This window comes from Centruroides vittatus, unplaced genomic scaffold (assembly GCF_030686945.1).
Source record: "Centruroides vittatus isolate TY-2023 unplaced genomic scaffold, ASM3068694v2 contig_651, whole genome shotgun sequence".
NCBI classification, from domain to species: domain Eukaryota; kingdom Metazoa; phylum Arthropoda; class Arachnida; order Scorpiones; family Buthidae; genus Centruroides; species Centruroides vittatus.
This window is the reverse complement of record NW_027122405.1, coordinates 1085927-1148972: the sequence shown is the minus strand read 5'-3', so window position 1 is coordinate 1148972 and position 63046 is coordinate 1085927. Positions and strand designations below refer to the sequence as shown.

Below are 63046 nucleotides of genomic sequence, written 5' to 3'. Positions count from 1 at the left end.
CACAGAAGAGGAGTGTGAACAGTGCCTGAAGGAATGATGCGATTATCAAGCTACAGTAAATCGTTGATGAAAAGATTTGCTCTTTATGAGGAGAATAGATGGAAAAATCAATAATAGGTGATTCTAATTTCGGCCTAACCTTATTTCTCAAGTATTAGGCTCGTTGTTTCACTAGAACAGAAGTTGGCAATCCTTTTGTGTAAAGAACAGTTTGAAATTTGAATAGAAACCGTATAGTCGCACAAATATAAATGAACAATATGTTTTAAGTACAGTACAGCATCTATTTTTAGGTTGCAGACGCAACACGTCGTTTTGGTGATCATTTTTTTACGAGAAATAATGAAAAATAAAAAAGTCACTTCTAAGATGTTATTCAATGAAACTACAAAGAACTTTTCAAATGAACTAACAATCCTTCTATGATTAAACTGCAGCAACGAGCACCATTGCCAATTGTGTCACTATACGTAATTTCTTTCATTTGTTATAACTTTATTTAATTTGTTCTCGTCGTTTTTCTATTTATATTTTTAATATATTTTACACGTTTAGTCTTTGTAGTAGAAAGTTTTCATTGTCGTTTTATTTAATAGACCAACTAATTCGTTAATGACTAATAACGTTTAAGTTGACTCGATTGCCAAACTGCGCTCTCCTAGTGTTTTCATTTCATCTGCTTTTCAAAAATTGATTAAAGAACGAGAAAGTTCTTTAATCAATTTTTCCGTCATTGGGTTTTTTTTTTTTTTTAAAAAAATCAAGTCCGTTACGGGTTTGGCCAGACCGACAATAGAGCGGCCGGGTGGTGAGGGACGAGGCCCAACACATTCAGGACGGACCACTCCCGAAAAATTCCTGGGGTTTTTCGACCCAAAAGTATAGCTAAATTATATTCTGTAAATTACTTTGCTGGTACAGTATTACTTTCCTACATTATATTTCTAAATTTCATCATACCGTTAACAGTACATCACAGAAAAATATTTAATATTTTTATTAATATTTTATCTTAAATTTATCGGTATTTATTTGGACGGTATCAATTTTCGCCTATTTGAGCAGTCAGATAATAGGCAAAAATTAGGGCCGTCGAGAAGAGGGAGACAGAGTCGGGTCTACGGGAATCTTATAGAAGACCTCTTTAAAATCAGTGTTATTTTTACTATCAGAAAATAAAATCTTTAAGACTGCTTTCTATTAATAAAGAAACATTCTACGTATTTCATTTGTAAAAAAAAAAAAAAGGAAAGCTAAGGGACCTGCTCTATCTTGGGTCTCATACAAGCTCTCGATAGCCATGCGAAAATTGAGAATTGAGTTTACATCCAAAGTCATAATGAAATCTGAGTGAAGAAGATTGAATGGAATCTGTTTCGAAGTATCATATTAAATAGGGTTTCTCATTTCCCGGTCTTTTGCTTGTCCCGGAATCCCGGGATAAAAGTGAACTGTTTCCCGGGATCCCGGGAAATCCCAAGACAAAATTAATTATTTTTAAGATATACAAAATGTCATGAAATCAAATGATTTAATTATTTTTTGTTTTTTAAAGTAATTTAATACGTTCTGCATCCTCCAAAATCATATTAATAATGCTGTATATCAGGGGTGGCCAACAAGTCGATCGCGATCGACCGGTCGATCGCCATGCCAATTCTGGTCGATCGCTAGCGATGTCTTGACTTAATGTATTATATTTGTAACCGAACGCAACTGTATGCATGCAGTTATGGCTCGACTCATAAGCAATGAGTGCACTTCGTACTGAAACAGTGTATAAACATAGTATGTATTTCACACTTTCCCCTCCCCACTTAGACTATGCCTATGACAACAAGTCGATCGCGATACATTTTTACGATAAAAAGTAGATCTTATGTGCACAAAAGTTGGCCACCCCTGGTGTATATCATTGTATATTAAATAATGTAACCAATTACATTCTTTTTTTTTTTTAACAAAAACGCATACAAAATAACCTCTAAACAACGGCCATTTTTTAATGTTCCCGTCAGTGGTCGTTGTTCAGAGGTTTAACTGTAGTTTAAAAATTTTTTTCTGACATTCTTCAAGAACAGATAAGAAAAATCATCCATAAATTTATATTATATCTAGGTTTATAACTTTCTTAAAAGTAAGTTTAATTCACCTTATGTTAGTGCACAAAATGTGTTTTACTTGTCGAATTATATTCAAGACTATCAAGAATTAAAAGAATGAATAGAATCATTAAAGTGTGTCCAATTGTTAGGAATTCAAACAGAATATTGTTTAGGAAGTAGAAAAATTGATTTCATACGAGCAAGTAAATAATAAAAAATTATATAAAAATAGAAGCCAAATTAGACAAATGTGAGTTCTTAATACACCGTATACACTTGTATGTTTTCTGTGTTTATTACTTGTGTACTTTTTTATTTTTTACTCTTTCTGCTCTGCCAGCCCCAGGGAGACATTTTTCCATACCCATCGTGAATTTAGCGAGTCTACACGGGGAGATCGAATGGTGAAGATCAGGCCCGACATATTCAAGACAAAAAACATTTCTGGGTAGTTGCTCAGCCAGATTCAAGTCCTCAGAGCGGTTGCTGACTGCTTAACCATCTCGGTCATTATTAATGTACTAGAATAATGCAAATATGAATGTTAGTAGAAAATAAATTGATACAACAATATATCGTGTTGCCAACTAAGAAAATTTTTTCCCGTAGAATGTGTGATATAAATCTGCTATTTGTAATCTATTTTATCGAAATGCTAGTGAAAAATTCCATAGTAAAAGCTCAATATAAAACTATAAACAAAAGAAATAACAAAATAACACAATAAATAAACATTGTCCGTCATCTAATTCTAAGATATTGTCGACGAAACAATCTTTAATATTAGGGTTTCTCAAACGGGATTCCGGGATCCCGGTCGTTTTTTTAACCCGGGAAATTCCCGCAAATTTTTTAAAAATTCACTTTTTTCTTATTTTATGTTAAGGTTGAGGAAATTTTGCAAATAGAAAGTATCATTAACTCATAAACTGTCAGAATACATTTGTATTTATTAATTTTAAACCTACTTATTAGTTTTTTTTTAAAACTTTTGTTCATTATGGCAGGTCACAAATGGTCAATAATCAATACGTAGCTTATTTGTGGCAGAACTCTCAAAATTCTTTACCAGTAATATCTGGAATAAGTGTGCTTATGCTGTCTTAATTTTTAACCATGCTTAGTAGCTTCAATAACTGCGTAACGCCAAGTTGTGCAAATTGGGCAAGGATACGAACGAGTACGAAGTCTGCAAGTATGAAGTTTTTCTTCATAACCTGATTATTAAAGACAAAGGAAATGCCGAATTATTGGGCTATGATCTTTCTATTAATGCAGCCGAGGTAGACAAATCAAGAATACTAGAGAACAAAAGAAGTACTACAATCTCGAAAACGAACTAAAAATCTTTCAGGATACAGATGAAAACACAATATTTGTCTTCTCTTAAATGCATTAAACACGATTCCAATCACATCAATTGAATCGGTAAAGGCATTCTCGGTAGCAAGACTTTTCATTACTAAAATAAGAATCAGATTGAGTGATCGGAGTATTGACCATCTTTGCTTTTTAAAATCTTATAAAAATTTACAATATTTTGTATTATATTTTATTTAAAAAATCAAAAATTACCTTCTAAATTAGAAGTTTGATCTAAGTTCATTTTTTTTTAATTTTCAACTCAATTCAAAGGCATTTTTGTCGTTGCTGTATGCATTTTTGTTCCAGCAAACTTTAATAAATTTTTTCTATTTGTGAAAATTTCTACATAATTCAAAGGTAATTTTTAATACATATTATATACAGCAGGGGTGGCCAACTTTTGTGCACATAAGATCTACTTTTTATCGTAAAAATGTGTCGCGATCGACTTGTTGTCATAGGCATAGTCTAAGTGGGGAGGGGAAAGTGTGAAATACATACTATGTTTATACACTGTTTCAGTACGAAGTGCACTCATTGCTTATGAGTCGAGTCATAACTGCATGCATACAGTTGCGTTCGGTTACAAATATAATACATTAAGTCAAGACATCGCTAGCGATCGACCAAAATTGGCATGGCGATCGACCGGTCGATCGCGATCGACTTGTTGGCCACCCCTGATATACACTATATCATAAATTTTCAGTTAATTTCAAAGTTGTTTTGATTTATAAGGAAAATAAATCTGTAAGTGGAAGATTTACTATTTTACTAAGACACTAGCGTAAACAGGGGAAGGCTAGGCGCCCTTACGTTTGTTAATAAATAAATTAAGAAAACACTCATATTTGAATGTGCAAATACACGTATATTGTCCATAGTGTTATTGGTTGTATCCAACGACACATTTATCTCTACTACAGAGATAAATGTGTCGTTGCACGTTCTAATTCGGACCCCCATAACATCGGGTTTTAGTTACGCTATTGCACTAAGCTGCTTTTAAAATTAATCAAAGCTGTTTTATGTCTGGAACGATAACGATTGGCTTATTTTTACTTGTAAGTAGGAATTGGGTGATGAAGAATCGATCTATATATACAGAAAGCAGTCATCCAATATATTTTTATCACAAATGAGTCGAAGATTATTAAAAAGAAAAGGGGGGAAAGAGTAAGTAGGATATATCAACATGATGCAAGCCAATCTATTTTAAACTCTTCCATATCTAGCTACGTTACGCCAATTGCGAAATGGCGAGAAATTTTATCGTTAATAATAATTGACAGTTTTATAATAATAATAAAAAAACATCTCGTGATCAGTAATTAATTATTTAAAACAGATTTCCATCCTTCATTCTCATGTTTATGCATCCGCATCCAATTTCTTCTCTTGTTCTTATCGTTTCGACACGACTTTTTAATAAACATTTTTTTCAAATTTTACTCTAAAATTTCAAACACGATTAAATAAAAAACAAATTTTTAAATATTTGAATAAATTTTGAGGAAATTCCTCTATGAATTTGTTACAATTACGTTCGATAGGTGGCGCAAAGCGATAGCGTATCTATTCTTCTGTGTGATGTCAATGTCTATATACTGAGATGCGCTTATCTAAAGGAGTGCTTTGTCTGAGGCTCTTAAATGTGTTATCCTTTTAAGTCGTGCACATCCGGAAAGAGGTCGCGAGACATTCACGAAATTGTTCCGAAATACTAAACATTGGTCGTCATGCAAACGAGTTACACTTATGCAAATTCACGTATCGACAATATAAATGGTGGGTTTGTTTCTTACTTTCTGACGAAATCTCTTATGTTCTTTTATTAATATTGGTTCTAAACGAGACCCGAAAGTGTAAAAAACAAAAAAATTGAAGCGTGAAGTGGGCTATGTACAAAAAACGTCGGGGTGACAACTCTTCGAAATGAGGTCACCCTCGTGGCCCATAACATGTGAATGAACGTCTGACTAGAGCGATAAGAGCTAAGTGGCGATTGGAGGCATCATCGTTTCCTCGGTAGCAATCACACCAGTACTGGCTACGCTGATTGGTTACTCGTACACGTGCACGTGAACAAGAGATGTACTAGAGCTAACGTAAGAGAGATTCGACCATATGTGTGATATGTCTTCTACTGTGCACTATATTAAGTATGATCCCGTCCAATGTTTGCTATTAATACTTGCAAGATTGTCTCTCCAATTGTAATTAAAAGTTTAATGTTTTAATTAGGTGAGTACAATAAAAATTGCCTATTGGATCTTTATTTAATTTTACAATTGTTTCCTGTTTGTACACAGTTAATACTAAATTTATAGGTGTGTAATATGCCGAATGCTGTTTTGATTGTAGGATTTTTTTAAATAATACTGTAATTTAATTCGAATATTTCTATAAGAAATACTTAAATATTTTACACAGTTTGAAGTTTGACACACTGTACGAGTGACATGAATCCAATGTGTGATTTGCAAACGTCACTTAATAATTGTTTCGTAAAGCGACGTGGGATCTTATTTTCATAATTTCCTATCTGATTTTGTTGCATTTATTTATATCGACACTCCGGAATTGCGTAGGTACGTTTCAAAATTTAAACCCACAGCTATTTCTAGGATGCAGACATTGGCTTGACTTCCATTAACGCATCCCGAATTGCGTTATTATTCGACGTGTTTGGCCCTACTGATGGTTCTGGTTTTACTAATGATAGTCCTCGATGATTAATGTATTTCTATGGCTTAAATTAATCTAATTTCGGGATGGTCAAGGATACTTTGTGACCTATTTAAATCGATTAATTACAAAATTTTTAAAGGTTTCGTCACAGTTTTGCTTTAGAGACTTCGCTGAAGTATGGTTTTGGTTACGGAAATTCCGAAAAAATATTAATGCAAATGCTGAACCTCGGTAAGCGTCTTTCTGTCTGCATTATGTCCTTGCCAGTCTCACCATCAAGGTCGATTAATGTTACGATTCGTTTATGAACCTCATCGCCGAATCGTTTCTGTCTGCTTCGTTACTATCACATGTGTGTTGCCACCTGCCAAATATAAATAAGTTTCGAGCCTGACATAGATTGGTGTCTCGTTTTACTCCTTTCAGGTTTTAATTTTATACGAGACTCGTATCCCGTATGACCCCTGCAACAATACTTGCGTTGCAGTTCAGTATAGTAATGCCACAAAGCCTGCATTCTGTTTATTTTTAATTTCTTGAAATTAATGATAAATTAATATCTAAACTTACGAAACATGAAGATCGTAACCTATACTTTATTATTTCGAAATCTCGATAGGTGCATACTTGAATAATGTGTTGCTTACACGTGTGTTAATTGTCAATTGACGCCGTTTATCAGTAAAGGGCCCCAGATTAGGGGATCACGTGTTTCTCTGGCAAACTTCCAGAACGTGTTAGACAGGATGTCTTATCGACATCAATTGCGATGGTTGTACCTCATATTTTAAGTTGTGTCTAACGTCGGTAAATAGAACTGTTCCGCTTTACGTAAATAAAACACATCAAAAACGCCCGGTCAATTTCCTTTTTACTCTGAAAATATATCATTTATAAAGTGCTTTCGGCCGTACGATTATTAATAAAATACATTCTTATTTTCCAGCTTCCCGAACAATCAAAAATTACAAATATCGGAATCAGTTTTGATCATCGAAAAACGAGAGGAAGACAGGATATGCCCCTTCATTTTGATATGATACTTTCTGCGAGTCCACCGTTGTTCAACCACAATACTTTCATGGACTTTAGATATGCCACGTTTCCTTCAAACAATCGTGGAAACTATTTGGGAATCAACACATTCAATGGAATCAACTGTTACTCGCATCAAAAACACCAGATCGCTCCACCCAGATCGTGCTTGATCGTCAAAGAACAAACGGAAATAGAGAATTCCAACCAGAACTCCAAGAAGAGAGTATGGTTCGCAGACGACAAGGGAATGGCCCTAACCCACGTTCGAATAATGACCGAACCTTCCGATTGTCCTCCACGATGGTCGGACGACTTCTTAGAAAAAGTCACACAGGGCATCAAAGACACCTTAAATATAGATAACACCTGGGAACCTTCTTTTTCCCAACCGGCTTCCGATTACATGGCATTTCGTACCAAGTTAGATCGGGATTGTGTGTCCTTAGAGAACGTCATCGTGAAAGACGAAGACGGAATCATCACGGGAACCATTAAAGTAAAGAACATCGCATTCGACAAAGACGTAATTGTAAGGATGACGTTCGATCGTTGGTCGTCTCATACAGATGTACCAGCTTCCTTCGTACCGAATAACCTGCTGGAGGAGGAAGGAGCATCGGCTCCTTACGATACTTTCGCATTCACATTTCCCATATCAACAGAAGCGGTTAATCATCAACAAATAGAATTCTGCGTTCGATTCAAATGCGGTAACAACGAATATTGGGACAATAACGGAGGTGACAATTATCGATTAGTAACGGGCAAGAATAAATCAAAAGAGAGCATTCAGAGTCAGAAATTCGTGGATGCCCTAACAGCTAGCTTTACCCACTGGACCGAATTCGCCAGTTGGAACAATTTAATCACGGAAGGACCTTATTGGTGAAGGCGTGTATATCTTTACATTTCTCATTCGGGATGCCCCCGAACTGGATCTCCCCATCGTCGTAGTTGGCTAAGAAAAAAATTTATTATTTTTTGTTTCCAACTGTCTCTTCATTCATCAAAATCCCACGCTAGTCTTCCTTATCGAAGCATATTAAGGATGGTTCCTATTTTTGAAGGTAAATATGGTAAGTGTAACGTTTTCTTCACCCATTTTAGTCGCGTACCTGCTAAACAATCGATATATTGACCTTGGCATTGGTGCGCAGTTCTAACGCATGCAATGTCGCAATGGCGTTTATAAGAATCGGATTTAAGACGATAATATGTAAAATTTAAATTCGAGAAACAATATTTCCTGTAAAATAGTACGCGACGAAATTTAGCCGGGAGAACGGGAGCCGAGAGATAATTGGATTAGGTTCGATAGGGGCGTGAATCCTAATTAATTATACTTATAAATTTATTAAGCTTATTAAATATACATAAACTGACCCCAAAATAATGTTAGCTCGATATAACTTTGATTATTTATAGAAAATGTCAGGGTAGAAGCAAAGTCACGATGACTCTCTTTATATCGAATTGTTTCGTTATTTAAATCTGCAACTACATCATTCTTGAAGTTTTTTATTTTTTTATTTTTAAAATATTATTTCATATCTATATGTGCTTAAGGGTGATAACCAGACTCAGTTTATGGTTGTTCAAATATTTGTTTAGTGTCTTAGCGAGATTAGAGATAACAATAGATGCAATAAATACATAATTTTAACGGTGTAGTCATTACGCTGTACTTATTTCTCTCCCAAGTTTGATTTCTTATAAACCTATCTGATAAAATGCAATTTCATCTCTTAATTTTAATTAATATTCTATGTCATATTGCAAAATATATTAAGTGTTTTTTTATATATTTTTTACAGATTTCCTAGAAATGATGTTTTTAAAGTTCCTGTTTTAGTAAAAACTTTATTCCACGAACTTTGCAAAACCCATCCTTTCATCGAGCTTTAGTCCGCCCAGTTTTTTGTTTCATCCAAAAATGTATTGAACTGATAGGAAAAGGGTTGGACTAATCACACATATTGTCTACGAACAAAACTTCATTACAAATTCAAGAACATTTTCAACGTTTAAAATTATTACTTACTGCACTTTGACATTAATCTTGATTGTTGTCCTGGAACTTGAAGCTATCTAGAATTGATAGGAATATTTTGTGATAAAAGGAAACTGCATCAGCTATTTAGTAAACGAATTTTTATAGAGAGAGTTCTTATGAATAGATTTTTTCCCCACAGTATTCTAGTCTGGAGAAAGATGCTCTTCGATTTTTATGCCTAAGGATGAAGATTGCATTTAAATGGCAGTGCCAACGTTCGAATCGCGAAAGGAATTTTATAAACGATTAACTAATATTTTGAGTTTACTAAATTGTTCCGTCCTTCAATGTTCCTTTGCTAACAAACAAGTGGACTGTGATTTGCCCCGTTTATGTTCCGTTGACATTTTATTTTTTCTCGTCACATACCTCGTTTCTATTTTATAACATTAACAAAGTTGTCCAAAATTTTAGAAACGGGTATTAGATATATTTTCATAGAAGAAACGGTAGAGGTGTAGCGTGAAATTTCTACAAAATGACCAATAGAAAGGACTTCCTGGAGATCTTCCGATTTTTAGAAGAAAAAGAGGAAGTTTCGCGTCATCAAATTCCTCCCTATGGAAGGAAACGAAGCAGACTTTTGATAGCTACCAACGCTAAACGTGTGCCTATTTTTGCTTCAAGCACTCTGTTGTCTTTTCAAGCAAGTGTTTGGCATCTGTTCGAATCAACAAGTTCTCTTTGGCGGTGGTCCTAATTCGTATATCCACTCCACCCTTATATATTATTCTGTTGATAAAATTTTAAGCGTGACCCAAAATAAGTTCATGAAATGCAGTATTTTTTTCTGTCAGGACATTTAAATGATTTTATCTTATTTTGGGACAGCCTGAAGTACAATTTATTAGCAGCTATATATCACATTCTGTGAATGCTATGTATGTACATAAGTCTATGATTGGATCATGCTGAATTTGTACAGAGTAATTTAATTACATTTAATAAATATTTACCAGAAGAAAATGTTTTTATTTGTCAAATTCTCTCATTTATTTTGTAATAAAGAACCTCAATTTAATCTTGATAGATCTTAATCTCTTTCTCTCTCTCTCTCTCTCTCTTTCTCTCTCTCTTTCTCTCTTTCTCTCTCTCTTAATCTTTTAATCTTAATCTTTTACTCTCAATTTAATGTTTATATGGATACGTAAATTCGTGCACCCGTTGGAGCCTCAGTTTTTAAGATTACGCGATAGGCGTTTACGTTAGAAATTATCTTTTGTTAACACTGCTCGAAGATAATTTACTATGATAAATAATATTTCTTGCTAACTTATCGTAAAAGCAAACTATAGCTTGCAATTTTATTCTTACGTGACCTCTTTAACCTTTTACTGTGTTGGCCCCAAACACGGTGCAACCATACACCTAGCCCATCTCAACATCATGGTCCAGTAGAAATGTAAAATCTAGCAACTAATTTGCTTCCAGATAGGTAATCTCTACCAGAAATAACTTTTTTGGACATTGTACGTAATTCCTACTTCATCAAAGCTGTAATAAGCCGAATAAATTGCATTCGAAGCGGTCATTTCTGCATATTTTTTTTAAATACTAGAGGCCTCCACCTTAAGTAAAATAAGTTTATAAATATATCAGACAGAATACCACTCGGTAGGAGTCTAACAGAGTATCTAACAAACCACACCCTGTTGTTTGTCGAGCAAAGTTTCTTATAAGGACACCTTTTGTTGCTATCTCAGGATGTATGATCTAATCTTCTAGATTGGAAAATTAATCTGCTCTTAGTACAAAAAGTAATTTCGAAAGTGATCAGTTAATTTTGTTTATTATTACATCTCTTGTTAAGAATATTTATCGATTTTTCGTCTTAGTGGAAAAATAATTGTATACTGATACGTAAGAAAATGTAAATATTTTGAACTGTAACGATCAGACAGTTGTAGAATTGTTGCATCATTTGTTTAAATAATGATTAAAATAATATTTACATTTTGCCAGATTAAAATTTCCTTTAAAATATTCGGACGAAATATTTTTTTAAAAATGTAATTAGCTTTTAATGATAAATCGCGTTTACCTATAGATTTTAAAGGTAATTACAAGAAAAAAAGGACAATGTACTCGCTGTAATACAGGAAAAGCTACTGCCAAGGCTGAACTTAGTCCAGACACACCCATTGAAATACTTATGAGGCTCTTCGGGGTCACACAACATTCCTTCTTTAAATCGAACGTATACATAAAAGTAATTTGTATACCACGTATACAAATTTTTCAAAGAAATTTGTTAAATTTATCTCTACGCTTCTAAGTTACGCTCTTCGTAAAACTTCAAAGAAAATAAAACGTAGGCCTACTTCTGATTTATAAGTTAATACTTTTTTTGTTTGTTCGGTATTTATTCTTACTGTAGATAAGAGAATTTGGCATTTTACTTTATAAACGTAGCCGATGAAAATCTTACCAGACTCGTAAATCCGGGGGGGTGAAATAATAAATGAGATGGGAAATGGCGACCCATATATGGAATAGCCGACAAGGATGAAGTTTAATACCTCTGGCTATTTTCTGTTACCGATGCATCAAGGACCTTTTATATTTTAATGAAGAAACGAGTATTATATTTCGTTAAACCACGACGAAATTAGTTCATTTCGTAGTTTTGCAAGATAGGAAATTTCGAAAATCAGTTTAGAGTCGATCACACACAAAAAGAAAAAGTAATAAGCTTAACTTCTATAAAAAATGGCAACCGGGCAGACGTTTACGATCGATAATTCAGTATTAGGAATGAAGCTGTAATATTTAAAGTTTCTTTTATAAAAACTTCATAAACTTAGTTATCGTGTGTTAAAGAATTGTTTTCTGCTGATATTCCGTTATTGCCAAATGGACACTTTTCAAAAAAAAAAAGGGATGCGTGACGGTCCATATTATACATATATTAACCAAGATATGCATGAAAGTATTGGAAGAGGTTAAGGTTAAATATGTAACCTTTAAGTCTGAAAATTCTAACTTGTCTAAGACGATGAGTCAGGCAAAAGAATAAGACCAGGTGAATATATTCGATTTTATATTATTATTATTATTATTTAAAATGTGAAGTTAAAGGGTTAAGATGGATTAAACTTCTTTTTGACGTTTGAATAGTTCGAGTTAACCTTTATATTATAGCGATTAACTGTGTTGTTGCATAGCTCGAATGTACGGTTAATCGATTTAAAGTTTATACCTTTAACGAATTAACCAAATAATTGATTCTTAGCCCAATAGTTAAAATATTCATTAACTTTTCGAAATCTGCACTGGATTTTTTTAAACTAAATATTTTCATAATCAAAGAAAGCGAGAGGTCAGAGAGCAGGAGACAAAAATATGTCAACGTTACAGCACCAACCACCAATTGAGACCCTCGACGATACTCCTGAACACGTGGAAACGTTAAAAATCACGTGCATGTCGTCCTTGATTTGTACATAATTATGTATTCAACACTACAACATTCGAGTTCATTCTGTTCCTTTTCCGAATTACGAACTAGTTTGTTCACTTAGACATTTATGAGATTGATAAATAGGTAACCCCGCTGCGATATCTTCCCTTTTGTTCATTAGCATACGATAAAATTCTATTTAAAAAAACACAGGAAGTTACGATATAATGTTACAGATTCGGAACAAAAAATTAAATAAAAATAGATAAATTTTACTGCTTTTTTTCAAATCAAAACATATAATAAACTGTAAATTATAGATAATAGAAAAATTGAGAAAGATTACAAGCAATGGATGAAATAGAGTAATGATTCTGTAATCTGTTCATTTGCGAAACAAGATGTGATTGTTCTGTTCCTTTCAGATATAAACAGGTTAGTGACCGTACTATTGATAGGTTTTTCCTAACTTTTACCGACCTAATTTGATATTTTAATGAAAATTTTGTTGTGTCGTTGTCACTTGTTGCCAAGCAGCTGATCATCACGTGAACACTCTTTGATATTCTGCAGTTGCTTTCCTTTTTTTTTTTTTTTAATATTATATCTAGCTTTTCTTGATTTTAATCTCAAAGAAATGCTTGAAATAATTAATGAGGTGAGTATATTTTTAATAACATACAACTTATAAATAAACATAACCATTTTATTTATATTCTTCTTTATACAATAAACAATTCCGAGCGCATAAAAATGAAAAAAATATTTAGCTTTTTTGTAGAAAAAAATACAAATTCAAGTTGAAATTTTAATTTAAAAGTAGAAATATATAAATTTATAAAGATTATTTACTAAAAAATTAATTATAATTTTTTTTATATATAGAAGATATTTTAATTAAATTATAAACTTGCTTCTGTGTTTCCTTATTTAAAAAATAAGATCTATATCTATTAAAATATAAAAAATAATTTAATGTAAATAGAAAAACTGAAGATTAATAAATTTATTTTAATTGCTTACAAAGTAATTTAAATATTTTATATTTAAACTAAATTATTTATTTTTATCTTTTAATTATAAACTTAAAAATCAATTTCGTTTTAAATTAGGATTTCTATAAACATTTTTATAGTTTAAGAACGAAGTGTAAGCAGTTTTTTTAATGGAAACTTCTTTAAAAACTCAGTAACTTTGAAAATACCGTGTCTGCCTGTAGTACAAAATTTAATAATTGTGTAGAGTAACTCTATGATATACAGAAGGATTTTTAACAATATCTGCATATAAAAAGTTCAATATCTGCTGTATAAAGTACAGAAGTTCTCTTAATTAACAATGGAACAAATAAAAATTCACTAACCTTATGAAGTACAGAAGGGTTTTCTATCAATGAGAGCGCATAAAAATTCAGTAACGGTATGAAAGTGCTTTATGAAGTACAGAAGTTATTTTCTTATCAATGATGCCATATAAAAAATTTATTAACTGCTTAGAGGTATGTATAAGGCACGAAACTCAAAAAAAAAAAAAAAAAAAAAAAAAAGAGTAACAAGTACAGAATTTTTATTTATTAAAGGAAGAATATAAAAAGATTCAACAACCATACGGAGGGTTGAGCCACCGATTTATTATTATAGGATTATATTTCTATTTCTGGCTCCTGTAGATCTTTAAAATCTTATATTTTTTCAGTAAACAAATCCCGTGTTTTGATTATTCAATATCATTGTTTAAATGTTTTCTTAAGAATAATCCACATAAATGTTATCAGATTTAAAATATAATAAGATAAGAAACGTATCTCAATGTAAATATTTTTTATTCTTTAAAATTTTTACATTTTTAAACCCAAATGTCATCTTTAAATCTTGTTTTTTAAGTAATAATTTTGCGTAAACAACCGTAAAAGGACATTTCATATTTTGTTATATTATCACATTGATGAATTATTTAATAAGATTATTTAAGATTTCGTGAGCGATAAAACATTTAAAAATATCTTCCTGTTAAAGTCAGTTCACTCATTTTTAAATGAATGACCCGAAAAATTTCCGATTGCAATTTTGATTTATGATAAATAAAAATGGTATACGTAAAATATTATCATTATTGTACTTATCATGAATTATCTGCAGTATCTAGAAGCAAAAAAGTAAATTGAATTATTAATAATAATTTAATTTTTCTTACATTTGATTAAAACTTTTATATTTTTCCAGTAATATATTTTGTTCTTTTTTTCAAAAACTGTTTTAAGAATTGCTTGAGTTTTTTATAAGTTTTTAAATAAATAAAATATTTTTTAATATTCTTGAAATGTAATATAAATTTTATTGTTTTTAAATAAAATATTGTACTTTTAATGCATGTTTATTTTTGTTTGAATGCATTAAAAGAAATAAATAAAAAAGTTAGTGAAGAGTAAAATTTTTACATTTATACATGTAAAAGTATCATTCTATAAATTAATATTGTTTCTTTTCATAATAATTGCTACCATTGTGCCACAAACTACACAATACTGTAACCCATATACTGCAGCAATTATGAATAATATAATCTATTAAATAACTTGGATAATTTGATAAACGGATACAAATCAACGTCATGTACTATAGCAACTGTTAGCAATTGATATAGTTATTGTACTGTACTGTACATCGAACCGATGAAGAACTCGACTGAAGAATTCATGAAACTGCAGAAGAGTTCATAAAACCACAGAGGCATTATTGTAGTGTTCATAAAGCTGAAGAGGAATTATGGTAGAGTTTATGAAGTTTCAGAGGAGTGTATGGTAGAGTACAACTGAAAACAGCCAAAGTGAGCCGACAAAGAGCGTTCGGGTGGACCGAAAACCATAACCAAAGACGACACCCGTACGAATATCTTGGCACATTTGCTACGAGTCTTTATAAATCCCTGTGCAGTCTGTTCGCTCAATTTTGGATCTATAAAAGCAGCATTCATGGCACTCAGTGTCCAGTATGTCAAGCCGTAATCTTTGACTTTTTGCAAGGTATGTGGAATAATTGGATCACCCATCTGAATATATGCGTGCAGTAGAACGGCAATCACATCTTGCATTAAGTTGTGTAATTTATGGAGCTCGTTGTAGAACGGAAAATTAAGGTTAATTTATGTGGAAAGAAAATAAAATCGATTAAATTTCAAAAAATAGATATAAAAGAGACAATTAATAAGAATTTTTTAAGAACTGATCTTTAAATTTTATGTCGAATTGGATTTTTATCTTACTTTTTTCCTACCGAAAATGTCTACCTTTTAAAAGATTATAAAATTAAACAATGACTAACATATTATATAATTTAATTTGATGACTCTATAAACATTTACAGAGTAAATTTCTATAATATAACAATTGTTATCATGAGAACTTTATTGTTATCGACTATTTATTTATATTAAAAATTAAAAAATTGAATTTGATATTCGCTTTGATTAGAAGGACTAAAAATAGTTTTTACAAGAAAAAAAATGAACACGGGGTATTTTATTTTAGCATCAATAAACAAAAACTACAAAGGATTTACCGCCAAAGGAAATTTGAGAATGTTTTCGTTATCTAAGATATTTTGTAGTTTTTATCACTTTATGATTTACAAGAAGATAGACTACACAAAAGTTTATCAACACTTGGTCCATATATTAAGTTATATCAAAGTGTAAACTTCATAAGCTGTCGTTTCTTTATTCTAAAGTCTAATATACGCATCTATCGTGACGGAAATTCGATCAGAAAAGATGGTGTAAAATTCAATAGGAGTATATAAAAATTATAAATAAAATGAAAGAAAATAATTAATTATTTATAGCCATTCTTTGTGTTATAAATGAATACTCTCGCTTAAGATTTTTATACAACAGAGTCGAAAATTTCATTTTTCGCTTCTTTAAATCAGAATAATGCATATTGTATTTTTTTTATTCTCCTCGGAGGGCCTCCTACAAGGAAAATAGTCATAAATCTCCTTAGTTTGAACAGTGACAAGACTCAGAAAAGGCCCTTGAAAAGTCATTTGTCAAATAACTAAAATGGAAACCTAGACCTACTTATAAGATATCGATTACTATTACTATTTATAAAATTCCGCATTTGGTAGATTTTGGACTTTGAAATAAAATGTTAAATTACCATTATATTGATAATTATTATAGTTAATTGATTGTAGGATTTTTTTTATTAAAATTTCCATACTTCAATTTTATATGCTCTTAAAAATATCTGAAATTATTTATTTAATCCATTGTTCGAGGTGAAAATCAATACGGATATTAAGGGAAAAAAGTTCAATAGTAATGTAGAATGTCCACTTTACCCTATAATTGAAGAACATGTGGTAAATCAAGGGTCGAAAAGATCAAGTTTTCCGAACGATGAACTAGATCAACATCCTTCAGTCTGGACACGAATTACAACAAACAAGTAAATATATCCGTCATAAATCTAATTCATTTAAGATTAAATAAATAAATAAGTTTACATTTTAAACCTATTTATGAAAAAACAATTATCCATTTTTATTATAATTCTACAGTTAAACAAATTGTTTTATGAAAATATGATTTTTAATTTTGCTCAAGTTCATCAACATCCACGATTTAAGAAACAAGATCTACTTTTTTCTGTAGTTTTTTTTATAACCTGTTTTTTTTCTTCCTTCGAATGCTTATATGGACTTAAACTGTGGCACCTATTTTTAATTTCCGTGATGTTATATTAGTGATCACAGTTGGTTTCGGTGGCGTTTGATTGACATTAGGCCTTCCCCCGTCCTTCAACAGTTCAATAACCCATCGACTATAGGTTAATCCACTCTACTTTTAGCATTTTTACACATAAAATAGTTTAATTCATTAAAAAAACATCTCAACACTTCACTCTAATGTCATGTTTATGTTATATAATACAATAATTCCAGAGATTGTGTATTAATAGTAAATGCGTGTTTACAGTTAAAATACAGTAACATGCTTTTAAGCTGAGAAAATATATAAAAAATTCATAGTAAAGCATTAAGAAACAGCATTTAATGAATGCTGTCCCTTAATGAGATTATATAGACTTAAGCGAATAAAATGAAGAAATCGATCGTTTTAACAGGGAGACAGGAAACAATGGCTGCATTTTTATTGGCAAGTGGACAATTACTTATGACATTGGCGCCTAGTAGACGTCGATTGAAATTATACTTCTGTAGCTCCTCATTCTTAAATTTCTTTTATAGCTCGCCCTCATTCTAGCATCAAACAGGCCAACGATTCGGCTTTATGTAATCCTTTAATAAATAAATAAATACATCAAAACATATAATTATATACGGTAAATACACTTTTTAAACTGAGCCTCGGTTGAAACCTTCCATTTTATTTATTTATTTATTTTGTTTTCTTCGTAATTTTATGGAATAATTCATCTTCATCGCGGATAAAAATAGTTTCTCTTTAATCTCTTCTCCTCTGGAAGAATTTTTGAGTTGTTTAAATAAAGATATCCTGTCTGTTTGACAGTTCACACGAAGCAGCTGTCCGAATTTGTTCAACTCATAAGAAATACGAACCACATTGTACTATAGACAAATGTAATCTCTTCCCTCCTGGCTAACGTCTCCGCATCGTTGTCTGCTGTAGGGAGAAAGTAGCACGTGTTTTACTTGTACTCCTTTGGCAAAATGCCAATTCGGAACCCTACACGTGTTCCGTTGTCTTTTCAAAAATATAAATAACGCAGACAATATGTCTAATATTTGACTTTTTTTAATTATAAATTCTATTTATACTATCAACAATTTTATAGTGATTCGAATCTCTTAAATGAGTCTATTTAAATTACAATACTTCACATATGAAGAGCTGGAGTTAGGCTTGGGGCCCTAATCTATAACATATAACAGGCCCTATCCCTCTACCAAATAATGATACACGTAAAAGTATGAGGTCTTGTGAATAATTCAGCTTATATTAAATTTATGATAACGAAATGTAATTTAAAAGTTATATTTAAATGATTTAAAATTAAAATTTAATTTGGGGAGAATTGTTATAAGCTATTAAAATATGTTTAACGTTTTAAACATTAAATGTTGATTCGGTACAATAAACTGCCACATTATTTAATTTGTGGAAGTTGCAAAATTCTCAATTACAAATTATTTTAACCTTGAATTGTTAAAATGCTTCGTTTTAAATACACAGAAAAATAATTGCACGTAAAAAATAATTTATGCATGCAACTATTTTATTATATTTTATAATTGCTGTTGATCACATCCAAAAGTTAGTACATAGAATTAATAGAAAGAATTTATATATTTTTATTAAACTTTTAACATTAAAATTAATTAATAATTAACGACATTCCTGTCAATATTTTGCGCATTTTCTTTACGCGGTCTTCCGTGGCCTCGTTTTTGCATATCATTATGCTCTATATTCGGGGGGATCTCGATAAAGGCCCTGGATTAGGCTCTATTCCTGCAATTAATAGAAGGCTTCTAATAAGACTTAAGCATAATCTGTTCGTTTTAACTAGGGTCTTCAGGTAAAGCCTCATTGTAACTTGTTTTCACCGCACCACTTCAACCGCCCACCATAATTAACGACATAAAAAGTAATCCAATTCTGTAAGAAATGAATTAATTTTTGCAAATTTTCATAGAAATTTCTTATTGACTTCTAATGAATATGTAAAACAATTGGTCCTGAATATGAAATTTGACATTAATATTTTCTTCAAATTTTATTAAATTTATGTAAATTATATAGACTCTTTATATATTAAAAACATAAATTTTAGAAACTACATAAAAATATGCTAAAATTTATATTTAAAATGGTGCGAAATGAATACAAATTTTTGTAATTCTCAGAAAAATGAATACATATTTCATCAGAATATTTCCTTTTGGAGTATTCAATTGGTGATAATGATGATGATCATCATCATGTTGCATCATTGATTTTTGCCTATCAGAAACATTATTCTTATGTTTTCTAGTTTCTGTAGATACAAAATATTCGTTATAAAAACTTAATATAATTTATTTCAATATTCGTAATTATTATCTTTAAAATATCTCAACACAAAATTTCACATTTAAAAAAGCTAATTAAACAAATACATTTTTAAGGAAAAATGTCTTGGTTTCTTTATGTTATATATTATCGTGTATAATAAATAAAGAATACTTAAATACAAATATAGTTTGAACACAACACTTAAAACACTATATACTTTTATGTCAACAGTTTGAATAGTGTAGCCAAGTCGACTCTATTTTTATATCTTTTCTCTTTTATTTTTATTATAATCTAGCTATTGAATATCTTCTAAGAAAACACATAAATATTTGAATTTTCTTGGACGAACGTGGAGAAGTTCGTAACCGATTTGAAAAGAATAACACCTTAAATCTTATCTTTGTGTTCTTTAGAGTGATTTGTAGCTAAACTATCCGGTTGAAACCGGCTGGAGAACAAGACCATTCCAGTCGTTCGGGAAGAGGGAGAAAAGTGCCTCAAACAGAAAACAAACGATTATCAACGGCATCTATCGGATGTTTCCTGCAAGAAATAGTGGGGCTATAACTAGTTCCTGTTTGTAAACTAGATTGGAGTCTGTTTTTCAGTTTATATCTTTGATGTTTTATTTAAATTAGACCAGAAGCAAACTGGTATTAAGAATGAGAATGAATATACTTTTTTTATTAGCTTGCATTTATCAGTAGCCCATCTTATTTCTTACAAGATTTTTAACTTTAAACAAAAGCATCTCTTTATTAATGTTTGATTCGTGAACTCTACAGTTTGCATTTTAAATACAATAAAATCTCGAAATGTTTTTGTTACAGGTGGGAAAATATTCGAAAAATATAATTATTTATTATTATTTTTCGTACTACAAGTGTTCTCTTAATCTTTATCTGTAAATGAATGTAATTCCAACATCTATCGGGGAGAAGGAAGTTAAAGGTTGAAGTACGTTCTTAATTAACGGGATATTTACTTATTGCGACCTGTTAAGTAGTTCTAATATCATGTGAATAGTTTTTGACATGATTCAGAACATGAACTAGTAGCTTCCGTTCAGTAATAAACAACTACATTTCTTAACGAGAAGTGACATGCAATCAATAGATTTCCTTTCTGTCAGCCTCCTTCCCAAGGGATTCAAACATATTTATTTAATTTTATTATAAGATAAACTAAAAATCTATGTTTAATACGTGTTTCATGGTAACCTTTTGTATGTTTTAACACTAGGAAGAAAGTATTAAACTTATTTATTTGAAGAAATAATTGTGAATTAAGTGAAAGTTGTTATTCTAAATGTAAATAATTTTGTTTATATCGTAAAGAATAATCGATAATCTAATGTTTTTAAGATCTTAAAGTGTATATTTCATAATAATAATTATGAAAAACTTATCTAGAAAAATTATTTAAGATTATATTTTGCAATTCATAACAAGATAATTTATTATCGTCGTTTACTAATCACTACAAGCTTAATTGATTTGGTATCAACAAAAATATTTTCCATATTCCACAGGCCTTTACTGTATTCCTGAAAATACAAGATATTCAATATATTGATACATAAATAAAGTCGAACCTCTGAACAACGGACACCGACGGAAACATAAAGAATGGCAGCGTATGGGAGGTGGGGTTCTCCTGCATATCTCATATTAAATATTGTTAATAAAACTTTAAATTTGGTTAAATTTTTTTAATAAATAAATAAATATTTAAAACATTTTTGAAAATTTATTTTAAATATTTAAAGAGTATTTTATTTTATTTTATTGGTATACAACCTCGATATAGCGCCATCTTTTGTTTGCTTCTGATATTGGCACTGAATCGAATGTGCTCCATAAACAGGACCTCAAAACAACCAAAATTATTTAAATTAATTGATCTACACACAGGTTTGAAGGGTGAGAATTTGAAATGTAGAATCCTATATTTATTCATTCGAATTAACGAAGGATACTCTAATATTCACAAGGAAGCTCTGTTGTGATTTATTGACGTTGTAGAAGGGCGGCGTTATATAGGAGGTTGCTGTATCGACATTATATCTAAATTTCTAAATGCAGCAAAGTAAATTAGTAGCTATAATAATTTAATTATGAATATTTATAAAGTAAACTAATGTATTACGAATATTTTAAACAATTTTATATTGTTTTTCGTAATAAAAATATATTAAAATTTTTATTTTATATTTATGTAAAACATGCTATAGGCTAATAGTAATTTTTAAAATATATTTATATCTCGCATTTTAATATGCTACATTTAGATAGTCAAATCTCGATATAACGTTCTTCAAAGTAGTGCAAAACTTCGTAAAGCGCCAATGAATACCTTTGAATGGATTTTCCTCATAAATATTAAATAAGAACCTTTGTTATCATCAAGTTACGTTATTTTCAAACCCCTAAAATTGAATTTATATGTAGAGTTTATTATTATATATAATTACTAATGTTTGAAGTACTTCAGTTTATCGCCACACTCGATTTAATGCCAATTTCAGAAAAGAACAAATGGTAGCGTTAATTCGAAGTTTGACTATAAATACCAAATGTATATATAAAAATACTTTCATAAAACTTTAAAGTATTATATTTTATACGATTTTTAAAAATTCTCTTGAAGAGAAAATGCTATAAAACTGAAATTTTTGGTAATTTTCATAGATGCAACTTTACGAAATTTTAAATTGATTTGTATCTAATTTATATATATATATATAAACTTTAAAAATTCTTTATTTACTCAAATAAATAAAAATATTTTTTATTATTCTTCGATTAATTTTATCAATCCTACTTCAAAGTAGGCTATCAAATTTAAATAGGACATAAGGCCTGTTTGAAAGCAAGAAATAAAATTAATTTATTAACCTACCAACATGAAACGTATTAATGAGGCATAGAAACAGATGTTTAAGGTAAAAAAAGGAAATAAAAATAATAATTTATATGCCTCTTAATACATAAAATATATTAATATAAATAGTCTTAGAAGATTGCTGTATACCACGTTTATATAAAGATAGTTAAATTGTCTTTCCCAAAATATATACTTTATTACTTATAATTGCTTGTAAGATATTATATAGTTTAAATTAAACTTAAAAAATTTTTTTTGCAAGGAAAGATAATGGTGATCTGTCATTAATCAGTATGTCTGTCGTTCACGTATTCGAAACGGTCAGGTGATCTGCACCTTTGCACTTTAGTTAATGATATGTATGATATAAGATTATTCATATTAGTTCAGATCAATGTTCGAATATTTGGGCGTACTTATCTGTTTTAGGTAGTTTCGATTTGATTTCTGAAAATATATTAAACAAAGAAAATCGAACAATTTGAATGGCTAACTGCATTTTTGAATATAGTTTTCTTAAAATAGAAATTTGAGCTTAGAAAATATTGCTTTTTATTCTAAATACAATCAATCGATATTAAAAAAATCCCTCCTGTATAGTACACCCTCGTAAAGGGGCAATAAACACTCACAAATAGAGCACCCTCATAAATTTTAAATGGAGTGTCCTTTGTTATCTCTGTATTAATAAATACAGGAATTTACATTTCAAATGATATGTTTATTATTAAATTCTCAAATCTTAAAGCTGTGTGTTTTAAGTTTCCTCGATTTTTCGCCACACTCGATTTAGTGCTAATATGAGAGGCGTAAAAACAATGGCGCTATGTCAAGGTTTGATTGTATTTTATTATGTTTAAATAGATTACCCCTACAGTATGTTTATTTACATTAGAAAGGTAGGAGTAGAAATAGTTATGAAATCCAATTTTTGATAAGCGTTATCTATAAATAATTAGGCTATACATTGCTTAAAAGATAATCAAATTTTACTGCGTTTTAATTTTTTTTTATTTAACAATATCTTAAAATTATCCAATATTTATGTTTTTATTTTTATCTGACCTTCAACCGTGTATAACTGTTATCTATTTATCGCTTTATAAACATGACATTGATATATCTTAATGCACTTTACCTCTTATGATAATAAGATATTTAATGTTTAGACAAATGCATCAAATTAATCTAATTAATAATTATTAAATATATAAATTTCTACACCATCAAGTACTTCTACTGTTTAATTAAACAGTAAAAACATTCATGATAATTAATTAATTTAACAGAAAATACAGTCATTTGTTTTTTGGAATTTTAGCTCCTAATATCTTATTAAAAACCATTTGAATATTTAATATTGAGTCCAAGTTTAAAATTTAAATTTTTTCGCTTGTGAGTTTAAAAAACTTGCACTGAAAAGCCTATATTATGTTATAAATTTCAAAGAAGGTCGAATAGGCTTGTTAGCCTTCGGATTAAAATTATTAAAATAATTAATAAATCATATTTCCAATCGCAAGTTACGATGCATAAGAGATTAGATGTACTGTATTTTATACAAGGATAAATTTTTACACGTACACACGTATATCTTCACGCTTCTGATCCAAAAAAAAAAAAAAAAAAGGGTGAGCAGCAGGTAAAAGTACTGTATGCTACGATCTAGGATAAATTTCTGTAAATAAAAATTCAAAAACTAAATTTAATTTCATATTGTAATAAGTTATTAACCATTATCTATTATTAAAATTTATAAGAACGGTTTAAAAATTTTTTATTCAATTAAAAAAAATTCCGGAAACGAGTTGATTAACTTTTCCGGTAACGATATCAAAAATTGTGTGGCGCTATCTGTTGTGATATTTTATTTTAAAATCTTTTTGTATTATTAATTATTATAAAATGGCAAAAACATTAATTTAGAGAATAGGGATGAGTTTTAAAAAAAATTGTAAATGCTTTTAACGAGTAAAATCGTTATTAAGTCCGATCCTACTGGAGATATGGCACACGATCCCCATTTCCCCATTCAGTCCCCACTTCTCCATTTCCCCATTCAGTCGACAAAAGTTAATAGTATCAATCTCCCTAATAAACAAACTTCCCTGCCAAATTTCAGAGATTTTCGACAAGAAAGCACAGGAGTTATTTAAGCTTTTAACAGGGTGAATATGCACCCTGGAAAAGCACGATTTTGTTCAATCCCCCATACACACACACCAACGTGCATACATACAGAAAAAATCCCTAATGTTTTTACATTTCTCGATGTTTCAAAATTCCCGAAAATGTAAAAATCTTGGCGGGTCAATTTTTGACCGATCGCCTTCCTTCTATTATACACGGAGTTTATAAAATCCGTGTGCAATTTAAAAAATTATAACTTTATTAGTATTTGTGATAGAAAAAAAATCTGTATAAAGCATTAGAAAGCTTAATGTACTTAGCTTTATGTAAAATTATTTAGTAACTCTTCAACATAATAATTTAACAATTTTTCGAAACTTTAAACTTTAGAGAACTACAAAATCGTATTACCCTTTGTATTACTAATGATGGTGGACATGTGGAAACTTAATAAAATACAATAAAACAATAAAAAAATATATAGATTTTCTTATTTCCAATAAATTATACATAATTTCTCTATCGTAAATACTAATAAAGTTATAATTTTTTTAAATTGCACACAGACTTTATGGACACCAGGTATAGGCTATACGTATCGGAGCCAGGAAAGTAAAAATAAGAAAAGAAAATGGAGAATTTATAGAGTACATAGAATGTAAAATCTAAAATAGTTAGTTGTATATTTATTTATTTATAATACTTTATTTATTTACGTTTACAGCCATCTTCATATCTCTATAAACAATATAATCTATCGTATTTATTAGTTTTGAAATAATATATGACATAGGTCTATTATATATTTTTTATACACTGTATAACAAATTTCCATAGCTATATAGAGCTTAAAATTTATAAAAATGCAAATATTCATTTATATACATTTATATACGTAGCCTATAATTAATAATTATTTTCTATTCTTATAATTTACTTTGATAAAAAATATTCTTTTTTAATTTTTAAATACCTAATTAAAAATCTATACAACAGATATGTTAAATGATTGAATATTAATTACAATAAAAATCACTTTCATCATCCATTCTATTGAAAAGATAATAAAATATTTATTCAAACCACAGATAGAGCTGATCTTTCATCATTATATTCATCTACATCTAACTATTGTACTGAAATAAATCGCTATGTAATAAATTTTATATAGGTCCTAATGTAAAATAAAAATAAAAATGGGTTCAACGCCTTGATTATAAAATAAGAAGAAAATATCCGTTCAGGATGCCTAAATATCCTGTGCTCTTAATATCTCCGGATTTATTACGCAAAATTCACTTTCCTCACGATAATTTCGTTTATATGAGTGATAAGTAGTTAATTTTAATTCTTACAAGTGAAATATTTAAACAAAAAATACCTTTGTCTTCTATTTGTAAAAAATAAACTTACTCATCCGACGGAAAACCGAAAAAATACCTATTTAATAATATATTTTGTAGATAATTCACATTTAATTATTGCAAAAAAGATTGTTAATTATAATAGTAAATTTCGTAAATTAAGTTTACAAGCCGGCCGGATGAGTGTGGAGGTTTAGCTGTTACTCCCCGCTCTGAAGAATCTGTGATCGAATCTGTACTGCAAATGTCTGGATTTTACGAGTGCTGGAGGTCTTCAGAATCAATTGCGAATGAGATGACTCCTCTGGGATTTCGTGCTAAATGGTGCTACAGGACTCGATCCAGAAAGCTGCGAATATCCTCGTGAATCTTCAGGTGGGATGTGTGTGTCGAATATGTTAGACTCCGCCCTTCAACTTCCGGTTATCCTTGGCGTGGAATTGAAGAATAAAATTGTATATGTATATACATATATAAGCAATTAACTATTATTCAAAAATATTTTTATATTTATTTACCTTACAGAACTATAATTTAGAAGAATGAAACATATGAAATTTGAGATAATAATTAAATCTATTTTTTAATCGGATGTCCTATTAAAACTTATATAAATACAACTTGAATTTAAATATGGTTCGAATGCCAATATGTGTTAACGTTACGAAACGTGATCACCTACATTCTTGACTGAATTATCAACAATAATTTCAATTGAGAAATAAGTTTATATTCAGGTTGAACACATGGCACATCACAGTTCGACATACAATACGTTTGATTTCATTTTAATATACAGTATATACATAACATCTATGAAACAAAATAAAGAAAGAATTCATTTTTATTTTCTTTTGCAATTCAAATAGAACATGTTTTCGAGTATTTTTAGTCAATACATTAAAAACAATTGAAAGTCTGTTGAAGTATTTACCTAATAATTGTCCTTGACAATGGATTGTTTATTATTACAGGCTACGAGCTAAGTTTATTGTTTTTATATTTATAAAATAATAAACTTAGAATAGTTTTAAAAACTCGAATCTCTCTTTAATTTCTAAATATTAGCTATATTTTTCACTTTTTATGGTTTCTCAACATATATACTCTCTTCTAAATGGTAGTATTCTAGAACCATTTTCATATACTGTATAAGAAAATATTTTCGGATTATCGTCATTCAAAACATATTTATTCATATTTTCATGATATTTCAGTAGTAGCGGGGAAATAAAACGAACTAAAATCAAAACTGAACAGTCGCTACACAATTTTCTAAAGAACTATTAAATACATTTAAATTATAAAAATATATTTTAAATAATATATATTAGAGTTGTATCGAAGCTTTATAAAAATATTTTTAGTTAAATAATATAAACACAATATACAATATATAAAAGTTTTATTATTTCATCTGATAACAAAAGAGGAAAGAGAATAAAACAATACTAAAAGCTCCATCAACGTCATAAGGAAATTCGAGACTTTATATTAAGATTTTCAAATATAAATAATTTAATATAAGATAAACAAATCAATTTTTAAAGTTGAATTCTCATAGTTTCAACGATTTACTGTTTAAATACTAAAAGCTATCCAGACTAAAACCTATTTTTGTTATTTCTTCTTAAGTTTAGCATGTTTCCCCCTTAAAACAAGTTTTACATCTAACATAAATAATGCAACCCCGTAGATTATACATCAGTAAATCACTTTTTTTTTTTTTTAATGTACAAATAAAATAAACTGTCCAGTTTTGCTTATGTTTATATGATAAAATATATAGAAACAGTTCAATGCTGATACTTATGTTGTCATCAACATGTATATATAGTATCATTATTATTTTACTTAAAAATGCAAATTATATATAATATATAATATGCATTTTTATAATATTGTAATTAAAAGATATTTTTAATTAATTATGATCTTATTTTTTAATAAATTTTAAGTAAAATAAAGAATTATATATGTAATTAAAATTATTCAAAATAAGATAACTCATTAACAATGCTAAGATAGAAAACATATTTAACTTCCCTGCATTAATTCTCTTATTATAAATGAAATGCTGTATATTAAATTTTATTATTTAAAAAAGATTATTTGTTATTTAATTAAATTTAATATGGATTTAAATAATAAACAAAATAATGTATTTATATTTAATAAAATAGTTTTAGTACTTTTAAAATGACTTTATAACTTAAATTTTAGTTTGATTTAAATGATTTCTCATTTCTATCAAAAATAAATGTTTATTTTTAATATAATTTACAAAAATGGATATTCAATTACATAAAATAAATTTATATTTTTAATATTCTTTCATATAAAATATTTAATTAATATTTTAAAAATATTTTAAATTGTAATTAGTAATATATTGCATTTATTTTTAACTGTTTTAAATATACAAATTCTGTAAATTTGTAAAAGGGTAAGTGTATCATCTGAAAATAATTCAGGTCATGCTTCTTGTATTCATTTTATGTTAAAATAATTAAAAATTTAATTATTACCAGGAGTCAAAGTTTAAATTATATCAACTTAGCCCATGAACTACAAATTCGAAATTAATTCCTTTTTAATAATATTCCTTTATATTATTATAATTTATATACTTGAATTCTAGTAAAGGCTTCTTGCCAAAGAACTGAGTCACCCGACCTATTTACATATAAAAATAACGTCAAACAATTTACACTCTCTTTTAGGAAAAATAAAAATAAAATACGCCAAAGAGAAACTCCAAAAGAATAGAGAAGATATCTATATTTTATTTAGAAACTATACATAGATTAAATATTTAAATATTTTTATCGTTTTATAACGCAAAACTTCTTATTAATAGAGCGAAAATTTGACATAAAATAATTTAATAAATATTTATTTACAAAATTTTACATATTAATTACAGTCGAACCCGCAATAACGCCCACCTGTAAATACTGGTCATTTTTTCGGGCATTTTGTTTTCTTTCTGAAGAAAATTGCATACAAAATAACCTCCAAACAGCGGCCATTTTTAAATGCTACCGTTGTTCAAAGGTTTCACTGTATTTAAATAATTAAAAAATGTTTATATGCAAAATATAAATATAATTATTTATTAATGATAATTAAGAATATGTAAAAACCTGAATTTGGCTCTCCCTTATTATTTTTAATATTTATTTTTATGCCTCTAGCATTTAAAGATCTTGGCCTAATTTGTGCTTATATTACAATTAATCATTTAATTTATGAATATTAATAATACTCGAATAATTGTTTATTATACATTTAATTTACTGGATATTTTAAAAATTTTGTACTGATAGTTTATTAATAATATAAAATTTGCTTATAACTTTAATTTTAAAATATCGTTTAATCGTTTAAAATTTAATTTTGGTCCTACATTTTTCATTATATTATAAAATACAAGTATGAAATAAATATGATATATGATCGAATATTTCTTTAATTCGATGCATGGGCCTAAATAGGGTAACTTTCGATTTCGTAAACGGTTAAATATTGCATAAGAAAATGATTTTTAAAATATTAAAAATATTCGATATTTATAGTTGGTTGCAATACAAGAATAATATACAGTTGAACCTCCTACCACTGTTATTTGTTTCCCTCAGTGGCCATTATTCTGAGGTTTGACTGTGTATAAAGCAGATTAAACACGAATTGAAATAAAATACTTTATTTTGGTTAAATATAAGTTTAAATATACTTAAAAATAATTTATAATTTTCTAAATCCATAAAAATTTTGGACCTCAGACGGATTCTATAGTGGAGGATATATTATAGCCTCTGGCAATCTCAAATACTGTTATTTTGTATGGGACTGCAGTCAGGGCTGGACTTAGCCTTGTTGTGACCCTAAGCTATAACTCATAACAGGCTGTTTCCCTCGTGAAATAATGATAAATGTAAAAACGTGAGGCCCTAAGCTATAGACTCATAATGCGAGGCCCTAAGCTCAACTTCTTCAGCTTATGTGCAAATCTGGTCTACAATAATTCTATTTAGAATAATTAATAGCAATTAAACAAAAAAAAATACTTTTCTTTCTAATACTTTATGTAGACTATAAATTATAATTATTTGGTTTATATGCAGCAATCATGGAATTCTCATTATTTTAAAACGTGTTTACTACGTTACAGTTCATTATAATTATGAAATTAAAACAATTTAATTCATTTAATAGTTGAAAATATAGTAAAGTTTAATAACTTTATCAATGAATAGGCTCTATGAATATTCAAGTAAATAATATTCTTCGCTGAAATAAAGTGTGCCTAGAAATAATGTTATAATGTTATTTTATAATGTTATTCCTCTCGCAATAAGGATAATGCCAGACTGTAATACTCTTGTAGAATATATCAAATCGATATTACTCTGAAGTCATCACATTACATAACTGAAAGCATAACATTTTTGCTATTGTCTGAATATACAATCGAACCTCTGAACAACGGCTACTGATGTAAACATTTGTTCTGAGGTGGCCGTTTTTAGCAGGTTATCTTATATTCTCCACCGCTGCTTAACAGTAATCGTTGTCGGGGGGTGCCGTTATTAGCCATTCGACTGATTAGACGTAATCTTTATCAACATATTTCATTACTCCAAATCGCTGTTAAAGTTTGATTTATTTAAAATATTTTCAGAAAATTCTGTTAAAAATTACAATAAAAAGTATTAAATCTTGAAGATTTTAAATTATAAACTAATTTTTTTATTCGTTAACATTAATTAAATTCAATTAAGTTATAGGGATTTTATGAAAATCCCTATAGAAACGGTAACCTTTAGAAACTTCTATCTTTAACAATTTTATCAAAATACAGTAGAAAAATTTTGCAATTTTTATAAGATAAGAAATTTTACTTATAAATATATTTTTCTATATGTAATTTTCCGAAATACGAAGGATAAGAGAATACACAATGTCGACATTTTTCTAGAAATGACATATTGGTAATTCCCGTTTATAAATTTTATAAGCAATTTAAAAATATATTTTAGAAAAATTACATTTATATAAACAAACGTTCTACGTAAAGATATTATTTTGTTAATTTTTAGATAATAAGTAGTTAAAAATCAAATAGAATATTTCTTCGGCTTGTCGATTGTCGCTCCATCTGTTGTTAAAAAAGTTGAAAAATACATTTTTATTGTTTTAAAAATTTACATAATAAGTATATTAAATAAAAATTAACAAAAAAATAAATACTAATACATATGTTTTAAATTATAAATTATAATTTAACAAACAGATACTTTAAAATATTCAAAATATATTGAGAAATAATGTAAAATATTTTGTTGTAAAGATTTAGAAATGGTTTATACTTCAATAAGGAATTTTTCCATTTATTTTATTTATAGAAATTCTGATTCATTTTAGAAAAATTCTTCAAAAATTTATGGTTCGGTACGTTTAATAACCTTATTAAATCATAAAATATTTTTTCAAAATATATATTTTAAATAAATTTTCGTTTAATATTGGGAAAATATTATAATAATAATAAATGTATTTAGGATTACGTTTTATGAAAGAAAAATAAGTAAAAATTCATGTGTTTATTATTTTTATTTTTTCTATTGAGAAAGCTTAAAATATATTTTTTTGTATTAATTATAAATTTTTAAAATGTAAATTAAAGAGTTGTTAATATGCAAGTTGTTATTAACCATCGATTATTTTTTTATAGAGTAAAAATAAAGAAAAAAACTAAAAAAAAGGAAGAAAAACAAAAGATCGACTAGGCACCGGTGGGATTCGAACCCACGATCTCCTGTTTACTAGACAGGCGCTTTAACCAACTAAGCCACGGCGCCTCAGCAACCCACGCTCTCTAATATGTTATAATAAATTGTGTCATTCGTGCCTTTTTTTCGTTTAACATGTGACTTGATCTAATTAATTCATAAAAAAGAACGCTACGATCAATATTAAGAATTCAAAATATATCGATACAAATAGTGAAATCGATAAACACTTTCAACTTTGATACTAACAAGGTATATTTCTTTTTATTGAATTACTTTTCTTTTTTTTTGTCAATTCTCGACGGATCGGTGACTTTTGACCCTTGAACCGGTTAACACATAATGACTTCTTTTATCGTTGATGGATGTGTAATGATGCAGAAGTACGGTTTTATAGAGTTATATTTTGTATAAGCTTAATTAAATCTTTCTGGGTATCTATTTTCTATAATAAAGTAACCATTTAGAAAACGCATTAAAGGGGTTCGTCCTTTAATTATGTTTACAGTTTTAAGGGGAAGGAAAGTGGCAAAAAATGAGAGGTAAACTGGAAACTTAGACAATATTTGAAGGATTTTTTAGTCATTTCTTCAATGTCAGGGTGGTCTATGAACTATTGTAGCCTACACGTAACTGAAAGGGAGACTTGTATACAACAATAAAAATCGGCTCGTAAACTGCACAAGTAATTGATGGACAGCACCAAACACATTAAACTTTTGTTTACATTAATCTACATGTAAATTCTCTTAATGTTTCGATTTTCGGTGATAAAATTTCCCTTAAGATTTCATAATATTTATCTATCTATTAATTTTTGCTTCAAAATTTCATTTTTAATTCATTACAATAAACCCGTTGATTCAACGTAGTTACAGTATTTATGTAGGCTATCTACATATATTCTAGACTAAATAAAAACATATTATCTTCATTTAAGACCCTTTATATAACATAAAAAGTGAATGTGGTATTTGGGAATGTTTATCAACAGGTTGGAAACAGTTATCGTACAGAAAGACGATTTCGCAATCATTCATGTTGAAATAAAGGGGAGAAAAAAAGAGTTCTAACTAGATTATTTCGTTTTCTAATTTTATATTTTGTTATTTATGATATCAAAATAATAGTTCAATTCATAATAAATGGTAAATTTGGAAATAATATCAATAAAACTCATAGGCTAGTATAGCTAGAAGGGCTTCTTACAGGCATAGAATGACCGAGAAGTTATTTTATGAGGCCCTCCGTATACTAAAAATAGCAAAATAGCATTTAGAAAGTTATTTTTTCTTAATATACTTAAATAATTTGTAACAAATATTTTTAAGGCTCTGGTAAATTTGAGACACAGGCCAAATGGGTATGTCATAGAGCCTGGTGGCTATTAACAGAAACAATTGGTATGGCAATGATAAATATTTTATATATTTATTATATCTACATAACTTATATTTAGCACTCTTCCCATTTTAACTGACAGCTCAGAAGAGTTAACAAGTGTCACTTGAAATAAATTAACCTTTAAAAAGTAGGAAGCGATCCAAATCATTATAACCCGTATTATATTAATAATATGTTAATGATTCATATGACATATCTAGAATTCATTCAAAGATAGATCAACCGTTATTTGCAATAATATTTAGGATACGTTTATTTATTTAATGGAAAACTGAAATAATACAGTAGTAAAGAAGTTAAATTTTTTAATTAATAGATTATGATTTATTTTTATATAAATTTTAATGATTTTATATTTCTATATGCTTAACAAAATGATTAGTTTTTTCCAGCATATTTAAAGCTATAAATTAATTTATAAAATATTCAATAAAATTATATAGCAATTTGTAATAAAAACTTGATATTTTTATTTAGAAAATTAGTTATTATTCATTTAAATTTCATTAAAATTGGATAAAATAAGTACTTGAATATCATCTACAGTCGAAACTCCAATAACGGCCACCCCGAAACAGCAGCCATTTTTTTTTTCTTAAGAAAAGTTTCTTTCTGAAATGCATACAAAATACCTCCGAACACGGAATTTTTTTTATATTCTTGTCAGTGGCCGTTGTTCAGAGGTTTAACTATGTATACTTTCTGACTTGTTGCTTCAAGTGTACTTTGAACCATACGCATTAACATTAGGATATGTAGTATTTTCTGTACATTACTGAGTAAATTAAATTTAATTAAAGTGCACGAAAAATATCTCTCTACGTCTCACTTTAGTTAGTCTAAGTTCTGTTATCGAGGTTATTTTGGTATAGGTATGTATGAGGATACAGGTAGTATGAAGTTTTCAAATGGTCAGATGTGGAGATAAAAGCATCACTCTGGGTGACCCATTCCTCTAGGTCAGAACCTTAGAAACTTTTATGGGCGATTTAACATGAATACATCGAGTTTTGTCCCTCACCCACTCTGGACAGGGTTGATGATAAATCCATGATCCGTAAATCCATAAATTCACGATAAATGTGAAAAATAAAAAAGCCGTCTTATCATCTATATGATGAAAAAGTTAAGAAAAATTAAAAAGATTGAGAAATGTAACGATTAAAATCAATTGCAGTATTAGAAGAAATAACACTGTAAAATAAACAATCCTTCTACTTTATACTCTCTTCTCATAATTCTGAAAGTATGCAAAGTAATGCTGATAAGGACACCAAATTCGAAATATTTGTGTTTAGATCTATCATTATTTCTATAATCTATTGTAAACATAGTCAAATTTATTTGTAGTGTAATAAATAAAGTTTTTGTAGATAGTCAATTACAAAACACTTTCTATTACATAAAGTTATGATGATAAACAGATTTCACGTTCCACAATATTATATCATATTCTTATCTGATTTTATTTGGATACGAAAAATATTATTTTTGAATAATTATTTAAATTTTTCCAGTGACATCTTATTCGGATTTTAGCAAAATTGAATACAAATATATTAAAACTAAGAAAAAAAAAAAAAAAAAAAAAACATACGACGAATACTCTCGATTTATTATCTACGACAATTTTGATAAATTACAATCTAAAATTACACGAATTGCAATTTAAAATGCATTTAGAATAATTTATTTATTTATTTATTTATCATTGATACATAGGAAAAGTCACGACTACAGTTTTCTGCTCCCCAAATAACAAGCAAGCCCAAAACTACAAGTAAAAGTAAGCTTTTAACATAATTTTTGTGTATTTTACTTTTGTATCGTGTTTTTTTTTTCAATATATTAACCCTTTTTGCACTTTTGGCACTAAGAGGACTTTTTTAAAAATTATATTCATCGTGGGTTCGGCCGGAAGATGAGGGACGGGGCCTGACATATCCGGAACTGACCCAACAAGAAAATTTCCTGAGGTTGCTCATCCCTGTATTCGATTTCTGGTCCTTTCGAAGCCTTAATTCGTCGTAAGCCTTAAATAAACTGACCGCCTCAATTTAATTATGTTTAAAATATACTGTATAAGAGACACAATAGCGAGGTTGAGGCCGAAGTTTTAAATGCGAAAACGTGTACGTCAGACGTCCAGCGCCTCTTTCCTGTAAATCTAGAAGTTTGACAATGGTGTTTGGAATGTCGAGCATGATTACACTGACTTTCCAAACACCATTGTCAAACTTCTAGGCTTCTAGGAAGGCGGCTCCGAACGTCCGACATACACGTTTTCGCGTTGAAAACTTCGGCCTCAACCTCGCTAATAAAATAAAATATAAAATTTAAGAGAAAGAAATAAAAAAATCTATTATATATCATAAACTGAATACAATAAACAATTTGTTATTCACAATTATTTGCATGAAAAGGCAATTGAGAATTTCGCTCAATTAAATTGTGTTTTCAAACTAAATTTATTTATTTTTAAAGCTCAAGTTCCACGCAATTGTTTCGTAACGTCAATTGTTCTTGTTCAGCCAAAGTAAGTAATTTAAGAGGGCAGCTTTTTATTACTGTAATATTACATTTAATAAGTTCAGAAAAGCATAAATAAAAAAAATCTATATTATTTTTTCAGTTTAGAAATCTCATAACATACATTTCTGTATGTAAAAAATTTTGTTTTATATAAATAATTTAATTTATATAGGCTAGTACTAGCAGATGAGCCCGGCGTTACCCGGGGCAATATTTCTAAAATAATATATATATATATATATATATATATATATATATATATATTTATAAAAGAATTAAATCATCAATCATAAAAATTAAATTTAACAGATGAATTTGATAGTTATTAAATGGCAATATGTTACTTTATTTAATGGCAGTTTTGCAATATTCGATAAAGACTAGGAGGATCATTTATCAGAATTTCGTGTTTCTTACGATAAGTATCAATTGAATGATCTGCGTTTTAAGCATAAAATGATCCAATAACACATTAGGACATATTAAGTTGTACTTGATCACAACATTCTCTTGTTACATTCATGGAGGAAATGGTTCGTTTTACTTCACAGTTCACGAAGCATATAAAAGGGCCTGATTCATTCTTTTTTTTACTTGAGTGACATTAATCAAAAATGATTTTCGTCAAATCAAATAAGCAAATATAAATTATTAATAAAGTAGTTTATAAAACGTATATTTATTTCTTAATAAGAAGATGAAAAATAAAATTTAAAATGTTCTCGTCTAAGACGAGTTCTTAAACAATAGAACTGATAAAGGTTGAAAGAATAAATAAGATTCAAATCTTGCAAATCAAATTAAGACAGAAGGCTAAACTATGGCAACAGATCTAAGTCTGATGATAATGCATTTTAATAATTTAAGTGTGATTTCACCCCAACATCCTCCCACTCCTAAACCGAATAAACATATCTAAATATAGAATTTAATCATCTCTGTGTGCATTGTAGTGATGAGGTGAGGTGGGGAGGTCCACTCCATTTTCCACCCCATCTCGAAAAACATTACCAATAAAAGCGTTTCTTAAAAATCTTTTAAGAATACATTAAAATTGTTTTATTTGCTCTTTTATAATTGCTTCAATAAAAATTGCAATATTTTAATATCCTTGTCTATTTTAAATAAAGATAAACAATCAGTATCAAGTAGAAAATAGTTAACTTGAGTGTTTTTCATACACGTTTATTACACAATTTTATTACATAAATTGCAATTAAAATTGAAACAATTTTATTGTTTAGTTTATATATTACTAAAAGATATGAATAAATAAACTATTTCAGTATAAAAAATAAAATAAAATACAATCGAACCTCTAATAACGGCCACCTTCTAACAATAACAACCTCTAAACTGAGGTCAGGAACGTCGAAGAAAAATAAATACGAAATAACAGTAGCCGTTGTTCAGAGGTTTAATTGTATATTAATATTTGCAGAATAACAAAATAAAAATTCTGATTATGTAAATTAAAGTCAATTTTAATTAAATTATTTTTATTTAGTATATACAAAACAATTCTAGAACACTACTACAGATAGAAGAATCGCATGCTTTTTCCAGATCCTGATGTAAGAAAGCGGAGCAAAAAGCACAAATTATTGTAAATAAAATATAATTTTTTAAAATTAACTTTACAATCAAGATATAAAAATAATATAAATATTTAATTAAATTCGAAAGTACACTTAATATTATTATATAAATCTTATTTGTTTATAATTCTGCTTAATGGCGAAGTTTAGTTTCTTTATTTTTTAAAATATTGTTTATTGTAAAACAATGTCGTTATATAAATTTTTAATTTATAATTATGTTTAAGAAATTAATATTTAATCTTTTATAAATAATTTTTATATAACTTAATTGGATTTAAATTTTTTAAAGTTGATTATTTATCTTTCATTATTAAAGTGACTTATTTATATTATTATAAGTAGGCCTGTAATCATATCTTCAAACTTTAGCCTGTAATTAATATAATTATATTAATTAATTTTGCATTTATTTTATAAATATTATTAGATCATAAGTCTTAATTATACAGGGTGATCAAAATAAAAAAAGTAGGTGTTTAGAACTCTCTGTAGAAAGAACACAATAGCTGCTCCAGAAATTTTTAGAATGGGTGCAGGAAACAATATGCCTTACAAAATTTTTTACTACCTGAAGTACCCGATTTTATTAGGAAAACCATCAGGAGGGAGTTGTAGCTGCATCCTGCGAACCCTCTAAATCCAGCCTTTTTATTATAGATGTAATTGATTACAGATAAGGAATGTAGAATTGACGATTAGAAGAGTAATAAGTAGCGCACGATCATGCAAATTGGGAACCACCGTTTGCTTTTTTGTCTGTTGCTTGTCGCCAGTGTTTGCCTGTTTTGCGACCCAATTTATACCCGAAACTTGCTTTTAAACGTAAGTCTTATGAGCAATAAGAGGATAGCATCGCCAAATTTTCCCTAGCGACTGAATTTTTAATTAATTAAACTTCTTTCCCGAAAATTGAAAACCGCATACTCAGGACAATATATGTACCAAATTCGGTTGAGATTTGCCCAATAGTTCTTTATGAAAAGTGTTCTAAACATCTACTCTTTAATATGATTACTCAGTATAATTAATAATACTACGTAGTTAAGTAGACTTAACAAACGAACTCCCCTATATTAATGTTAAAACTCAATAATTTTAATATATAGTATTTTAATCGCATACAATATTTTATAATCAATTAAATTATTCAAAATATTTCGCATCAAAGTTATTTTATGTATTTCTGATATTTATATACAATTAAAATTAATAAGATTAATTAAATATTATAAAAAAAATCCATTTATTAAAATGATAACATGAAAAAGTTTGTGTAAATATCGTTATTTAGACGATATAAATAACTAATATCAGTTTATCAAAGCTTAATTAAGATAAGGATGTCATACCATCCGTCTGATACTGCAGTGATGATATTTAGAGTATTATAAATTATTGTACTGCAGATATTGATACTGAAATATAAGAAATATAACCTGTAAATTTAGTTTTTAAACTGAATTTTGAAAGTTAATCATAATAACGAGAAAGTAAATAAACTCATAATATTTATTTTCAGGTTAGAAAAAAATTAATATGTTATTATTAATTAAGCTAATACAATCACCACTCCCAAAATGGCCACCTATAAACTCCGACAAAAATGTACAAAAACCATTTTGTGTTTCCATTAGTGGTCGTTTTTTAGAGGTCCTACTATATATATAAGCCTATTGATAAACAGTATGTTTTATGTTTAGGTATTCTTTAAGAAGGTTGTTGTTTAAATCTAATTTTTTACCATCTTTATAATTTATTTATAAAAGACGAAATTAGATTTTACACCTTTTTGATCAAATAATAAATAATTTTATTAATTATTTATTGCTAGAAAAATTCAATAGAAAACTGGCATTTTTACTTAACAGAAGAATTATCTATTATTTTCTGATTATTTGGACAGAGGTCAGAGGAGGACAAGTTATAGAAAAACTGACTTCGTCCTTGAAAAGGGATAAGAATGAGTAACTTATATAGTTACAGCTAAAATAGAAATATCTGCGTAATATCATATGTAATTAATGATAACGTGGTATATCTATAACTTAATTCGTTATTAAATATATTGCATAACTAAAAATACGGTTTTTCACGTATTTAATATATATGTAATCATAGAAAGTGTACATTTAAAGCTTTGTGACTGTTAAAAATCTACTCGAATAGTTCCAAATTTCGAATTATTATACAAGAATTTTATTAGTTCAAAAAATTATTTACATATAATAAAACAATTATTATAAATGACTTTTTACACAAATATTAGCATAATAGTGTATAAGTAATAGTTAAAAAACTACAGGTTCACCAATTGCCAAGTAGATAAAAGCAGTAAACAGTTTGTTGCGGGTTCGCACCTACAAACTGGCAGGCCACGTGAAGTTTTCCGGGTTTTTTCACGTGTCTAACACTTAAATAAGAATCATTTTCTCATACTAACATCTAAATAGAGACCAATTTCTCATAGAAAGTCTTATCGAGAGGCGCCTCTCCCCTTGGCCGATCGCTTTCTTTTCAAGGCCTTATCTCATCAATCCGATAAATCCTTCAAAAATCTTTACTTGTTTATAGAGTAAAATAATTAAGTTTTTCTTTGTCTACCTTTTAAAATTAATTCGAGTCACTTTTATAAACCATACAATAGCTTAAACTTGCAATCCATTCTAGCAAATAGGTTCACGAGTTCATGAAAATTTCTTTATTTTATAATGAAATATATTAAATTCAAATAATAAACCAATTTTTACATTATTATTTAACTATATATATATATATATATATATATATATATATATATATCAATTCTTGTTTTATTTATCTTTACAAGAAAAATATGATTTTAATATTCAGGGTTAAGGCAATTTAAAATTTTTAAATTTATTAATTACTTCTTTTAAAATTTATCTTGTATACTAGTACTTTTTAATCAATTAACAGGACTTATTATAATGGAATTATGGGTGCAGATATTTAGTCTTCCATCCATAATTCCAGTATAATAAGTCCTGTTAATTGATAAAAAAGTACTAGTATACAAGATAAATTTTAAATTACGATAGAGGACACAAAAGCATAATAATTATCAATCACTCCATTTTGTTTGTGTCCACTCTCTTTGGTCTAATAAGGCCTTTTTACATGTTCGGCCAAGCCCTCAATAAAGGGGTATGAAGAACGGGCCTGACATATCCGGGGGCAGACTTTCCATGAAAAATTCCTGGGGAACTGCTTGCTCGGATTTGATGCTAGGTCTCTAAAAATCATTTGGCTCATGTGTACATGACCCAGATGGCCTAAGCGGCTAAAGCCACAGCCTTGGTATGGTATACACTATACATGTACTCGGAACCGTAGTTATGAGGACTATGAAGTAAGTAGCTAAGCTTCCTCAGCATAATCAGCAGTGCCCATGTGCAGTTTCTATAAACCAGGAATCGCACGGTACCAAATTATTTTTCGACAGGTTTCCATTTTGTTCAGGTTTCGTTTTAGACAGGTTTTACTCTGTAGGGATCATCTCACATCTTTTCAGTCCTTATACATAGCGACTACAGTGTTCATGATAAGTGAATTACTTTGTTATGAATATTCCTACATTAAAATTGTAATAACTGATCAAACTTTTACCTTTTAAGTTATCTGCATAAAAATAAACTTTTTTTTATTGTTGTGTGATACCTAAAATAATTCAGGCCATAAAATATAAGATCCGAAATAGTGGAAGCTGGTTAACTCAAATCGATCGTGGAAAAAACGGAGGTTCAGCTAACAATTAAGATTTTGTGCATGAGTTTACCGGTGACTCATAATAAACTATCCACACGATATTTCCCCGAGTCTTAACATTATTACGTAGAATCGTCGCGTCACTGTAAACCTCTGGGTGTGGTCCAGAAACTTGAAAACGCTTAACCGAATGATTACATAAGCTACCGAAAAATGATTTCCCGAATGCTTGATCCGTTCACTCTTAAGTGTTTATTAAGGATTTTTTAAATTGCGATATTTCGTGCCTAGAATTGATCTGTTTTTATATATTTATTTTGTCATAAAAATCCACTCTTTACGATTATTGTATTTTTAAAATGTTGCTGCAAAGGTTAAATTTTTTGCATAGAATTAAATAAAAGGAAAAAAGTTCGAAAAAAGCAGGTACGAATGTCAATTAAGTATGTAGGTGACGTACGCAGCCTGGAAGACACCACCCCCGTTCGCCATCACGTGACACGATGTTTATTTTTAGTCGTACGTGGTTTCCGTGCTTTATAGAGAGTTTCCGATTAGTTTATTCGATAGACGAATGTTAATTATTTTATTTGCATTAAAATTAACGGAGAGTTTATGAAAATACTATTTCGAGTTACACAGATCGGCGAATTAGGGTTAATCAGTTTGATTGAACGTTTAAATCCCTATACGGTGGAAAGAAAATTACTTCGAGTTATCCTAGTTTGAGGTAGCCAGGTTCCACTGTAGCCTTAAATAACAGATTTTAAAAATTTACGACCTTTAAATCCACATTTGATTTAAAAACAACAAATAAATTAGAACATTATCATTATTAATAGGCTATAGGTCTATTTAAAGAATAAATTATTTATATTTTAATTAATTAAGTTCCCGTTCATTCTGATATGATTAATGTTTTAGCAAATTCATTTGTTTTCGATTCTCTTTCATAATTTAATTCGAAAACTGTACCCATCCGAGTAGAAAAAAACATTGAACACTGGTCGCGGGTTCGTGCTTCTCCAAAGGGCTGAACACGTGGAATTTTTCGGGTTTTCTTCATGTGTCTAACACCTAAATAGGAGCCAGTTTTCCATAGAAAGTTCTCCCGGGAGGCATCTCCATGGCGGATCGTCCATGTGCTGCATTATCTTATCCCATGAATCTAAATCAAACTTTATTATTTTTATTTATCTTTTCATTAGGACTGAGATAGAAATTCTAATGGCTTGAAATTAGATTTTATATAGATCAAAGTACTGTAGTTTAAAAGAAAAGTTTGCTTTCTAAACTACCTTCTTTAAGGAAATTAATTCAATGGAAAATTCTTGTCTCTGATAATTTTTACGTTGAAGAATGGCTGAAAATCATTGAATTACTGTAATCAGTCTTTACAAAAAGATAGATTTACTTTTCGGCACATAAAGTAAAAGTATTGGAATCGTATCAAATTTGACCCTCTGAGTTTTTTGAAAATCTCCAAGTTTTGAGAGCTTCTGAACAGAAAAATGCAATAAATAAATAAATAGATAAATAAAATAAAATAATAATAATTTGTTTATGTGTTTTGGCGTGTATTTCGTCTAATATCTCAGGATGCGGTAATCATGATGAAACGAAATTTGGCATGGTGGCTTGTGTAAAATGGACATTTATGCTATTAAAATTTGGTGATTAAAGGTCGATGAGGAGGAGATACAGAGGTGTCATATCTCGAGAGTGATAGAACTTAATGATGTTATTCGTTATTAGCAATTACAATTTTTTAAATGAAACTCATCCATACCCTGAAAATTATCCTTTTTCCATCTATAAATATAATCGCAATGGGTTGAGAATAATGATGATAATGATGATGATAATAATAATAAGCGCAGATCCCAAACGGTTAGGAGTTGAAAGTTGAAATTCGGTACACAGTTAGGGTACTTCACGAGAACGCACACTAAGAAGGGATTTTTCGAAATTCCCTCCCCCCGCGGGGAGAGGTTGTTAACACTTCCCTGCGGAGAAGTGTTAACAATGGAAAACAAGAGAAAGCGACGTGCAAGATTTACGGGCGCTGGACAAAAAAAGAAAATATGAGAAACATCACAAAAATTTAAAGAAAGGAATCCTGAGGAAAACAAAAGAGCTGTAAACAGTGGGGGATGAAAGAAGTGTATTCCTTAACAATGAAAGTGTTAAGAGAAAGCGACGTACAAGATTTATAGCGCAGATGCAGTTTTCTTCGTTTATGCGGGAAATCGAACATATTTTTAGACCCATCTGAAAAACCTCTTTTTTTTAACTCTTTCCGCCCTGTGGGCACTAAGAGGGCCTCTTTTAGAAGGCCCATTATGAGTTCGGCCAGGCCCACAATGGGGCGATCGGGTGGTGAGGGACGGGGACCGACATATCCGAACGGACCACCCCCCGAAAAATTCCTGGGGATTTTCGACCCGTTCGGATTCGATTCCGGGTCCCCCAGAGCGGTAGGCTGCCACCTTGACGGCTCGGCCATCCGGCCGTCTCTTGCATTCTGTTAAAACGGGTAAGATTGGCTATAATGTAATAATCTTAATCTTTGCTATCGTTACTTTTAGCCCGCAACGCCGGGCTTATCTGCTAGTTTTATAATAATTAAAAATATAAAAAGTTTTTCATAAGAAAATCTCATAACAGATGGCGCCATGCACAATTTTATTTATTATAATTAAAAATATACTGCAAAAGTTATTTTTTAACAGTCGTTAGGCAACTTGTTGCTGGAATTTTTAGTATTTTTATAATAAACTCATACAGAATTTAAAACTATCGAAACGTAATTTCAAATATTTTAGATTATCACCCAGAAGGCAAAAAATACTGTCCGGGAAAAAGATAAGAACTCAGAACAGCCTTAAAAATCTGGAAAGTACAATGACGATGATGATTATTTTTTTCGGGTTCGAAGGCCAAAGTCAAATTCTCAAACACATAAGAACATGACAACAGTACTTAGGACTTATCAATACGAAATTTTAAACAATCAAATCCGTTTTAATTTTAATTAATGTTGAAAAGCAAATAGACTTGACATCATATCTGTATAAATTGTATTCACTAATTATCTCCTAAAGCAATAACAAACTTTAATAATAAATTTTAACGGATGAAATTATTTATTAATATTAATCATTTCCCCGTAGATATGTCCGGATTTTCTTCATGTGTCTAATACTTAAATAGGGACCAGTTTCTCATACAAAGTCCTACCGGAAGGCACCCCTCTTGGCAGATCTTCCAAGTGTTGCGTTGCCTCATCAATTTAATTCAAGAAATGAAGTCCTTTGAATCAGAATACTGACGATAATATGAAGAAATAATTTAAGCATTTTAAAATTTTTATTTCGAATATTTTAAACTTTATCAATGACACAGTTATAAAAAAGTATTGATAGAATCCATAAATAGTTACGTTGAAAAAATATTTCAACGTTTTTCTCGCATTCGTGATGCTAACAATGAAGATGAGGATGAAATTAACTATTTTATTAGTCTGCTAATTTTAGTAAAGTTATTATATGTTATTATTAAAGTTATCAGTAAGGCCACAACTAAATATCCGAAATTAGTACCATATTTATAAGGTTTGTAAAAAGTTATGAACGTTCATATATTGGTGTAAATACCCTAATTATTGAGCTCTTGGTATTAATTTTACTGCTATTTATCAAATACACGAAATAAAGTTTTTGCATTATTAAATGCATATATTTTATATTAAAATAATAGAAACTTTTGTTGGATATTTCGAATTTCTCTTAATTCATCAAACCAGTGTCGTAATTAGATAGGTGCAACAGGTGCACAGAGAAAGATGGAGTCTGAAAATGGAAATGACAAAAAGGTGTCCAATATACTGTAATAATATTTTGTAAATGATTTTGTGTATATAAACATTATTTATAAACAGTTGTTTATTATTATTCCCCCTCCAAAAACATGAAGGGGACAAAAAATTTTGCATAGGACAGACATATGGCTAGTTTTTTATAAATGAAAAAGATGCTAATGCCTTGTACTGTATAATTATGATTTTTATTATGTATTATGATGGAACACAAAACTTGAAATAGTCATCTTTTGTTATGATGTACTAGATTAAGAGTTCCAAAACTTTTTTTGACTGTTGACCCTTCAATAATTCTTCAACTTTTTATCGACCCTCTCTTCGTTTGTTTTGCCAATGCAGTTAATAATTGTGATAATGAATAAACCTGGAAAGCCAGTGTTATCCACACACCGTTTTCTTAGGAAACATCTACTTACAATGTGCAAATTTACAAATCCCTGAATTGTCATTTACATAAACCATTAGACTAAAAAGTTTTAATGAACCGTTTTCAATCTACTCCTAATACAGTAATTTTCGACTCCCCAAAATGCCTTATCGATTCCTAGGGCATCATGTTCCTAGGACCCTGTATTGGACGATTACACGTCTACAAACTACAATAGAAACTCTATTATCCGAAATGCAATTAACCGGAACGGTTTCCAAAAGAAGAAGAGAAATTAAGACGTGTAGTGGTGTACGTACCACAGTGTATAATATACGGAAACCAAACTCTTTATGTAACTAGACATTACTATGTCATCTGTCAATTATAGAGCCACGAAATTAAGTCATATACGTAACATTACGTTACATTTTGAGTAAATTAATTTTATTTCAAATATAGTTATTGCATTATAGTAATTATAATTCACAAAACTTTAAACACACAGTGCTTAATTTACTCAAATCACAAAAAAAAAGAGTTTCTGGATTATCCTGGTCCACCAAGTTCGTATAATCGAGTTTGCACTGTATATAACTTACGACAATGGAAGAAAGTATAGGCGTCATTTCACTAATTGTTCTTCTAATTGTTGTATATTGCTAGCATTAATATACAAATTGCAAATTAAGCATGATAAGGCGTCAGCTTACCTTTCTGGAAACCCGATATTGAATTCGAGCAAGCAACCACAGGAATTCTTCACGGGTGGCATAGCTCAGGTCTATCAGGCCCCGTTCCTCGCCCCAGCGGGCGGGTGAACTTGGCTACCCCTAATATGGGCCTGATCGAAGCCACCATGGCTATGAAAAAAAATTCCATTAGTGGCCATTGCTTGTATTGCCCATTGCCCATTAGTGGTTATTGCTTGTAACAAGTTCATAACATTCAACGCAACTCTACAGCTTCTTAAAGGTTGAGATGAGTTACCAAATGAATGTAGGCCTATATTGCATATGCCTACATTCATCGTAATTTGTAAAACGTATTTTAAACTTTGCTAATAATTGCTATTAGCAAAGTTTAAAATACGTTTTTCAGATTACGATTGTGACAAGTTAACAAAACTTATTTAGTTTTGTTAACTGATTACAATCGTCACTAAAAAGATAAAAACAAAATTAAGATAATTTAAAGAAATTATGACATAATTTATAATTTTGGAGCTAATAAATGAGTCACATTAGCTAACATTATTTCAAATATACATTTCTAATATTTTCTTTTCACAAGCTTATATCTTAGCAATGGAAATTTGAAAATTCTAGATAGATGAAAAGTTTTACTACAGATACTAATTGAGAATATGACTGTCGATTGTGGATTTTTTATAAAATAATTGAATGTAATTAGTAGCTAGTACAGTTAATGTTCATTTGTTGTTCTATATACAGGATGTTCACTTTAACCTTTATCAAGGAGCAAAAGAGCATTGCACGAGACTCGTGCATGCCACGAGTACATTCGTTCTACTGTAATGTTTACAGTAAAATTAATTCAGTCAAGAAAGGGACATGTGTAAATTGTGTGGTAGTTCCAAGGCAATACAATTTTTCCAGTCGTAAGAACAAGACTCAGATTAAAATCGAGATTCCTTGACAAATCATGTGACGACACGCAACGCTGGCGACTTTATAAAAAGTCAACATACGCAGTCAGGTAATCGGTAAAGTACCGTTAAAATGCCTTATATTCAGGAACACTGCTGTAAAATGATCCTGCTTTCGTGAATGCTGAAATGATCTCTTTTGCTTCTGAGTAAATGTTAAAGTCAACACCCTGTACATTTAAAAATTCATGCTTAAATAGTGAATCCAGAATTGGCTTAAATTGGATAACCATTTTAATTTTGTGTAAGAAATAAAATTAAAATTTTAAGACTCGACAATTTTTCTTTCAACAAAACTTAAAATTTTAAGAATTTCAACGAGAATTTTAACAATAAGAATTCTTAAACAAAATTAAAATTTGTTTATGATCAAGTCAAATTTACAAATACTTCAGTTCAATTATTGTTGAGAAGTTCATGCATCACCACTAAAGTTTTACTTGAAAATCGAAATTTCTTGAATTTACATTCAGCATGTCGGCGCCATGAACAACACATACACAATTACAATGAGAATCTAATGAATTCATAATTCAACTTAGTACGCAATTAGAAAATTGCAACTAAAGACTTCTGAAAAAATCACTGAACATGTTCGCGCCTCAACAACGCGTGGAGTTTTCCAGGTTTTCTTCGCGTGTCTAACACCTAAATAGAGACCAGTTTTCCATAGAAAATCCTACCGGAAGTCACCCCTTGGCAAATCGCACGTGTGTTGCGTTACCTTATATCACCAATCAAATTAATGATAACTGTTAACAAATAGTAAAATTTAATTATAAACACTACAAAATAAAAATGGCTAAAATATTTTCGAACTCAATAAAAAAATCATCCGAAAATTATTTTTCTAATGTTTTCTACAGCAAAATATCATATTTTATTTATAAATTTAATACGTTATATCAAATACTTTTAAAACCACAGAATAGAATAAAAATTAGTTCGTGACGTGTAACGTCCTCGTAACGTATTTTGTTTCTCCATTCTATGCCATTTTATGTCCTCTAAACGTCATTGTTAATATTCTAGATGCGTAAATCTATGAAATTCTCATTCGATTCTTATAATCTAAGTAGAATTTATGCTATTTTTATAATGATAGATTGATTAAATCCTTTGTTTAGCTTCTTTTTGTCTGATGAGTGCAGTATCTATTATTCTATCTGTCTGATGAGTGCAGTATCTATTAGTCTTATAATTGAAATACATAATCGATTAATTAACGTACCAACGCTCAAACGTAATGAAAATAAATCAAGTTTTTAAATTTTTTACGATTTATTTTAGTAAATTGGCTATGTCTAATTTATTTTATAGCATTTATTATTTAATTAATTCACAAACACAAGGTGCGTTATTATTTAGTTACAATTGTTTATAAAAGATGCTGAGTAATAAAGGTATCGGTATTAAAGTAACAAAGATTTTTAATAAAGTGGGAATTGAATTTTCTTCTTTGATAAAAGAGATCCAGCACTGTAACTAAGGAGGTACCCAGGGGCCGCTCGGAAGTTAATCCACTAGATCTGTAAGGTGTCCCTCAGATTTATAAATAAATAAATGTAAAAAAAAAATCAAATAATTACTGGAAAATGATTTGAGTGCACGTATATATACGATATCTGATTCTTCACGTGTGAATGGCGGTTTGCATGTTCTAATTCGGATTTTCCATAATATTGGCTCTAGTTACTCTACTGTATAGATCTGAGTTTGATAATACGAAATTATATACTAAAATTTTTACTATATTTTATTTATAATCAATGAATTTTAAGGGAAAACATTTACTCATATTGCTCTTGTGATAAAAGCATTATTTTATCATAATCTTACCTAAATATAAGGTACATCTTTGTAGTATTCATATGATAACTTTGTTTGATTTTGTTCATATATTTATATATATATAATACTAAATAATTAATTGTTTAACTAAAAAATTACATGTCCATTATAAACTGGAGAAAAGATATATTTGACCCAAGTGGAATCCAGATCTCCAGCCAAATAGTCAGGTGATAAGACGTTAATCTTCCACTACGGAGGATTGAGTCCGAATCCAATTCAGACCCTCGTAAATAGTACGGATCGGAATGTCGTTTCCACTCTTTATCTACTCTGATAATATTTCGAATGGCTTACTATAATGGCCGAAATTTAAGCTGTAATACAAGATCGATTGCACAAAGGACATCTATTACACAGTCGACGTCCCCTAATTCTTGCTTTTGGCAAGCAATTATTTATTATTAAGTATTGTTGGGCTACTTTAAATTCCCACCGTTGTCCGTTGTCTGTCTTTTCTTAATCGCGAGAATGGAGTCAGATAGATGAACGTTGAGGCAAGGTATGGAAAGCTTAGGGGTACGAGGCCCCGATTCATTATATATAAACTTCCAATGAAAACCGAAAGTCACGTTACTTCAATTTAAAAATTTTTCTCTGAAAGATGTTCAATAGATGGCTGGAACGACTCTATTGTTAAAGGAAAAGTATGATGTAAAGGGACAAGACACTACTAATTTGAAGTAAAGAGCATATACTTTAAATTAAATGAATTAAAAATATGATTGCAGCCCGCATTGTGACGATGTTACAATAAATAATTCTTGTTGCTCGTTATTCTTGTCAAAAACTACAGCTTTAACTAGGTTAGAGGCAGGCTTAAGACTAGAGTTTTAGTAATCGGCTCATATAACAAGCTTGTGTACATACAAACTAAATAGAAAACAAATTATTACAAAATTATGAAGAAATTATAAAACTGTATTATGAGAATAATTTATAAATATTTCTCAAGAAACTACCTTTAATTTCGGAACCTCTTGTTTTTTTCTTTATCAGTATTATTAATATTTATACTAATTTCGAAGATAATTTATTGCAACTGTGTACAAAGCGTACCAGTGCCTCAGTGAATAAAAGCACTGAATAGTAAGCAAGTTGGTCGTGGCTTCGAAACTGATCAATGGGAGTTTACCTCGGGTCTTCTTTATACACTCTAACAGGTGCCACTCTAACAGGTGCCACTCTAACAGAGAGTCCTCCCAGGAGACATTCCCTTGGCAGATCGCATGTGAATTGCATTGCCGTATGGCGTCAAACTGAACCAAAACAATTATATATAGGCCTAAACATATTGATAGATTACAACCCAAAGGAAAAATAGATATTTATGTAAATTTAAGAAGGTATAAAGGATGTAAAATCTTTAGCCTATAATCTATTGAATTAATTCATGAATGTGTTTGTAGTTGAAAAAAATGTTTTATTTTCGAAATATTAAAGTAATTTATAATACATATTTAAAGAAAATTTTTTCTCTATTTAATAAATATATATATAATGCCTATATAGGCCTATATTTTAATTCTTTCATCCCTGAGGGCACTAAGAGGACTTTTTTAGCAAGCCCATTAAGGGTTTGGCCAAACCCACAATGAGGCAGTTGAATAATGAGGATCGAGGCCCGACATAACCTATTCGGACGGTCCACTCTCCGAAAAATTCCAGCAGTTTTTCGACCATCCGAATTCGATCTCGGGTTCCCCTTCAATTCATATTGAAGTGTTGGTTACATTTCTTAATTGGCTGCCAATTCTTGAGGAGTTAAAATATCAATTAAAGTAATTGATCTCAGTAGCAATTTAATTTCTTCTCTTCAAATCTTAATATGAATTTCTATTTGAAGATAGTCACTTAGCGTTGCTTAGCTCTGTCAAATAATAGTTTGATAAAAGTCATTATACAAGGACGGTTCACTTCTATCCGGGATTCTAGCAATGGAGATGGAACTGTGTGCGCTACATAATGCCAATTTATATTTTTTCTCTAAGTACTCCCCTCACAACCTGATTCAGCAATGATGATATGCATGCAGAAGTATTTTGGTTGGTGTCGGAGCCGCTGGCTTCAGAGAGTACATCCATTGGTCGTACCTATAAAGGATCAAACAAATGATAATCGAATGGTGACATAACCGAACTATAGGCCGAATGATCCAGAATTTCCTAACCAAGTCCATTGATCGCGCAGTAGTTTTTCATCTGCCCATTGTGGTTCGGCTAGGCCCACAATGGGACAGCCGAATGAAGAGGGATGGGACCAGACATATCCGGATCATTTTAACGTAATGTATATTCATATCTTTATTAATGTATCTTATTAAATAATATTGTTGTAAATTATTGTTATATCAATCTTAATTTCAAACATTTAGGCATAAAATTATAAGCCTTTTAATTTATTGCACTTAACTTTTTACTATTGTGTAAACATGATTCTGATAACACTTCTTCATACAGAGGTGTTATCAGAACAAGCGTATGAAGAGGCATTGACGTATTGAGATAATAGGTCTACCTTTCAGTTTTTTGAAACTAGAATGAAAATCGAGATATAAAAATAAAGCAAAAGAAAAAGGTTACTCAACTTCGTAATAACCTACAAACGGAGGACAAGTCGGAAGCCATAACAGTCCATATTAAAGACAGAAGAAAGTCTGCAGGAAGACGTCTGTTGAGTTAATGCATTTCCGCCATTTTGACAAGAAAGTAAACAATTTTTTGTTATTTTTAACTTTATATTATTAAATTATTGTAATTGTTACATTTATTTATGATCACAAATTTAAATTACATATTCCTACACGATAATTTAATGATATTAATGTATTTTGAAATAAATAAATTAAATTACAGTATTGTTTAAAAAGTTAATAAGTTCGTCTATTTATTACTAATATAATGGATTAATAAATAATTTAATTCGTTTTATTCATATTTATTTTAGATTTATTTTTATAGCAATAAATCATTTTAAAAATAAATATTTATACGTATTATTGCATTTAAAATTACAATAAATGGAATTAAATATACAATTTCAGTTGAATCTTCAATAACAGCGGCCACTTTTTCAGGTACTTTTGTTTGAACAAAAATGAATACAAAATAACCTCCAAACAGTGTCCTTTTCTGTTCCCGTTAGTGTCCGTTGTTCAGAGGATTGACTGTATTTTTATTTGGGGGCTTCTGAATATTCGAAGAAAAAAATCCCGAATCAAAATTCCCTGAAAACATTGATGATAAGACAAATAAAAATATATAATATATACTAATATTTTACAATATTAATGAATTAAATAATATTATTTTTAAACAAATTTAAATATTCAGTCTTTAAAATTACAATTTTTAATGACGTAAGGCATTGTCATCAATACAGAATTAATAATAAAGTTGTAAAATGCACTTCTATTATAAACCAGAATTTATATATTATCATTTCTACTTATATAATGATAGTAGATTTATATATAAAACATAATAGTAGTAGTTCGCGAGCTATATATTGAATAATCATGATATAATATGATCACGTATTTAATCCTTTTTCGTGTTTATTTCGCCATCAATTTGTTTTAAAGCGTTATATAGAGGCTGATAACAAGGTGATGAACGTTTTTATAAGAGAGACGTTATGGAATGACTATGATAAACTTCAGAAATGATTAATTATGTGCAGACAAACCTCTGAACAACGGCCACTGAACATAAAATTCGGAGGTTATTTTGTACGTGTTTTGGAAGGAATTACCATTTATTTCGGTTGCATTTTTGGTAAGATACCAGAAAGATATTATTCTTATTACTTTTAAATCTCCGCGGTTTTAGAACATCATAATTTATTTATAAGCTCGACAATAAAATGATAATACGTTTAAATTACGTTTTTCGGGTCTTAGGCCAGGAACACACATGCGTAAAATTCGGCGTAAAATCTAGCATAAAACAGAAAACGTAAAAATTTTTCTGAAATTTTGGCTGAAACAGAACTGAAAAAAGAGTGGAGCATGTCTCTACTTTTTACGCCAAAATTCCTCCAATAAAGAGAAGTCTTTCTGTAACGTCAAAGTAGACACGTGCTTTTTATTCTAACAACGGCGGCAATGAGGGTTAACCCTACAATTGTGACGGTCTCGAAAAATCAAAAAATAAATGAAATAGAGGAGTTTATTGAATCCATTCGACCACATCAGTGTCATGTATAAAGCCACTGTATTTAAACAACGTTTACGGATGGCTATAAATGCAAAATTTCAAATAACAGGTAGGTCTAGTAGAATCGATATATAGGCCTAGTAATTAGATCACGCGTTCTTTATTTTAATTTGGAATACAAGCCAATTAATTTAAATTTTCTATATTATAGCAGAGAAAGCGGAGAAAAAATGGAACGTACAGTACAAAGGGATAGACATATGAGAGGAAAAATTAATAAAATTAGCATTGTTAGTGGCAGTGGTGTTTCCTATTCGGCCAGAAGTTTTACGTATGTGAGTTCTGACATAAAAGCATAAAACTGAAACTGAACTGAAAGCTGATTTCTGATTCAGTTTTCTGCCACACAATTTTACGCATGTGTGTTCAGACCTGGCCTTACTGATGATTGACAATGATTTTTGTACCAAAGTTATTGATAAATGCGATAATAATCTGATTCGAACTAATCAAAATCAGCATTTGAATGAGTGTCGAACGAGTGCAATGTTTCATGAATGGCACCATCCATTTTCGTAAAGATAGCGGTTGATATGAACATAATTCCAGACATATAGACTATATTGTACCTAAAAGGTTTATATAATATATGTGAATGCCTACAAAGATTTTATATTGTATATATAATATAAAATCCTTGTAAACATTTATATATATAAACGTTGTAAATATACGAGCACATAAATTTTTTATATAAGAAATTATATATATATTTGTCAATAACTTATATATATATATAGGGCCTACATACTTTTCTGCAAATACTTCTTCTTTGAAGATTATATAAACTTTTGAGAGTTATAAAAAATGAAAAGGTACATTTAAAAATGATTATTTATTTACTTTCCTTCATTTGTGCTTTATTATTTATAAGATTTGATACACAGTAAACCTCTGAACAACAGCGGAAACAATAAAAATTGCCGTTTTTCGGGGGTTATTTTGTATGAATTTTTATTTTATATAGGGTGTATATAAAATATCCTATATAAAATAAAATGGCTTGATATAATTTCTTATATAAAAAATGTATTTATGTATTCGTTTTGCGTAATAAAAGCTTTATAAATAATAAAATATTTTATGTTTTAAACCAATATTGGCACTTCAATTTGCTTATAAACTTTGGTCAAAATTGTGTTCTTAGTTAATTGGCAATATATTTCTTCAACGTAATCAACAAATGCAGTCGAACTTGCAGCGATGGCCATCTCTAAAAGGCGGCTATTTTTTCGGGAGTATGAAACAAAAGTGTATGTAAAATAACGTTCGAAAACGGCCACTCCCGACGACGCCATTTTTTATGTTTCCCTCAGAGGCTGTTGTTCAAAGGTTTGACTGTGTATCAATCTGATAAATAATATAGCACAAATGAAGGAAAGTAAATAAATAATCTTTTTAAATGTGTTTTTCCATTTTTTATAAGTGTCAAAAGTTTATATAATCTTCAAAAAAATTGAGAAAAATTTATATTATTTACGTATTAAATCTACATATTTATAGCTGAACCTCTCTTTGTACAGTCTATATTAACAGAGGATCAACAGGAGCATCATATCCGGACGTCGGAGGCAGAAGGGGCCTCAAAATTTAGTCTATTTATAGTACTTAATATAAATCAAAGTTAATTTCATATTATATACATTCAAGATCGGATTTGCACGTAAACTAAACAAGCTGCAGCTTAAGGCCTTGCGTTATGAGTTTATATCTTAGGTACATAACAAAAGCCCTGTTTTGTATATACAGAACTAATTAATCAAAATTAATAAAGATTTTAGTAGAAAAATAAAGCTGGAAAGACCAAGAAGCTTTGACAGAACGAAGTAGATAATGAAATTAGGAATATGAAAATAAGGTTGATTGTTTGTTTAAGTTACAGCAACGCAACACTTGGGCGATCTACCTAGGGGGATGCTTTCCGGGAGGTCTTTTTAAGGGTAACTGGCCCCTATTTAGAAGTTACAGACGTGGAGAAAACCCGGAAAACTCCACGTCCTGGAGAGGCGCGAGCCCACGACCGAACTCCCAGTGTTCAGGGAACGGAACCGCTTGGTCACTGATGGGCCCTGAAAATAAGTATTTGGAAAATACAAACAATGGATAAAACATAGAAAAAATTCATTAACGAGGCCAGGGACTGTACAATAATGATGCTGTAGTAAACAGTAGTAGTAGTAGTAGAAACAACAGTAACAGCAGAGGTAACAGCAACAGTAGTACCAGGAAGCAGGATTAAAATAACAAAATATATTATAACAAAATGTATTATTCTAGAAATTTGTAGCTTTCACAACAAACCTCCAATATATATAAATTTGTTTAACCTCACGTTTCGACATAAATTGCTTTTACAGATCGAAAATAGGTTAATCATCATTTTGGAGTTTTTGATAATAACTTTTACTTACAGAATGTGTTTTTAAGCTATTTAAACAGTAAACCTTTTCTATTTATAAACAACTGTTCTCATTGGACTCATCTAAATCAGAATGATGAGAGACCTGCTTAAGAATTTGTTTTTGAAGTCAAAAATATTTATAAGCCTGTAAGATTTACTCGAATGCAAAACAGCTCTAAATAACAACAGTATAAATTAATTTTTAAATAGATATTGTTATAAACGGTAAAGAAAATATAGTAAAGAACAATAGTATTGTTACAAATCAAGGTTATTATGTTAGTAAAACTAATTATAAAATTAAATTTTGTTGAGTAGAGGGCGTTAATTCTAAAGGTTGTATTTAATGACCCTGATCTGCTACTTGACTTTACTAAATAAAGAAACTTAGGCGTTGAAGATATGACTGCATCTGGCATGTCAGTAGAATATGAGAATGATGGAAGAAACACGTGAAAAAGAAAATAAATATCCCTACGGAACACGTGCACATCTTATGTTCGATAACACGTCAATGTTAAACTTCATTAATATTTAAAATTAACATTAACTTTTTTTCTGAAAATATTTAAAATGGCAATATACAAGTATGAAGTTGAAAAATCTAAATATTTATACAATAATGAAAAAAATATATAAAAGTAAAAATTCGTGAAAAAATAACAAAAAAAAGTTATAAAATACAGTCAAACCTGTGAACAACGGCCATTGTTATGAACACAAAATGTTCGTTATTCATTATTTTTCAAATCCCCCTGAAAAAAATGGCCGCCGTTTAGAGGTGGCCGTTGTTGGAGAGTTCGACTATAAATTATAAATTAAATAAATTTTATTAATATATATTAATATTCTATATATTCTGCTTTTATTATTTATTTTATCCTGTTTTATTGGGGACTTTACTTCTTACTGAGGGATAGTAATCGACAGTCTTTGGACTTGTATATTTAAGAAACGAATAATAATTTAAATATAATAAAATATTTCTTTAAAATAACATAATTAGAATATTCTCGATATCTTTTAATAATAATAATACGATGTTAAAAGAGTCACTCTTTTGTAATTCTAGATAAGATAGTGGTTAGAATTGACGATAAAGGAATAAAATTAGCAAAAACTACGTCATGAAAAATATCTTATCTACGTTATTTCCTAAATTAACAAATAGCCAATTACAGAAGCATTCTCCTACAAACTCATCACACATTAGTTACCTATCTTATCACATGACGCAGGGTGGAAAAATATTCTAAAAATGGAAACATGAAGTGGAGAAGTCGGTCGATCCGTCGTCTCCTTTACCAGGAAAGTCGTCCAAAACTAATTAAAGATAACCGCTTATATATCATTTCTATAATAAAACCTTTGTTATTATGTTATTAAACGTTAACTATCGTAACACAAGTAGAAATTCTGGCAAAATTTTATAAATATTTCGTTGAAAATTTCGCTTTATTAATCTAAAAACATGTAAATACATATACAGTCTCGAACTTCTAATAACGGACACCTCCCAACAACGGTTTTTTTTTTCAGGAAAATTAAAGAAAAACGCGTACAAAATGACCTACAAATAAAGGCCACTCCCAACAACGGGCATTTATTTTATATTTCTGTCAGTGGCCGTTTCTCAGAGGTTTGACAGTAGGTGAGAATAGGTATAGTACAGTAATAAAATACAGTCAAACCTCCGAACGACGGCCACTGTTGTGAACTTAAAAATGGCCGTTGTTCTCAGGAGGACGTTGTTTAAAGGTTATTTTGTATACGTTTTCGTGTAAAGAAAGAAAAATTTCTGAAAATAATTAGAGGTGGTCTGCTGTTGGGAGGTGGCCGTTATTACAGGTTCTATTATATTGTGAGAAAATTATAAAAGTATGTAAAATACAGAAAAACATTATACAAAACTCTCATAAGAGAGATATTTAAAAAACATTTAATATTTCTGAAAATAAATTTAAAAAGTTTTCTTAATGGTTTCTAAAATAAAACAGAAACTATTTTTTAATGTAATTTTAATGAGATTAATACGAAAAAATAAAAACTTTTTCAATAAAATTGCAATAAAAATTGTAAAAGTTCCTGAAGTAACATAAAAATGATTCCAGCGTTTTAAATAATATTAAAAAAGAAAAAAATTGTTTAACTTTACGTAACTCTTCCATATTAACCTCCTTCAAGTCTCCCTTTGGTAGCTTACTGAAGTATGAAGTGGGAGGAAAAAGTAACATCGCGCCATCTGTCGCCAAGATTTTAAACTATTGTATATTTAATCATTTTATAAGTTAATAATTAAAACAGATATAAAAATAATTATTAAATGTGACTGAATTATTTATAAAATTAAAATTATGTATACTTTTACGAAATTAATTTTATTACATGTTCTTTCTTTATTTTTATTTTTTAGAACAATTAAATTTCAATAGAACATTTTTAAAATTTTTTTTTATATGCAGAATAACGAAACTTTTGTACCAGATTTTTTATAATGAGGATAATATATTAGAATAGAAAATTATCTTGTTACTAAGCCAAAGTACTAGTCAATAACCGTGATTTCGTACCATTTCGAGTCGCGGAGGAAGAAGATAAGATACCACAGCGCCTATCCTTTGTCACACTACGAGACATCTTAATCTAGTAATAAATAATTTTACTTTAAACTTGTATAAAAAATTGTATAATATTTATTATTTTTCTTTATAAGAGACCATCCATTAATTTCGTGTACAGTTTTTGAGTCATTATGACCCCCCTCTCTCTCTTCCTGTAGTGTTGTACTTTTCGCGACTTCCCTCCTCCATTAAACTGTACACGTAATTAATATAAGACATGTAATCTTTATTTCAAGCAGTACTTTACTTAAAATAATATTTAGAACAAGTATTAAGCAAACATTTTATAAATAGAAATCAGCAGATAATAAAATGTATGGAAGATCAAATTAGATATTTAAGAGATTAAAGTATCCACCCAAATAAACCGATCCAAATTTTAATATAAATGTTATCAAATATTGTAAATAATTATTGAAATTATTTATTGTTAATAAGAGGGCCTTTTACACCCGTCGTGGGGTGGGCTAGGCCTACAATGGGGACAGCCGGATAGTGAGGGATGGGGCCTGACTTATCTGGGACAGACCAGCTCCCAAATACAGCAATTAAAACTGTAAAAATGTTGGTTATTAATTAATTAATTAAATAATTAATAGATGTGGAATACAATATTTTAATATATTTTTTTATATATATACACATAAACTAATCAACAACATAACAGATGAAAACATTTATATTATTTTATATAAATAATTTTAATAATACCAATATAATTTATATTAAAATAAAATTATTTAATAAATTAAGACATCCGACGAACATCCGACGAACTTCGAAAAATTATTTAAATTAAAAATAATACAGTAAATGTTACTAGAGGAGCTTTCTGATAGCCCAAATAATAATCTTTAATACTTGTTTACAATAGAGTCTATCAGTTTCATATTTTCCTACTTCCTTCTATATATTTTAATTTATTACCATAAAACACATTATGAATATTTTACAGTCGAATCTCCAAACAATAGCCACAGAAAGGAATACAAAAAATAGCCGTTGTATGGAGTTTATTTTGCGTGTACCTGTCAGTGGCCGTTGTTTAGAGGTTCGATTGTAATAAATTAATTTTGTATAAGCGCTGGCCTTTATGTATATTATTCTTAATTTTTGTGACTTTTATTTACTCAAAAATATGAAATATTTTATTCTCATTCACGAGTGAATGGAACTTTTAAAATACAGTAAACTCTCGCTAACTCGGACAATCTACACCTCCTATTAGTCCGAGTTAGTAAGGTTTACTGCATTTTTAAAAATACTCAAAATTAAATTTCCTTTCCTTGTTCAATACTTAAGATACACGTAATAAAATTATTTATTATATTTTTACTCTCATTTATTTAATTACATTAAAAGATTTATTAATGATTTAATTATGTTGATTACAATGTGTTAATGGGCTTAATGGGAATTTTTCAAAATTAATTTTTTATATTTTATATTTAAAACTAAAGGTTTTATGCCAATTTATTATTTTATTAATTCAAACGTTAGGGTTTTTTCGAAATTGTTTGGTTAACCTCCTGCAAATATTTAGTCAAATAATGACTTGCAAAGATAATTTCGAAATGGAATTGTCGATTTATTATTCACATCCGCTTCCACTTATATTTACTCTAAAGAATACGTTTATTATGAAAGATCTTCTCTGAATGATTTGCTAATGTAAATTTTATTAGTTTAACTCTCTAGTGTAGCAATTCTGGATATGATAAACTTCATTAGTAATATTTAAATCATGATAATTCTTGATTACAGTCTACGTTAAGTACACTTTAATAGTATCAGCTTACGTTTACTGTTTGTTAATAACGTAATTTTACTTTAAAAATGAGAAATATTTCGTTTAAACATTATTTTAAATGTAAACACTAAAGCACTTAATAAAATTCTATTGTTAATATTTATACACAAGAAAGTCTGTATAAATATTAATACAGCGGACTCTCCTTAGTGTTAATATTACGTAAAAACCTACTATATACTTTATTGTACATAGAATTTAGCCCAAAACTGGATAACCTCCCCCTCTCTTCGGACGTCCAACAGAACTCAACCCTTCTCAAAACTTTTATCGCATTATGAGTAATAAAATGCATAAACTCTATAAAATTTAAAGAAATAAAACGGACATCCATTGAAGCTCAACCGCTCTTCCCCCGTCTGACTTGTCATAATCCCCTTCCTCCTTCTTAGAGTGGACAGTCTCAAAGATTTTGGTGGTTAAATGTCACGAGAGTGGGGAGATAGCGGGTTCATGTCTCATATCTCGAGAGAAGTCGGAATTAAAAAAGAAAAAAAATTTATAAAATATTGTAAATGCTAATAACGAGTATTATTATTATTTTCGTTTACAATTTTCTATGAAATTCATCTACCTTCAAAATTGAGCTTTTTTTTTTTTTTTTTTTTTTTTAACTCTTTCCGCCCTGTGGGCACTAAGAGGGCCTGTTATAGCAAGCCCATTATGGGTTCGGCCAGGCCCACAATGGGGCGACAGGGTGGTGAGGGACGGGGACCGACATATCCGGACGGACCACTCCCCGAAAAATTCCTGGGGATTATTCGACCCGTCCGGATTCGATCCCGGGTCCCCCAGGGCGGCAGGCTGCTAACCTTTACCGCTCGGCCATCCGGCCACGCTTTTTGTCATTTTATAATAATTAATAATATAAAAGTTATTTTTTAAATAAAATCTCATATTAGCCGGAAAATTTACGCAACTTGTTGCTGGATTTTTAAAATATATATGTCATATATTCAGACTAATAAAGGTGAAGTTTGTCGGAGTTAGTGGAGTGTTTTACAAGTTGCGGTAATTTGTTACGTATTACGATCAGCTCTATACAGAAGTTTTACTGAGCTTTATTTATTTATTAAATGTACTGTTAAATTTATTATTACGAAAAATGAGCTCAAAAATTTCATGACAGTACAGTATAAAATAATGAATAGTCTTTAGCAACTTACCAATTACAGTAATATAATGCACAGTATTGTAAAGACGTCAAGATATAGAAAACATGTGCTAATTATGATTTTTCTGTTAAGAAATTTTAAATTACTGTTTCGGAAAATTTTATCCGAGTTATGCACATACATTTAAGCAAAAAATGTTTTTGTTGTTATCACTAACTACAGGATATTAAAACCCATTATAGGTTCGGCAATGACTGCTGGATAAGGGACTACTCCTCGAAAAATTCCTGAGGTTTTTTGACCCGCTGGATTCGGCCAGAGAGTTAGATTGCTACTTTAATTGCTCGATTAACCGATTGTCTTCCACCGACGATGTCACCCGTTGTGCTCTGCACTCTTAGTGCAGAGTTAACAAAATTAACAAAAAATACTTCTATCTAAACTGTACTATTTAGACGATCAGATAGCTAATTGCGTTTGTTCGGCTATCGCTCTGGAGATTTCGAGTCCGAGCTCGTAAATTTTAGAGATGAGTTGACTTAAATATATCGGTCCCATGTTAGTGCCACAATGGAAAATAACTTAATTACTTTTAACTAAGTTATTTTCCATTTATAATCTTTTGAATGAAATAAATCTAAATTAGCAGGTTAAAACTTAATTCATATATAAATTTTATGGAGAAAGAGAAAGATAAAAGTGAAAATCAATTCTTTTCGTTTATAAAATTTGATTTTTGCTGTCTTTTCGTAAATTACGACAGGAACTAAATAGTTTACCATATATAAGCAGAGGAGATTAGATTGACAGTAGAATCCTGCTTATACGTTGTATAATAATACAACATATGAGTGATCTGCTAAAGAAAGGTGCCTCCCGAAAGGGGACTTTTATGAAAAACTGACACCTATTTAGGTATTACACATGCGAAGATAACCCGGGTCTTCTCCACGCGGTCAGTCCGTTGGTCATGCACAAACCCACGGCCAACATTTGGCTGCTTAATACAAAATATTAGTGGCGTGCCGTGACATTTGATGATAGGGAAGCTGTGTTTCTGTGAGAAGTCGACTTCCAGGGGCAATCAGGTACTTGCGTGTCAGTGATGATTTTGGTTCCATTCGTATTGTTTGTTCGATAAGCCAGTAAAAACCGTAGACTTCTCTAAATGTATTTTTAATATCACAATTACATTCTGAATCGCTAGCCACGATATAAGGGCTAAAATTATAAATAAAATATAAAAACTTACTTGGTGAAATAAAATGTGCGGTGGATATACAGTACATACTCATACCTGGTACAAAATATTTTTCAATTGTATGAATATACGTTTAAAGAAAATTATAAATAAATATAGCTTTGTAAAGAAACGTACATAAAAAGAACATAAAATCTTCTTTACTTTTTAAATCTTAAAACAATCCACTTAGTCAAATGGCTCCCTACGAGTGACTAATGCATGGAATCAGAGACGGTCCTGGTAGGTGCATGCACGCGGGCTGCCAAATCCGAGGGTGCCGATACCGGTCAATGTCAAATGCCTCTTTTGTCGCATCACTCGTATACCTCAAAGGACGCGACAAGGTTTTTGTGCATTTTAAACGTTTCTCGCCATAGCTGTAAAAATCTAAATATGTTAAACTTAATAGATTGTCCGTCATTTGTTTTCTAACTAATTCGTTTTAGGACCAGGGTCCACGGAAATTTCCAAAATTTACAACTTTTCGGTCACTCTCATTGAACCGGAAAAATTTCTGTCTGTATTATCTATTACGAAGAAATCAGTACCCATTGTGCTAGGCTACAGTCGGCAGTTCGGTTAAGCTTTTGTTTAAGTAAAATTCCGGCTCTTTCAGCAAGGTTTTATTTATGTCCCCAATTCCCTAATCTCTTAATTATTTAACTACTTCTTAAGTAGAAATAAGTTGAAACCGGTTACTTTGTACTTGAATATTTGTAGTCTTGGGAAAAAGTGGAA

The 63046-nt window shown here is 29.5% G+C and overlaps 1 protein-coding gene, 1 long non-coding RNA gene and 1 other non-coding gene across 4 annotated transcripts; 1 reads left to right on the top strand and 2 right to left on the bottom strand.

Moving 5' to 3' along the window:
* The first annotated feature begins 5068 nt into the window (after positions 1-5068).
* LOC136979890 (protein phosphatase 1 regulatory subunit 3B-like) lies at positions 5069-10218 on the top strand. 2 transcript variants are annotated; one of them, XM_067275915.1, is made up of 3 exons: positions 5069-5714; positions 7108-8266; positions 9014-10218. In XM_067275915.1, exon 2 carries the CDS (start codon positions 7180-7182, stop codon positions 8086-8088), a length of 909 nt encoding a protein of 302 aa, XP_067132016.1. In that variant the 5' UTR covers positions 5069-5714; positions 7108-7179; the 3' UTR covers positions 8089-8266; positions 9014-10218. The 2 variants fall into 2 exon arrangements, with proteins under 2 accessions (XP_067132016.1, XP_067132015.1); XM_067275914.1 differs by having other exon boundaries at positions 7108-8275.
* A 7836-nt stretch (positions 10219-18054) lies between these two features.
* On the bottom strand, positions 18055-18301 carry LOC136979866 (uncharacterized). Its single transcript, XR_010881456.1, has 2 exons — positions 18238-18301; positions 18055-18136 (listed from the first exon to the last, which is right to left on the bottom strand). It is a non-coding gene; the product is annotated as an uncharacterized lncRNA (long non-coding RNA).
* Positions 18302-31866: 13565 nt separating this feature from the next.
* TRNAT-AGU (transfer RNA threonine (anticodon AGU)) lies at positions 31867-31940 on the bottom strand. The gene has a single exon. It is a non-coding gene; the product is annotated as a tRNA-Thr (tRNA).
* Between the last annotated feature and the right edge of the window lie 31106 nt (positions 31941-63046).

Coding starts and splice junctions, on each gene's coding strand:
- LOC136979890 (XM_067275915.1), top strand. CDS start 7,180: ATGCCCCTTCATTTTGATATGATACTTTCTGCGAGTCCACCGTTGTTC.